The sequence below is a fragment of the Stegodyphus dumicola genome, chromosome 10, assembly GCF_044657685.1.
Source record: "Stegodyphus dumicola isolate Sdum_Otavi_A_Nest chromosome 10, ASM4465768v1".
NCBI lineage: Eukaryota > Metazoa > Arthropoda > Arachnida > Araneae > Eresidae > Stegodyphus > Stegodyphus dumicola.
The window spans coordinates 25285587-25357675 of record NC_140777.1 but is presented as its reverse complement, the minus strand read 5'-3'; the positions used below and the strand labels follow the sequence as shown (position 1 = coordinate 25357675).

General features: G+C 31.7%; 1 protein-coding gene across 14 annotated transcripts; it reads right to left on the bottom strand.

The window, feature by feature from the left end:
* Positions 1–26254: 26254 nt before the first annotated feature.
* LOC118201580 (uncharacterized) lies at positions 26255–53991 on the bottom strand. 14 transcript variants are annotated; one of them, XM_085824806.1, is made up of 14 exons: positions 53851–53991; positions 40172–40409; positions 39297–39428; positions 38971–39189; positions 38611–38789; positions 32777–32927; positions 32106–32171; positions 31781–31841; positions 31566–31615; positions 31349–31408; positions 31133–31181; positions 30919–30978; positions 30727–30818; positions 26255–29300 (listed from the first exon to the last, which is right to left on the bottom strand). In XM_085824806.1, exons 9-14 carry the CDS (start codon positions 31582–31584, stop codon positions 29032–29034), a joined length of 549 nt encoding a protein of 182 aa, XP_085680932.1. In that variant the 5' UTR covers positions 31585–31615; positions 31781–31841; positions 32106–32171; positions 32777–32927; positions 38611–38789; positions 38971–39189; positions 39297–39428; positions 40172–40409; positions 53851–53991; the 3' UTR covers positions 26255–29031. The 14 variants fall into 14 exon arrangements, with proteins under 14 accessions (XP_085680932.1, XP_085680933.1, XP_085680936.1 ...); XM_085824807.1 differs by lacking the exon at positions 39297–39428; XM_085824810.1 differs by lacking the exon at positions 40172–40409.
* Between the last annotated feature and the right edge of the window lie 18098 nt (positions 53992–72089).

The following is a 72089-nucleotide window of genomic DNA, read 5'->3' as shown; positions in this document are numbered from 1 at the left end:
TTAATTGATATAACTTACACATGCTTGAACCTGAAGGAAAACAAATCTGTGTATAATGCTAGAATACAAATAGCAAAAGAGTAAGTAAGATATTCTGTTCAGTGTTATTTAACTGCTTCATATGTTTTAATTTTGATTCCATATAACTTGTTTTTAATTATAAGAGAAAGAAAAATAATTCAATATTGAACACATATTTCGAGTACAACAAAAGTATTTTAAGAAACAACCTGATAAAAATACATTAGTAATTAAAAATATTTAATTTGTGTACAGGCTGAATTGAAATTAAGATGTGGTGGTGTATTTAATTATGGCAAAGCACACTAGGGCTATCTGCGTAATAGGTGTGATGCCTTCGTGGAGGACTTTCTCAGGGAAACTGGCTCGTATACACATTACACATGAGGAAAACCACGAAAACGCCCATCGCTCGGTTCATCGACGATGAGCCGAGCCGCAAACGTGATATTTTGTCAAGGTCCTGACCTTGATATTTTGTAAACGTGATTTTTACAAGGAGGTTAGAATAGAAGGAGGGGGGGTTCGCAGTTTCCTCCACTATCGGGGAATGAAACTCCACCGAACAAGCGGTGTCCATGTTTGTGACTTCAAAACATTGCATTACGGCAGTGACATGTACGTGTTTCTAAGCTGTTCCTTGCATTTATTTTCCAGTAAAAATATGTTAAATTTATAATGAAATGCCTCGCTATTGTTGAATTTTTGTTTTAAAGTAATAAAGATGATATCCATAATTTACTATGTACAGCAAATTATTAAGAAATAGTTCGAAATCTAAATGCATGCGCATAACATTAAAGCCTTTAAAAAATGATGTTTCTGCACATTTCACGGATTTGCTTAGGTTAGAAAATAAATCTTAATAAAATAAAACAGATTTATGTGAATTCAATGATTTCAGTTTATGCGCATTTCATATTAATCTCAAAGAAATTGCCTTTAATTAAGTTGAATTACAGAAATACACCTATATAAGTTTTTGGATACATCTTTCCACATGTTCAATTGTGTAAATATTTTACTTACTTTTATCACTATACTGCCCAGAAATTTGTAAGTTTATGCAAAAAAAAATTTAACAACAGAACAGTATATCTTAAATGAATAATAATTAATATATAAAGAAAAGCATTGCTTTATTTAACACCTTTACAATTAATAAAAATAGTAACTAGCGGGCAGGGCTGAAGCACGCTGTTATTGGCCTTTATTCGAAAGTTGGACAGCCCGTTCGTCGGGATCGAAAGTTGGAGCGAACTATCAGTGTTCAGCGGTTTTGCGATTGCCGCGCCCGCTTTATTCACATATGCATTCTGAAAACACTGCATACACGATACACATGCGGAAAATCACGAAAACACACATGCAATCATCCCGCTCACCGGGATTCGAAAGTTGGACCGAACTACCAGTGTCCAGCGGATTTGGGCGGGCTGCATCCGCTATATTCACGTATGCATCGAGAAGACACTCCATACACGTTACACATGCGTAAAATCACTAAAACACGCATACACCCAGCCCGTTGGCCGGAATGCGAAAGTTGGAACGAACTACCAGTGTCCAGCGGTTTTGCGCGGGCTGCGCCAGCTTTATTACAGTATGCATCCAGAATGTAATGCATACACGACACACATGCGGAAAATCACGAAAACACCCATAGAGCCATAGAGCCCATAGAGCCCCGTTGGCCATAGAGCACCCATAGAGCCCCGTTGGCCTTTATTCGAATGTTGATCCGAACTACCAGCGTTCAACGATTTTACACGGGCTTCGCCCGCTTTATTCGCGTATGCATCCAAAAGATACTGCATACACGTTACACATGCGGAAATTCATGAAAACATACATGGAGGCAGCCTGTTCGTCGGGATTCGAAATTTGGATTGAACTACCAGTGTTCAGCGGATTTGCGCGGGCTTCGCCCGCTCTCTTCTCGTATGCATCGAGAAGATACTCCATACACGATACACATGCGTAAAATCAGGAAAATACCCATGCAGACAGCCCTTTCAAGGGTATTCGAAAGTTGGACTGAACTATCAGTGTTCAGCGGTTTTGCGCGGGTTACGCCCGCTTTATTCATATATGCATCCAGAAGATACTGCGTACACGATACACATGCGTAAAATAACGAAAGTACCCATGCAGCGAGCTCGTTCGCCGTTATTCAAAAATTGCACCGAACTACCAGTGTTCAGCGGTTTTGTGGGGGCTGAGCCCGCTTTGTTCACGTATGCATTTGGAAGATACTGCATACGCGATACACATGTGGAAAATCACGAAAAAATCCATGCAGCCAGCCCATTCGCCGGGATTCGAAAGTTGGATCGAACTACCAGTGTTCAGCGACTTTACCGAGCCGTTGTACTAAATTTAATTTTGAACATTTTCGTGTTTATTATTCAAATTGTAGAGTTGTTATTAAAATTCCTTTTCATTAACTTCGACATAATTAACACAAAAGTGCATCAATATACATATTAATGTAATTAATCATTCATAATAATTTATAATAAGAAAACTTTCCATATACCATGTTCAAGCAACAGAAATTCAATTTAAAACCCTGAACGAAAAATAAAAATTAGTCAGAATTTAAATAAATAGTTTATTCATATTTTATTTATTTTTTTGCAATTAAAATTTCTTAATTAAAATTAAATTTAATATTAGCTTTAAGCGAACAGAAACCTTTGTTACCAAAAATACAACAATATATATATTAATGAACTTATATATAATAACAAAAGCAGTGAATGATTACGTAGCTCTGTAACACAAATGAGCAGGCTGATTTAAGCTATTAGAAATATTAATTTGTATTATTCAAAGTTGCTTTTCTTATTACGATCCAAAAATCACGAATTGTTCGAAAAATGCACAAAAAATACATATCTCGGCAACTAACAGGCCGATCGGCTCGAAATTTACAATCTTATAATTGCCAGATTTTGAAAAGAGGTTTGGTCTTTGTTCCAGAGTGACTGGCAAATAAGAAGACTAATTAGCATAATGAATAAAAATCCTCCACTGCGTTAATTTCATCCATGGCGAATGGCCTTGACGATTCCAAAAGTCGTGCGGAAACCATCTCCCCCTCCCCGACACCCGTCGCTTTCGAGTCGAAGGCCGTCAACCAAGAGTTAGGAAGGGGAGATAAAGGTAGTAGCGCTTTTTTAATGAACCTGCTAATTAGGCTCCTAATTAGCAAAACAGTTTACAATGAACGCTAACCTTTATTTGATCGTCCGGGAAGTGCAAAATTTAAAATTTAACGAAATCGGTTAATTCTTTGAAAAGTTACGTATTTTTGTGCATTTTTCCGGCTCAAATCTCTAATTAACCCTTAGCCTGTCGAGTTATTTTCTACAAATACCTTTAAAACTGTCACTAATTTTGGACCGAGCTTCCCTTAAAATGTCGGGAAAATAACCCTAAACCTCTGAAAAATGCCAGCTATTGCTATTGTTATTTCTTTTCCCTCCCGGAATACTAGATCAAGGGTTCCGACTGTAAGTAAGATGGATTACTACCATAAATATTAGTACCTGTAGATGCGAGTTGTCAAGAAAGTTGCAAATGACTATAATAGCTTCTCCGTGATGACCGTCCGAATGCCGCAGGCTACAGGTGCGGACCTAAAATCTTAAAGGATTTTCTTTCCTAAAAGACTCTTATTTTGAAATAACTTGATTTTAAAATTTACCCGCTTTTCTTTTATTATTATTTTTCATGTTTAATCTAAGTTACCTAAATCGCTGGGTCATTGATTATCATCAGAATTTCAACGCAGATTGGTTAAACTGCTATTAATAAAATCCATATTAAAAATATCTGGTACAATATTCATTCCTTCTGTGAGATTGCTGAAATATTTGAAAAGCAATGTTTATAGTTCGATTGCATTTGATATTATTTCTGATTTTCCATGTTTTTGTCATAAATTAGAAATGCATTTACATGCAGATAATAATTATTTTAAATTTCTTTTTACTTAAATATTACCTATAATTTAAGATATTTAGCATAATATTTGAATAATTACTATGAAAAATATCTGTTTTATTATTTCTGGCAAATTTAATCAACTTAACTTGATGTGACTTTTAAACTTGCTTTTAGAGAAACTATAGTTAAATATTAAGGAGATTTCAAAATTTAAACTTTAAAAGCATATTTAATGCTGAAATTTACTTAGTTTTTAACGGATGATATTTTCTGAAAAGATTTCGTTTTTTGAATGAACAATATATACTTAATGTATACCAAATATGTTCTTTTAAGTAAAGTTAATTATTCAGCGAGCTAAGATTTGGTAACTGAATATCTTAATTTCAAGAGCGGAACAAGATTTTCATGATTATACCTGGATAGCTAGCTGATTTGAAAAAGGGATGGGTTTCAAATGTGACTTTTTCATCTGATTTATGACAACAAAAAATTAGGTGATTTCAGGATATAACATAAACATTTGCTTTAAAATATCTTCTCGATCTCAAAGAAATTAAATTTTCCTAGGTATAAATAAATAATAATGCCTTTGTTTCTGCTTTTTCTTTAGCAATAATTTCGAGATCTTTTTTAATACAAAAAATTATGGTATTAACTTTTAAACACCTGATCTGTTTTTAAGAGCAATAAACAAAACATTTAGGAATTATTTAAGGGCTGAAACAGTGATAATATCAGTGTCAAATTTGCATTTCACTTTTTTATATACGTTCAAGGTATTCTGAAATTGAATTTTAACCTGAAATACTTTTTCTTTATGAATTTTCAGGTGATCATAAATTTATTGACTAAATTTAAAAATTCTTGCCTTCCCGTCCTTGAAACACCAGTACACTTTGTCTGAAATTGGATTAAAAACATTATCCTATAACAGAAAGCTGAAAAGGAAAGATGACACATAGTTAATAAGGAACAATACAATGTTGTTATTTTATTAGCTTATAATATAATTGTTCAGTATGGCATTTTTGTAAATAAAGGGTATTATTGTACATTTTGTAAAAAATAAGTAAGCTTTATATTTAATAATTATAACAATTATTAATTATTTAATAAGTCATTATAAGATTATAATTCAATATTTTTTGTGGAATATACTTTTTGAGGATATTTTCTTCCCTAGGAATCCCAGCATTCAATTGTTTGAAGCATTAAGTTCTAAGAAATTGTCTTCTTCAACGTAGAATTAATTATTCACATGAAGTCCCTTAACCAAAGAAAATGCCTTACAAGGGTGTATTTTTGAACAACAGCTTTTATTAGAATAAATATTTTTATTTTAATACTATTACTAATATACAAACAAATATTTACGTTCACTAGAGTGAATAAGAGTACTGGATGTTGATGTTTGTTCTGGATTTGTCGCTAGCAACCAAACAAGTTAGCGGCTTGGTGTCTTTATAATTTTTCCCATGCGTTATGCGAGTTCAAGCCAATTTCAATTTGAAAATTTTCCAAAAAAGTATTCTCTTAAAAGAGATAGTCCAGGACTATTTTAACAACTGTAAAAAATAATCTATGGATATTTTTTGTTATACGACAGCACAAGCAAAATGATTTTCTCTGCAAAAACATATGCACCAGCACTGATTATCGGCCGCTGTTAAGTTAACTATATCTCTTATTCTTTGCAATACTTTTATTTTTTTTTTCAAAGAAAGTTTTGTCAGTAAAATTCACTATTTATAATCTGTATTTTGTTCTTCTGTTATGTTCCAACTTAAAATACATATTTCGTAAGCTGAGAAAGGCCCAATAGCGCGCGAGCGGTTTCTTTCTATTCAAAACTGTTTAGAGCATGTTAACCTATTATAAAAATCTGATGTATCGACCACATGACTTCCTTGTACGGAATATTAAATTATACGCATTTTTTCTTGCATTTCTTTTAAACTTATTGGATTGAATTAAATCTACTTCGCCGACAGCGCATAAACCACAATAGAATAAATGCATTCTTTAAAATTCACTCTATTTGTTTACCATAGCGACACTCTGGCGCTAGATTCACTTAAGTATTATATTTCGTTCATTAGTATTATATTTCGTTCATATTATAACACAGAATGCACAAAATTTATATCATTTAAAGAATTATCTAATCGTTGCCTCATGTTCTATTCAAATCCTATAATAAAGCTAGAACGATGTATAAAAGCAATTAAGCAAACAAAACAAAAAAGAAATAGTTTTTCACAGACGATTGAGTATTTCTCATTCGATTAATTCAGTTCTCACTTCGCGACAATGCAAAAACACATAAAAAAGTCAAAATATCTGTATTTTCTTCATAATTACTTATTTCTTCGAAAAATTCCAGAAAGGATTAAGCATGATTTAATTCGCAATAATAAATGAAGGCGTTATCTTTGTTGTTGCGAAGCTACGTTTCTATAGATTGGCAACAAATCTACTACTCTGCTGTTTCAAACGTAAACAAGCAATGGCCGCCATCAAAAAAATTATTAGGCTTAGCGGCACTTAAAAGAACTTTAAATTTGTTGATAATTCTAAAAACATTGCATAGAGATTTACTAAAGGCATAAAAACCTTAACCGGAAGATAAGAACAACATAAGTCAATCATTTTTAAAGCAAAAAATGTACAATTTACAAACATATAAGTGTAAAGAAACTGAGATCACTGAGCCGGGTAACAGAGTGGATATATATATAAATATATAAAATATGTTACGGTGAAACACCGAAATCTGGAGAATGTCGACTTTCACCGGTGAATATCAACATTCACATAGTCTATTGGTGTATGTCCGAAATATTTTCCAAATACTCTTATTTCTGACTTAACCGGTCAATGTTGACATTCACCATGTACTAATGGTGAATGTTGAACACATAACAATATGATATTTTCTTCTCCGCAATTCAGTCGCAAATAAACGCACTTGAAACTTGAAATAAGAACTTAAGAACATGAGAACCTAAAACACACAATACATTCAAAATGAGAAAGGAAAATAATAGACGTTAGAAACTTACTTAATTATACAGTACGTTCTAAATGAGAAAATAAAATAACAGTAATAAAAAACTTACTAAATTATGTGATTCAAATCTTATTTATTGCAACAACTTAAACTCTTATGGCACTTTATGATCTCTCTTTTCGACTTTCACCAGAGCATATCTGTGATTTTCGACATACACCGGTGATTAGAATTGTTCACAGCACTGGAAGATTATATTCCTAAAAGGAGTTGCGTCTCGTAAAGGACGTTTAAAGGGAAAGAATTCGTATTCGTTCACATGAGGAAAAAAACGAAGAAACCTCCCCTGCAATAAACCCATTTGCCGAGATTTGAATTCCTTCAAATTACCAGTCTTTAACGAGCTTACCGATCTTAGCTCTCCGGGGTCACGCATATTTAAAAAATTGCTTATGTATTATAAGAAAAGGGAAATAGAAAAATTTAGAAAAACGTAATAAGAGCACAATAAGAATTTAATTCACTTAAAAGAGCATCCTTTTTGTTGGGGGGGGGATTTACAGAAAATAGTAACGTGTTTTCAGCTGAATTCATTCATCAGATGAAAACTTTGCATGTAAAGCTGTTTTTTGAAATGTTTCACTATACAAGTAATACAAAATGAAGCATAGAATTTTTTTTTTCTCACATGCACCCAAATGCACGCATTACCCTTTCCTGGATTTGAAGAACTCACAGAGAGAGAGAGTAAAAATACGGACAACAGATTTTTATTGGTGTCTGACTAATAGCTTTGGGAATAAGTAGTCTTTCAGTCACTCAAGCTCCGACGCATTCAAATGCGAACGGTTCTCAGAAGCTATTCGAACAAACAGGGCCAACGGGTTTAGTTATATTATATTACAAAGAAGATAAAAGTGGCGTCCACTATGTTAGAGAAAGGGCCTTTTGGTGGTGAAATCTGTCAATGCGTACATCAAGAGTTGGCTTCTTATCTGTTGATCTACGTCTGTAAAGAAATACCGCAGAAACATGTGTTCAAAAAGACCACTTTTATACTTCTAAATACTTTCATTCTGACAGCAAGATTTTTTAAAAATATCAAGTTGTTTTCAATACAGAAAAAAAAAAATGTAATAAGCTAATTTAAATTGTTTTTCACAGAATCAAGTAGGAAGATATAGTATTATTATATTTTCGTAGAGATTATTTTGCGAGTAATGTTTTTCAAGTTACGAAAATCTCACCTAAGTGCATGTATTTTCAAATCAGATTTATTTAATGCCTAATTTACTAAGTTGTCTTAATTTACTAAACAATCGCACTTTCGAACATATAAAATATACATTAATACATACATAAAAATGAAATAAAATTTGAAAATAATGCAATTTAGGAATTAGTGTATTAAAAATAATAAAAAAATTGTTGTGATATCACTTTTTACGTTATATGCATTTATTTTATTTTTGTAATATGCGTTTAAATTTATTTTATTTCGGTATATGCATTTATTAGCCTTTGTTGTCACATTTTGTCAGATTATTTGAATATGGCAAAGCGAACGGGATCTGTCTGTCTAAGAATAGACAAGTCGCCGTGGTAGGCTTTCTAAGTAAAACTCACTCATATCCATGTGACTCATATTCATGGGAAAAACTATGAAATCCAACTATGCAGCCAATTTGTTCGTTTTGGTTTCAGTGCGAGTGGAATTAGTAGTAATCAGCGGTCTTAGCTAGGTGGGCCATTATCGGGCTCTGATAGAATTTGAAAACCTGATAAATCGTATTTAATAAACATAATATCAGTAAACGAACCAGATTTATAAAACAAAAATAAAATGCTGGTATCAGACATAACTAAATCTCGATATAACACATAATTACACTGATAAAGTGAGCTGTTATATCACTGGATTCTAAAACTAAGCGGAATATACATTAATTCTACATATAGAAAATTTTAGCAAATTTCCCTGGGAAAGTCTGTCGGCAAAATCCTTATTATATACATCGTTATTTTAAATTCATTGCATATCTCTTATTTTTACTCTTGCCTCAAAACACATTTAATTTACAAATAACTTTATTTTTTATTTAAAATTAATAACTTTATTTCCCTATAGAAATTTCTCTTGATCTTTTCAGTTATATGATAACACGCGCGAAACAATTTTCTCTTTACAAATATATGCGCTAGTACGAAAATGCACTTCGACAGCAACTCATTTCGATAATGGTAAAATTTTTCTAACCATAAGAAATTTGTTACTTAAATTCATTTTTTCATTAAACAAAAACAAAACAGAATGAGACATTATTAAAAATGTTTCATTGACATTTCATATTCTGAAAACAAGAACATTGCTATAAAAGCAAAGAAAAAAAAAACAGCATATTTCATTTAACGGGGACCAACTTTGACGCATAAAATTTTCAATACAAAATATTTTAAGCATGTTTATTTAATTATGGCAAAGCACTCGAGAGTTATTTACATAAGGGGAAGGATGCCTTCGTGGAGGACTTTCTAAGGGAAGCCGGCTTGTGTACACGTTACACATGAGAAAGACACGAAAGCATCCATGTAGCCGAGATTCGAACCCCGGATAGAACTACCAATATTCCATTATGGGCTAGCTTGGATAATGGAAAAGATCAAAATCTCATAACAAAGGCAAAATGATAACCTGTATAATACAAAGTTATTGCCATTTCAATAGCATAAAGTGACTTTCGCGATATTGTATTTTATTTTATTTAGCTCGTGACAAAATATACGAGGACTATTTGGTAGTTTGACCTGGATTGAAACCTCTGTGACCTGGCTCACCACATCTGCGTTTTCGTGAATTTTACCTATATGTAACACCGGTACGAGATAGTTTCCCTTGGAAGGTCTTTCACGAAAGCATACCCTCTTTAAACAGATCGCCCTTTGCGAGCTTTGTCATTAATCTAACAGCCCAAACGTAATCCCAAGCGAGGACTCGTAGTCAGAGCACGTCTTCGTGAAGGACTTTTTAAATGAGATTGGCTTATATTCGCGTTAAAAATAGGCAGCACAAATCCACGAAAACTGCCATGTAGCCTAGCATCGCGAACACATAGTTATTGGTTTTTAATTTGGTTTGGTTTTATGTGATTACGGCAAAGCCTCGAGGGCTATCTGCCTAAGAGGAGGGATGCCTTCGTGGAGGACTTTCTAAGGCATACTGGCTTGTATACACGTTACACGTGGGAAAAATCACGAAAACGCCCTTGCAGCGAACCCGTTCGCGGATTGAACCTCAGACCGAATTATCAGTGTTCAGCGACGTTTACTGATCGGCCGCTGGTAGGTGACAATTATTGAGTACCAACGGATTAATTAAGTTAGGAATTTAATAAATTTCATTCGTAGTGCTGCTATCAGCACTGACATTTGGAGAGGTTATTTTCTAACGAAATTCTTTTAATGTAATTAATTTAATTCGTTAGCTAATTGTTCCTCTGACTAATTTTTGTGCGCAGTATATGTAACTCTTCCATACATTAACTGTTTTACTTAACTTTTAACTCCATTGATTTTAAGCTTTTTAACTCCATTGATTTTAAGCGATTTTATACCGGTAGATTTCTTTCCAAAAAAGTTCCAAGAAATGCATACTTTTCCCCTAGATTTTAAAACTAATTTGTATTTCAAATCTTAATAATAAAATTTTTAAAAACAAATATTTCTAGAAATTCCTGCGGCATATGAATTTATTCGATTTAATTGAAGTTTTCGAGTAGAATATCTTCCTTTCGACACCCAAGAAATTTTTATATGTCAGTTCGCGTTTACAAGGAACATACAGCCACATATTCGAATACAAAAATCAGGCATACTGAAAGCACATTTTTAACATTTCAAAATGTAAAAAGGAAAAATATACTATTAGAAATACCCGCACTTGAAATACGAGGACAAACAAGATAGTTTGCAGCATTTTATATTTTATCCTGTTCTTGATGTTGTAGTCAACTTTTAATGCATTGTATAATATATGGTTTATTAAAAAGTACGTCTTACTTTACAATTGTTACTTTTTCCTGTTTCTTCTAAATTTCGGTAATGTATTATAACAACGAGCGATTCTGTTCAACTTTCATTTGTATAAATAACCACAAGGCAAACTGGCTAGAGTAAAACGATTTATCTTCATTCACAAGCTTGCAGTCGTTGGAAAGATAATGCACACCTGCTCTCTGACAATGATTCTTCATTCTCAGGACCCATCCGTAAAGTGTTCTTTTCAAACAGACTTCACACCCTATTAAGACCTTTGTGTCAACTGACAGCCGCCTGCAGAAAGGTAGGGGAAGGAAGACCAGATCGCTTCGTCTAAACACGTCTTAAGCAATCTTCGCGAAATTCGGGCTTCGTGTATACACGTCTTAAGCATTTTCGTGCGATTTGAAATTCGTGTAAAGACGTCTTAAGCATTTTTAAAGAAACTCCAAAAACGTTTAAACACGTCTTAAGCAGTTAAAGGGTTAAGAAAAATGCACTAAAATTTCGTATCTCGGGAACCAATCATGCGATCAGCTCCAAATTTAGAAATTTACAACCGATCGATGATCAGATGAAGGATGCTCTTTGTTCTAGATGGATTGGAAAATTAGATGATTAATTAGCATAATGAATAAAAAAGCGCCACTACGCTAATTTCATTCCCGGCGAATGGCCTTGACGATTCCAACAGTCGAGCGGATACCATCTCCCCCCCCGACACCCGTCGCTTTCCGAGTCGAAGGCCCTCAACCACGAGTTAGGAAGGGGAGATAAAGGTAGTAGCGCTTTTTTAATGAACCTGCTAATTAGGCTCCTAATTAGCAAAACAGTTTACAATCAACGCTAACGTTCATTTGAGAATCCGGGAAGTGCAAAATTCAAAATTTGAACGAAATTGGTCTGTTAGATCGGGAGATACGTATTTTTAGTGGATTTTTCCGACTCATTTAGTTTAATTAAGGAAAATTCGTAATTTGGGAACCAATCATCCAATTTTCTTGAAATTTCGAAATTTGTAATTCGCGTATCTTCAAACGACGGATGCCGTTTATCCCAAGTCGATCGGCCAATTAGACGCTTAATTAGCGACATGACTAAAAATGCTCCCGTACCTTAATTTCGCCCCTTGCCGCGGAGAAATATCCCTTTAATAGGGAAAAACCCAACAACTTTTCATGAAAGTTATAAAACGAATTAACTAAAACGTTCAAATTATACAATTGAAATCCTACCATATAGCATTGTATCTTAAGGAACGAAGATACCAGCTATAAACCGAAACATTAAAATGTATTTAACATATTTTGATTATAGTTATATTACATAACCTATTTTGATTATTTAAGTTCTTTTTTTTTTACATCTGGAAAGAAAACAACATGACATTGTGATATTTTTTGACATAGTTGTCATATTACATAAAAAAAGAAAATCAATACTTACGTGTGAAAAATAATGCCCGGAATTTTTTTCGAGAATCTATTTGTGCATCCATATGCAACACAAGCTGACATGCTTCAAAAAGAAAAGAAAAAAAAATGTTCCAATGACAGACTTCCTTGCACAAGTCACAGTGATAACAGGAAGATGGCCGCGAAGCTTCACCGTTTGAGTTGAACCTTCCCTCCTTCTATTCTAACCTTCTTGGATTTTTAGTTCATGTAAATTCAAGTTAGTAGACAAAACAATATATTAAGCATATGGTAGTAAAAATTCACAGAGAATAAGCATGTAGATGTAAAACTAACTGGTTAAACGTGATATACGAAAATAAATTTGTATTAAATTCAAGTTAGCACAGAAAAGAATATATTAAGTATAAGACAATATATAAGCATTTATAACGGAAATAAAAATTCATTTAAAAAATATAAATTAGTATTAATGTACTGAAATTAACCGGTTAAACATGACAAACGAAAAAAATTTGTCTTAAATTTCAGTTAACACAGAAAACAATATATTCCTTACACCAGCAGTGGTTTGCTAATTTTGATGACCATGGTGATGCATCAAACTATTCTGTCATCTTAGATAATCAATAATATTTTTTATTTCAATTTAATCATCTATTTATGTCACACCTGCCATCCTCTGAAAGGTTATTGTTAGAAAAGCATTAACAATAATTTTACGACAGAAAAATTGATTTATTCTCATAATTTTAGATGACAATAACCAATAATAAAAATAAAAGCATTACTTAATTATTTAAATTGCTGGTTCTTAGAGCTGTTAATAATTAAGAACACAAAGTGAACAGCCGTGTTACAAATCAGGATTCACCCCCTCCCCCCCCGTATTTTCTTCCTTTCATCCCGAACCGAGAACCGGCATCTATCAACGAAAATATTTCTAGCTATATTGAGAACGCTGCGATCACGAAAGCTGGAGGCAGTGTCTAAACATAGCTCCGAAATTTTTTAAATAACTGTTTCAGTAAATATTTTCAACTCTCTAAAAAAGTTTAATTCACCTTTCCTATGCAATGTCTCATTCATCAAATTGAAAAAAGGAAACTTCGCTTCTTCGAAACTTCAGATGTTTTGTTAGCTGCTTACTATCAACACGAGAAATCCAAAAGAGGCCCTGACACGGAATATTCAGATAAGTAACATTCTGTTCTTTATACAATATATGTTTCTCTATCACTAGAGTGCAATTAAATTTCTTTATTTATTATTTTTCATAAGATTCTAGCATTATACAATAGTTAGTAATAGTAGCAAGTCATGTGGTTCTTTTCTTCGTAACTATTCCGTAGAGACGCCACATTCCTTATCAGTACTCCGTTCTTATCAGCAATTCACACCCTTCGGAGGCCCCCCTCTTCGTGCTTAGGAATTTCTTGAGAGGGAAAAAATGGGGATCTCTTGACCATCGATGAGTATAGATTGTGATTTTTGTAACTAACATCCCCGACCTTTTTTTTTTCAGGTATCAAACTTGGAATTATGATCAAATATAAATACAGGGTGACGGAATTTATTAAACTTGTACTATAATAAATTACAACTGTTAAATTAATAAATTAATTTTATATTTAACTAATATTTAAGAAAAAATATTTAAGAAAAAAATAAACTGTATAATTTATTTTTGTTGATATGCTCTCACACTGTGTATGGATTTATGATTTTGTCAATTACTGTTTTTCTGAAATATACATGAATTTTTTGGGAACGGCAATAGTTAATGTTACTTTAGTTAAAATATTATGTACATCTCTGTGATGATATATGTCTTTTCTAGTTAGGTCTCAAGATTAGGTCATACACATTACCATGTAGGAATTCATTCATTTATTATTTTTTTTTTATTAAACTTAGCTAAAGTTTGCTTCTTAAAGACACTAATTTTTGCAGATGAACTCCTTAACTACACTCATGGACACAATCGTATTTTAGGATATTTTCTACTTCTTTTCCTTTTCTTTCTTTAGGCCCTTTCTTTTTTTTTTTTTTCCCTCTATTATTTCTGGGCCATTTATTTTAAATTTTATTTTGTCCCATCTTTTCTTTCTTGCCTTTTGAACTCGTAAAAAATGTACGAAGTTTCTTTTTACTCTCCTCAAATACGAAATTGCCCCCCTTTCTATATACCTTTCCTTCGCACCTATGCTTGATTTTTCGCCCATCGGTGCAGAAAGACTTAGCGGGTGCAAAACAAGACATCTGTCTACTTTGTCTGTCTAGCTATTCGTTGTTAAAAAACTCACTAAAAATAATAATAAATAAGAGAAGAATAATATAAATCTGCAAATGCGAACAACGACAGTGATAATTCAACAAAATGAGCGCAAGAGGAATGGTTGCAAACTTAGAACAAAAGAATCTCTATGCTTTGAACAAGCGACTAGGATAAATCCGCTGGGTTACTAGGTTTGAACTATTATCGCCAAAGTTGGCAATGTTTACATTTACCGGGTTCTCTGCGGAAGTGTTTGGAATATTTTATATAAAATTATTCCTTTTTTAATAGTTTGTTTAATTCAAAAAGGATTTGGTCAATTTAAGTAAGCAGATTTTGATTTTTCGCAGTTGGTTATTTTAATGAGAAATGACAATCCTAATATAAATTACATAAATATTCAAAATAAAGCAATTGAGCTGTTAATGTGTTTTCATTTTTCAAAAGTGTACGTAAATTTTTCGATATATTTATGACTGCAGAAGGTGTTTTAAACTTTTTTTTTCTTTTTTAATAATAATACTTTTATATTTACCATTGATTGAGAAGATGCTACATCATTCTTCCAAGAAAGGAGCATTCTACTTCATTTAAAATGAATTTGGGAAAAATCTTGCTGATGGGAAATGCAGAGTTGATAGCTATGGATAGTGAATGAATGCATTTTTAATTCTCTTGACATTTTTCTCAGATGTGTGGTAATGATGTTAGCATTTTGTATGAGAAGCATTCTATTTATGTAAAAATGCGTTTATCATTTTCTAATGCTGTGCAGAAAGAACTCTAAAACTGAATCTTTTTTACAAAAATTGTGCTGTCTCAATTGCATCAGATCTGCACATATGGAATTTGAGAACATAGAAAGCATTTTGAGCTTAGCTTGCCATCTTGAACAACAGTGACATGAAGTGGTGACGTTTTTTAATTGTTAGGAGATATCTCAATAACATACATCAATAATGCACACTAGTGGTAACTCCCACTAGCTGGCTAATACTCCTTCTTCTCTTGAACTGTAGGTCTTTCATTCAAATACAGTGAGATTTTTTTAGCTGTAATATTTTGAAATTAGATAAAGACTTGGTATATATTGTATCCATTAATGGGCTTCATTGTTTATTTTGTCATGCTTATAATTTCATATTCAGTGTTCTTGTTCTCTAGTAAATGTTATGAAGTATATGTTTTACAAACTATACATGTGTATTAAATAAGAATAACTTGTGTTATTATTTATAAAGTGGTAAATAATTTATTTATTAAAATGAGTTTTTTCACATACTTATTTAATGGACTTGTTTAACTAATTAAAATAAAATATAAAATAATTAATTTAAAAGCAGAAGGCAAATTTACTTTGAGTTTGTCTATAAGAACTCAGAAATCTTTAAAAAGGCATTGTTTTTCATTAAAAAATATTTAATAATTTTCTTTTCTATTTGAAAAGATAACTTGACATTTGCCTTATTTATAGATTATGGCAAAGCCTCGAGGGCTATCTGCCTAAGGGGAAGAATGCCTTTGTGGAGGTCTTTCTAAGGGAAACTGGCTAGTATACACGTTACACATGTGGAAAACCACGAAAATGCCCATGCAGCCAGCCCGTTCGCAGGATTCGAACCTTGGACCGAACTACCAGTGTTCAGCGACTTTACCGCTCGGCCGCTGGTGGGCCCCTGCCTTATTTATAGGGTTCAGCTATTTTTTCTAAATCTTATATATTAGTCTATTTTAATAAGAGTAATCTTGTAAAATATGTCTCTATTATTTTCCCATTTTATAAATGGTGCCTAGATTATCTGTAATTTGCCAACACAAATCATTATCAAACATTCAGCAACCCTAACCATGGTTATTTATAGTTTGCTGATAGTGAGAAGAGCTCCAAACCACTTATTATCTTACTTTCTCTTTTTTTTTATTCATGTTACCATATCACAATCACTTATAGTAATCACAATCAATCATCTCATGAGTAGAGCTCCGAGTATTCCACCTGTTATTGTATTTTTTTAATGCAAGGAAGATGTTATATCTTTCGATACTCTTCTGTTATCAGACCTGATTTAGAAATGTGTGTGTGCACAGATACATGAATACATACATCCACATATGTATGCATACATACATACATTTCTGAATCAGGTCCCAATAACCGAAGAGTACCTATCTTTCTTCCAAGAATGACATATTTGAACCTCCAGAAATGAATGTTAAATAAAACTACAGCTCGATAAAAGCATTTGGAGATAAACTGGAAAAAGTTGCAAGTGAAGGAATAGCATACTGGTTCATTGTGCTTTTCCTTTTCATATTAACAACTGCTGCACTGGTTTTAGAATATTAATTTATAATGAAGTAATGATTTATTTACTGTTGGGCTTAGGAACCAATATCGATTAAGCCAGCTTTTACGAATATCCGACTAAAATTGATTAGAACAGTTTTATAAGACAGTTGTATTCAGTATATCTACTCCAAACAAATAAACAAACGGGTGGCCTGTCAAACTAAACAAAAGTCTGTTCATAAGAGGGGGGGGGGAAACTACTAGAGTTCTTCCACAATATTGGATATCCCAAGAAATTTGTGATTTCTTATTTAAGTTTCAAATAGAGAGGCAACAATATTCATGTAAAAAATTGTCAAGCCATGTACAAATGGTATTGATGATTTATTTAAGCTGTTGCAAAGCATATAAAACATAGGAACTGGCAAAAGCATGATAAAGACACCATAAATTTTGTTTTATTCATTCAACAACAGCTGCCCATATGCTATGTGTTGAAAAACTATGAAGCTCTAATAAGTGCTGGAGTAAAAATGAAATGCAGATCACCATCATTATGAGTCTTCCGGTTAGAGTAGATAGAAGGGTACCTCTTGTATTTTCACGAAGTTGTTTCATTTATGGTAGCATGAGTACTTGAATGTTATAGAAACCCTATTATGATGTAATCGGTTGCTTTGATTGCTGTAAATGGCTAATCTTTGGAATATGGTAACAGGTAGTTTGGTGACATTTTGGTAAGGCGATAAAGGTTACTAGCTAGGACTAGCAGCTTACATGGATAAAGTCAAGAGTGTGCGCAATGCCATTTTTGTGCAATTCTGGGATTTTTTTAAGTGAAAATAGGTCGATATGTACATGGATACCGTGTATGTGCAATTATTAAAAATGTGGCAAGCAGTGGGCGATTCTACACTTTCTCCCAATTTCGCACCTGATCTTCGTCATGATTAAGCACTTTTGTTCCATAAAAGTTCTAGCATAAGCGTAATTCGGCTAGCAGATTGTTGGAAAAAATGTTGAGTAAAAAAAAAAAATGAAACATGCCTTTACTTCGTGAAAATATAATGGCATTCCAAAAAAAAAAAAAAAAAAAAAAAAAAAGTAGCAGGTTGCTGTAGCAGGGTTAGTTGCCAAATTTTTGCCAAGTTACCATAATCCAAATATTAATCCTGTAAATTTGTAAGGCCTTGTGTTGTGTGTTGGTTAGGAAGTATATTACTTGTTTTGTGATTTAGATGGTAAAATGGCTGAATGTGGTAAGATTAATTTGAAGTCTCTGTACGATTTGGAAAAAAAAAGGGAAAAGAGCATAATTTGACCTGGTGTGTAAATGAAGGTTTACTTAGTACAGTCAAAAGTCGTTAATCCGGACTCGTCGGGACTTCGGCGATTCCGGATTATCGATTTTTCCGGATTATAGATCATCAGTTTAAATCTCGTAAGATGGCATGCACAAATTCTAAAATTAAAAATATGAAACCGTATTTTAGGAAATAAAGAACAATTATGATCTAAAGGGTATCAAAATTTACAAAAAAAGAAGCTTAATATTTATTTGCTTACTTTATTAAACATTTCTTTCAATGTAAGTTGTTTCGTTTTATGTGATAATACTTTCTCTTTAATTCTATAAACAGACATAATTTCTTGCTCAGTTAAAAAGCTCCGCTGTTCAAGTCCCGTAATTGCTGTGCCGAGAATACCGACTAACTTGTCAATCGAAATTTTTTCGTTTTCACTAACCTCTCTGTCACCTTCTTCATGTCTTTATCCATTTTTTGCAGCAATTCCACTTTTTGTTTGACGGACATCGAGACATACTTTCGTTTTGTAGATCCTTTGGGAGCTCCAGAATCGGAAATTGACATAATCGAAAGTTCAAGTTTACTTTTATAAAATTGCTCTTACAGTCTGCAAAAAATAATAAGCTGCAACCAATTCGAAGATTAAGGAATAACGCAAGCATCAACATTAACTGAAATAGATAATTGTATAGTTTTAGCTTATACCGTCCGTTATACGTTAAACGCGCACGCGAAAACGTATTCTACACTTGCGCCTACGCATATGCACGTGCGCGTAAAGGTGTTACACGCACGCGTAAACGCCTATGCGCATGTGTCAACACGGCGCATGCGCAGAAAGTTTTTAGCTTTGAGGTCCGGATTATAGATCATTCCGGATTATGGGTGTCCGAATTAACGACTTTTGACTGTAGTCATTATTAAGCATCCTGTTTGTAGGAGGAAATGCGTATGGTCGAACGTTGGACGACAATGGCACTATGGAGGATATTTTTTACTCTTATTTTGTGAATTTATGTGGCAGTCCCAATGTACAGATTCTAATTCAAATAATTTTAGGAAGTGTTTGGATGCTGCTAAGAAATTTTGTTTCACTGAAGACATGTTGATTTGTAAATAAGGTAAGTGGATATTTTCTTTGCGTAGTGCAAAGATGAATTTCCTTTTTAATGTTATTTCATTGTTTGATTTAAAATGTAGTTATATATATTTTTGTTAACTGCTCCTTTGATTTTTTAAGTGAATATACTTTGATGTGTACATGGACAAAGTCAAGGGAGTGCGCAATTCTCTTATTTTTTTTCAAGTGAAAATAGGTCAGTTAATCTTCGGATTATGGTAACTTGGCGATCTTTTGGCAAAAATTGCCTACCAACCCTGCTACAGCAACCTGCTAGTTTTGTTTTGGATGCCATTTTGTTTTCACAAAGTAAAGGCATCTTTTTTTTTATTTTTTTAATCAACATTTTTTCCAACAATCTTTTTTTTATTTTTTTAATCAACATTTTTTCCAACAATCTGCTAGCCAAATTATGCTTATACTAGAACTTTTATGGAACAAAAATGCTTAATCATGACGAAGATTAGGTGCGAAATTGGGAGAAAGTGCAGAATCGCAAACTGCTTGCCACGTTTTAAGAATTGCACATATACGGTATCCATGTACATGTCGACCTATTTTCACTTAAAAAAACATCCCAGAATTGCACAAAAATGGCATTGCGCACACTCTTGACTTTATCCATGTACACTGCTAAAGTCCTAGCTAGAAACCTTTATTGCCTTACCAAAATGTCACCAAACTACCTGTTACCATATTCCAAAGATTAGCCTATAGGTCGATGTGTACATAGATAGTCATGTGCAATGCCAAGGGGTAAAGTGCAGAATCGCCCACTTACTTGTTTCGTGTTTGTTTGGCATTTCTTACAAGAGTAAGAAGAATTGGATTTTTGTCAATTTTCTTTGACTTTTTAAGTGAAAATACGTCGATGTGTACATGGATAAAGAAGTGCACAATGCCATTTTTGTGCAATTCTGGGATATTTTTTTAAGTGAAAATAGGTCAATGTGTACATGGATACCGAGTATGTGCAATTCTTAAAAACACGCCAAACAGTGGGTGATTTTGCATCTTCCTCATGCCAAGTTTGTGCAATTCTGTGATGTTTTTAAGTGAAAATAGGTTGATGAGTACATGGATACCGAGTATGTCTTATTTTGGCTTTGTGTAGCGGTGATTTTTGGTGCACAATTCGCCGCTACTCAAGTCAAAGAATTGCACAAGCTCGGTATCCATGCACTGCCAAAAATCACCAATTTTTACCAAGGGGTACCGGTAAATATACTTTTTACCAGTGTTCCTTGCCAAGTTCTTGAGGTAAAAGTGCTTGGAATGAGAAGATGCTTCTGATGCCACTTTAAAAGCAATTGTGTGAATATGGCTATCACAAAGTGTAAGTGAAAAGAAAAATGAGTGTTGATAATCCTTATACCAGCTTGGATTAGAAAACAAGGCCATATTAATAAGGAAATATCATAAATTTTGTTTGTAATTCCGAAATGTTTTTCTGATCATTTAAAAAAAAAAAAAAAAAAAGGAATACTGGTTAATAAATAATTTAGTTGTGGGAAAAAAAAATCCAGTTTTTGATAGATGTTTTTTAATTTAGAAAGAAAATTTATGTTTTAAAAAAAAATGATCTCTAGATAGTTATATTTATTAGCCATTAGTATTGCAAGAATCTTTTGGTTATGAGGTAGTATGTGATCTACCACTTTTAGTCAGTTATTTGTTTCTTAGATGGCATCACAGAAATGCTCTTCAATTGTGAAAATAAATATAAATAAGAATATATAAATGGATAATTTCTTTTTAGGTGTTGTTTCTGTGATATATTTAAAAGATTTTGCCTAGACCTTAGTAGCATAACAGAAATTTTACCATAATTTAGTTTCAGAGTAATCTTTCATAGTATATAAAGATTCAAGAAAAAAAAAAAAAAAAAAAAAAAAACTAAATAATATTTCAGAAGGAAAAAAAAACATTGCTATATATTAATTTCTTAACACACAAAATATCAGAAAAAGAACAGGCTTGTCATACCTGTATTGGCTAAAATAATTATTAATTGAGGATTAAAAGCAATCTTAAAAACGTTATAAAAAATCATAAACTCAATCAGGATGTTGGGGTTTTAATTTTTGAATTTAACAGTTAAAAATACATTGCTTCTTTGCGCACCACCGGTATAACCCTTGATGTAGACCATAGAGTAGTCTTTATGTTCACAATATTTATATTCAGAAGTTTTGGTAATTTTTTCCTTTAATTCTAGAATAGTATCAATAAAATTTAGATATATATTGGCTAGCATTCCTAATTTATGAGTTCAATATGCCTAGAGGACTGTTTTCATGTAGTAATATGTACAAGAATTAATTTTAATATATCAAGTTATACATATCTTACATGATATAATAATTACATAATTAAAACAGAAAGTACATATTTTGATATAAATTCCATTATCAATACCGTAACAAATCGCCAAACTGTTGTTCATGCCAATGAATGCAAAAAAAAAAAAAAGTTGTGGTAATCCTAATGCAAGGAAAGAAGTATAATAGTAGTTAACTCTCTAAGGATTTTTTTAATTTAGATGAAAGGTTAGTTTTAATTTTTTATTATAATCCATTAAGTCGAGTAGTTGTGATGTTTATTATTTACATTCTCTTTAATTCTATAAACAGACATAATTTCTTGTTCAGTTACAAAGTTCCGCTGTTCAAGTCCTATAATTGCTATGTCGAGAATACCGACTAATTTGTCAATCGAAATTTTTTTGTTTTCAATAACCTCTGTTACTTTCTTCGCTATCAGAAGCTAATTATAATGATGAGGAATTTGATTTAAATCATATCAAAGATGGAGTACATCGAGATGAAATACTACATTTAGTAAGGAATTATAAGCCAAATAAAATAAAAACATCTGCCCTGAAAATGAGGATAGTGCTGACAGATCAACTTCCAATTCGTTGCGCGCCACGGCGTTAAAGATAAACAAAGGATATGCCTTTATCCATTTTTTGCAGCAATTCCACTTTTTGTTTAATGGACTTCAAAACATACTTTCGCTTTGTAGATCCTTTACATATTAGTAAATATATATCAAAATTCTATTCGACATAATCGAAAGTTCAAGCTTACTTTTATAAAATTGCTCTAACAGTCTGCAAAATATAATAAGCCGAATCCAATTCGAAGATTAAGGAACAACGCAATCTGCAACATTAACTGAATTAGATAATTTTAGCTTAGCTTATACCGTCCGTTATACATTAAACGCGCATTCGTAAACGTATTTTGTGCACGCGCATATTCGCAGCCGTAAAGGTCTTACGCGCATGCACAGAAAGTTTGTAGCTTTGAGGTCCGGATTATAGATCATTCCAGATTATGGGTGTCCGAATTAACGACTTTTGACTGTACCGATAAAACACAATCTTATCTCATGGTCCATCAAGCATAATTTATATCATAAATAATGCTTTTTCTTTGAAACATTTTTACTGCAAACTTTTTTGAGCAATGTCCAAATTTGTAGATCCATAGCATTATCAAAATATTTAGAAATCTAACCAGTATTTCACTGGTGGCGTCTAAATTCACGCACATTTAGAGAAATCTAGATGTAGTGCTTATATTTTCTCTGTGGTTTCATATGATCCCGATAATGGAATAGTATCCATATGTTCTTTCGTTAGAAATAAAAACATTTATGTAATTATAGAATTTGGGATAAGTTGACTTAATCCTTTAAGCCTATGCTTTGGATACTCCCTAATTCTCTCTCAGGCTGAAGTTGTAATAAAGTTTATTTTCAAAGCTGTCTGATTACACAAAAATTTTTATGCCAGTTTATAGTACCATTTTTGAGTTGCAGGTGACCTTTTGTTCCATTTCAGTTATGGTATTATTGCAGAATTAAATAGGACCATGAGTGGCCAAGTGGCTAAAGATTTAGTATTAACATTTAGTGGAGCTTTAACAGTTCATGTACAGGAGCATAACTTGCGTTTATGGGAGTATTAACAATTCACTCTGAATTATACTTTAGTTAGATAAAGAAACTAACTTGTTTACAGTTTAATCATGTATAAAGTAAATTTAATGTATGACTTTTCTCACTTTTTTTTTTTTTTTTAAATAATAAATATACTCATTTCTGATGGCCAAGATGTAGTTTATGTAAACTCCAAGAAACTATGCTTAACATGCATAGAGAAATGTCAGGAAACATTTATAAAACTTTTATACTCTTCATTGCAATATGTAATAAATATGATAATTAGCATTTGCCTCCATAAGAATATCACTAGAGTATTTCATTTTTTTAAATATTATTTTTTATGAAATAAGATATATTTCCCAATTTATTATTTGATTATTAAAGATATTTTCAGCTCTTATTTTTTCCATAAGTACCTAAATCTGTATATGTAATTTCCATGCATTATATTGATGCTTAGACCTATTTAGATTTTCTCTGTGCTAACCATTTTTATTGGAACCATAACTCTTGCAAATGCAGCATCCCTAAATATTCAATAGTTTGGGGTATCTACAAATTTAAATTTTTTATAAATATTAAATTTCATGTCATATAATTTAATAAATATTTATTTGCATTAAAATTGTATGTATTTATTCTAATTTTTGCTACTGATTATTAATGGATATCAGCTTTTGCCACTAATCATAACATTCTAAGAAATGTTTATATCTTTACTGCAGTCATGTAAAGTTCTAGATGTCTTTTTTTTAAGTTCTGTTTATATAGATTTTCTGTACATCTTAGCTTCTTAACAATCTCCCCCCTCCCGCACACACATTTTTGTGTATTTCCAAAGTACAGTTATTTTAGATCTCTTCTTTACAGCATGTTAAATCTGTTGAATAGGCATGATAATTCACGAATGGAAAGTACAGTAAATGTGCAAGTAAATTTTTCTCTTCGCTATACAGTACCATTTTTGGTAAAGTATGATTTTATTTTTTATTATTGTAATGCAAAATGGAATCCATAAGATATTGCCATTTATAAAATAATAAAGATTTGTTTAGAATTTGAAATAAAATTTCTGGTGTTAAGAGTGAAATTATTATAACTTTTACAAAGGATAAACAGGATATAAACATAACCCATGCTGTTTTAGATGTATACTGAATCTGAAATAATATTTCCAATGGTAAGAGTAAAATTCTTGTAACTTTAATTAAGGATAAACAAGATATAAATATTTTCTATGTTGTTTTAGTTGTAATAAAATAATGTTCTATCCAATTCATCAAAGAAATGGGTTTCTTTCATGATAATGCAAGAAATTGTAAAAAAAAAAATGAGTGATCTGCCAGTTGTGCTGTTAAAATGTATAAATTTACAAGTAACAGTTTCACTTATTTGAAAGTAAATGTTTTATTATATTCTCATTAAAATCCAAATTAAACAAATTTTACAAAAACATCCACTGATAGAATAATTCACAATTTACATATCTGATATTTCATTGATTTTTATTTATTCAGTTTTAGTTTTATTTATTTTTGTTAAATCATAAACTGAAATTAGTTTTAAAATCCATCCAAACTCACAAATATGAAAGGAAATCTGCTAACAAATTAGTTATATACAAATAACACTTATGTATATATTATTGCATGTATACAGATGACACAAAACATACATGAAAATATTTAAAGTGATAAGCAATATATTTGTATTATGTATAAATAAAATGTAAAAATGCATTACTAATTTATGATCTAAAGGGTATCAAAATTTACGAAAAAAAGCTTTATATTTATTTGTTTACTTTATTAAACATTTCTTTCAGTCATTTCTTAAGCTGTTTAAGTTGCTTCATTTTTTATGATAATACTTTCTCTTTAATTATATAAACAAACATAATATCTTTTTCAGTTATAAAGTTCCACTGTACAAGTCCTGTGATTGCTGTGTCGAGAATTCCAACTAACTTGTGAACCATAATTTTTCGTTTTCCATAACCTCTCCATCACTTTCTTCACTATCGGTAGTGGTATTTTCCAGATGTAGAACCATACTGCAGATTTTGCCGTCCATTAACTGTTGATTATTGGGGTGTTGTCATCGCAATGAAAAACTTCTGTTATATCATCTTCATTTATTACCGCTTCTCTACATTTCTTTACTAAATCCATTAACTGGAAAATTTCACCTTTAGTTTGTGATATCCGAAAACCTTCAAAATTCGCGGCTGTCATTGTTCAAGAAATTTTACATGGATTTAAAAAATGCTACTTTATATTTGCATTTCAGTGCACGCACTATTCCGATATCAGTAGGCTGAATGGTGGATGTACAATTTGGAGGAAAGAATAATAGGAATACATTATCTTCCACTATGAGCCAAACAGTATTATTTATTATTTGATAGTAATAAGTGTATTTTGATTCGATTGTGTTTCATGAATGCTAAATTAATGAATCCTGAGTAAATGTCGTATTCTGAGTTGCATTCTTTATGAACTTAATTGATTTTAAAAATTTATTTTAGTTCTTTCTACATGAAATATAAAAAAGACAGTTACTTAAACATTTGAGAAGTATAATTTAATATAACAGATGAAATATCTAGTTATTTACCTTTACCCTATATGAATAAAAAGTGGAGTTGTTACAAAACGATAGAATCTGCGCATTTACGAGTAAGAATGATTCAAAAGTAGCCTGCAGTTATATTTGTATGTAGAATAGATATACGATATATTTGTTTATATGTTTGTTACCATGTTATTTTTATAATTAATATTTTTAGGAAGCAGGTCACAGATAATTGAAAAACATGGATAGCCGAGACTATCAGATTTCACGCATATTGTATGTGTTTATTAAAAAAAAAAAAAAAAAAAAAAAAAAAAAAAAACAGTAATTTTACTTTATTTTTTAGAACATAACTTTTTTTTTTCAAAGTGCTATTTTATTATTGTATTCAGGTCACCTTCGGTCGATGAAGTCCAGTCAACTAAAGTCACTGCTGTGTCAGGACTAATGTAATTATCAGTATCTTCTTCACTTGTATTTTCATTATCACTGTGTAAATCTTCTGCTTTTTGTGAAATTTAAAAAATATCCACATCACTCAAGCATTCAAAACCTGGCTCAGTCATATTCCCATCGAACCATTTCTCAATGTTTTCCCAATCGACATTTTCGAAGAATTTTTATATTTCAAATTTTACATATTTGGCATACAAGTTTTTATTTATTCAGTTTTAGTTTTATTTATTTTTATTAAATCATAAACTGAAATTAGTTTTAAAATCCATCCAAACTCACAAATATGAAAGGAAATCTGCTAACAAATTAGTTATATACAGATAACACTTATGTATATATTATTGCATGTATAGAGATGACACAAAACATACATGAAAATATTTAAAGTGATAAGCAATATATTTGTATTATGTATAAATAAAATGTAAAAATGCATTACTATTGATATGAAATAGGTAAAATATAATTTTCTTTAAGCCAGTTTTCTCCGCTAATATTCATCGATATGAACGCATATCCCACAGCAAATAAAAAAAACAGAGGAATATTTATTTACTAAAATAATTTAAAGCATATAAATGAGGTTATTTAAGTTAATAATAGAAATGAAAAAAAATTCATAATATAATACTGCTTCATATGAATAAAATAAAAAAAAAATAATAATAAATAAATTAGTTTTTCATTTTACTGGAAGAAACTGTCCAGTCCATAGTGATTGTGATATTCAAAACTAATACATATTACTTTACTATTGGTTTTGTATTTTTGCACAGGATTGTGTAAGATAAATTAATCACATCTATATGCAGGGCTTGATTTCTAAAATTAAAAGTGGCCAAGCTCTATAGAATGCCATCAAGAAAGATGAATAAAGTAATAAATCATTAAAATCAAATGTTATAAAATATAAACACATAAATGAAAGTTTAATGAATCAATAAATTTCTGGTAAATTCTTTAAATAATAAAATAAAATAGTGGATCTTGCCTTATTCGGTGCTTTGGCTGGAATTACAGTTCTGCTGAAAAATAAGAAGTACCCTGGTTGGTCTTTTTCTGAATTTAAATCCTGATTGTATGGTATAATATTCTATTTCAACAGATGATAGAAACAAAGATCATTCTTTTTCAAGCTGGCTCATAAAGAAAATAAAATGCTTATAGCTTCACTAATAAAAATAAACACAATACTAGAAACAATAGAGTACATAAGGAAATTTCTATGGAGATGTGTAGGCATGCAAACAAAGAAAGAAGGATCTAAAACTTTCTAACGAGGATCACATCAATGTAATTCTAGCTGTTGAGCGGAAATGATAGGGAAATTTTTTTTTTTTTCCTCCAAATCTGAAGGGATTTTATCTGTAAGCTGAGAATGAATTTAAAGCTCCTTGCTAAAGCATAAGCTAAAGACGATGTGATGCTAAATTTGATGATTTAAAGCTAAAGATAATATGGTGATTTTCTTGCCACATATTTTTTACATCATTTAAAAAATTTCTCCTTGAACTCTTTCCCATGGGAAATCACTAGCGTTGGACAGGAATGACCAGGTGGATCCTTTCTAGTGCGTTAGAGGAGGGGGAAATGTACAATCTCTTAAATTCATTGCACTTTATGAAAGCTTCCAGGAATTTTTTTAAAGTCAACTTTTAACATGAGGGCTGGGACCTTTTTATTCCTCAAAAGCCTCAACTTCTGTTAAAGGATTTGTTTCCCAAGAAAAGACAGGCATAAATCCAAAACTTTCAATTAAATTTTACTTATTATTCAAGTAACATTTTCAAAAGCAAAAGAATTTTGTACTGAAATTGTGGTTTAATGACGCTAAAGAAGTGCTGAAGGCCTCGTATTTAGGGCTCCCAGTGCATTCCTGCTAAAATTACAATTAATCTCAAAAGTTGAAAAACAGTGCAGCCAGGCTTTAGGAGAATTTAAACTCTGCACCTATGAAGAGCAAAATTTGTACCTGAAATTCACTGCTCCAGTTCATTGTTAACATGTTATACTGTAAACGTATTACATGCAGGCACCAAAATTAAGTGCTTAGGGCCTCTGTAAGTCTTAATCCAGCCCAGAATGAGAAACTAATTGTCTTACAGTCAATTAAGTAGATTGATCTGCATTTCTTTATTAAAATCTTCTGCAGTTGATACATGTATAGCTGCTCCTGTTGTGAATATTATAGGAATTTGTTAACCTGGAATCTAGAGAAGCCAAAATATGCTGTATCTACAACAAAGAGGAAAAAATCAATATGCAAGATTGTAACCAGTCAAGTTCAGGGTTGTTATCACGCACTTTAAGCATGAAACTTGACTTTTGTCTTATTCTCTATCAATATATATATTAAACAGAGCTTTGAATAACACAAATGTTTACGCTTTAAAACTGTATTAATTTCCTTTGAATTCCATGTTTTCGGTAAAAGATCTGTATTTTCATTTGTAATGTATAATGAAAATTTTGGTACTATTTCCACACCACCCAAATGGAGTAAGTACCATGGTGCACTTTTTTTAACATTGTTTGCCAAGAGCCCACATCCATGCCCTTACACAGGGATGTCTCCATATTATTAGATAACATGTTTACCTTTTTTAACGTAATCTTAGTTTATTGCATAATATGTCTGGTATACACTAGATCTTATATGCTTGTATTGATCTTGGCATTCAATTGCAATATCTGGTATTTTGCTGTGATCTGTATAAATATCCTCTACTTTAACGAGTTCAGAATGATGAATGACTCTTTTTATGCATTCTTGGCTAACAAACCAAGAAAGCATATTTTTTTTGTTTTTGCTTGAGAGCATAAATACTGAATTTTTGTCTTTTCTTTTTATCTTCCGAGATGTCATTATCGTTGCATCAAAACCTGCATTTAGAACAAAATTTTAATTAAAATTAAATTATTTTAAGAGATAATAATAGCTGAATAATTAATGACTAAATTTTGATTTATTAGAATGCTATATCAATAGAATTAAGCTAATATTTGATGGGCTAAATTTTTTTAAATTATAAACATACATTATTTATTGTTTTAATGCTATCATTGGTACTTTCTGATTATTCGCACTCTTCTGATAGATTGGACAAGGCTCTATATTTCTAACATTTTCTTTCTCATCAGTAAGTTAACTCCACAATGTGATTATGATTTATTTTGATGGGGAAAAAAACAATTATCAACAAAATGACATTCATATGTATAGTGTGTAAATCGTGTGTAATGAATCACTTCTATCATGCATGCATGCTTTGTGTTTGTCATGTGTGCACGATAACCCTATACTCTATAAATAATAAAATACATGATAACCCTAATGACTCTTGAAACGAAGGTTGCAGACATTCAGAAAATACCATATTTTTCTTTACAAATCAGTAAAAGATGTTTGTAATGAGCACCAATATTTACTTTTAGAACCAGTGTACACCATATTACTACTGTTTTGTTTTATAACTTTTATAAGCTATTTTATTTTTAAGAATTTCTATGATATTAAAAAAATTGCTTTAAATGTGATTATACCAAAGCATTTTATTTCAGAAACTTTATTAAAACTTAAGCCTGATATTTTCATATTTTATAGTAAACATAATTGTATGAGAACCGTCTTCCTCTACTTACTTTTTTAAATACAATATTATGCATTAAATTAGGGTATTTTAATTGCAAATTTCTGTTCAATATAATCATTGTTAATAATTTGTTGTGGATGCAATATGCAATTTATCACATTTGCGATTGTAGTCTACAGTAATTTATCTATGAACCACAAAAAAGATCATTTTCAACCCTTTTGATGTTATTAATACTCAAACAAGTAAATCATGCTGGGGATTCTAAAGTTGCATATTTTATACAACATGTGAAAATGTTTATCTTACAAAAGCATGGTAGAGATCCATTAATAAAATGCAATTATTTTTTTACCATGCTATAAGAAATTTTTCATGTATATCACTGAAAAACTCATAAAAATACATCTTTTGAGAGCCAGTTCTGCTTTTATTCTGTAAAACTAAAAAGTATTTAAATTAAATAGAATTTCAAATTTCATAGTTTCATAAAATGATTATTGGAATCATTTTCATTTATGAATTCTTGAATTTATTTTCATACTTAAAAATAGCATTTGATTTGCTCCACCTATGGAATAAATAACTAGCTAAAAATGATAGATTGCATACTGCATAATTACCAATCAATATGTGTAATTACTTATGGCAGCCATCTGTGTTCACCATCATGAAATATGACTGTATTAGTATTAATATTTTTACTGTTAAATTACCTTTTGTCCGGCCTCTTCCTTTCAAAGGTTTTGGCATTTGTACAGAACTACAGCTAGATAATTCTTGTATCAAATTTTCACTGGTATCACTACTGGAAAAGAATATGCGAAATAAAAACAAAGCCAAATCAGATTTTAGTAAATTGTAAGCCAAAATACTTAATGTAAGGAAATTGAAAGCTGAACACTTACTACTCAATATTTTCATGCCTTTCATTACTGGAGATGAAGTCCGCATTTTCAACAACCGAACTAGACAGAAGAAGTATCAATGTATAAATGCAAAAATGAGAGAGTCATACTTATTACATGAATATTAGCAAGGGATTGTAATCCTAAAAGTACAGCTCAATTTATTTCATTAATTTTATAACATTTTTGTTACAAAATAAGCACAATTACTCACCTGGCAGAGAATCCATCATACCTCATGGAAGCCGTATCCCCATCAAAAACTGTGTGGGAAAAAGTAAGTTATTTTAATTAGTTGCATTGGAACTGATATGTGTTTTAAATTCTGCAAAATATGCAAGTTTTGTGAATGACTAATTCTTCATAGAAAATGTCCCAAATAGTTACAGGATTATAAAAATGTAAGCAAATTGTAAGCTCAAATACTTACTGCTGAAAATTTTCATTTCTTTCTTCACTTTGTATGTGGCCTGCATTTTCAGCATCCAAACTAGACAGAAGGAGTATCAATGTATAAATGCAAAAATGAGAGAATCATACTTATTACATGAATAATTAGCAACAGATTTTAATCCCAAAAGTACAGCTCAAGTATTTAATTAATTTTATAACAATTTTTTTTACAAAATTTAAGCACAATTACTCACCTGGCAGAGAATCCATCATACCTCATGGAAACTATATCGCATCAAAAACTCTGTGGGAAAAAGTAAGTTATCTTAATTAGTTGCATTGGAACTAATTTACATTTTAAATTCTGCAAAACATGTAGGTTTTGAGAATGACTAATTCTTCATAGAAAATGTCCCAAATAGTTACAGGATTATAAAAATGTAAGCAAATTATAAGCTTAAATACTTACTGCTGAAAATTTTCATTTCTTTCTACACTTTGTGGTGTGGCCTGCATTTTCAGCATTTAAACTAGACAGAAGAAATTAAGATATGTAAGCTAAAGAGAGAAAAAGCATGCAAAATAAAATTTTTAATCAATATTTGATGTTCATTAATTGAAGTGTATAATTTTTATGCAGATAACTTTCTTTAAAATTTTATACATATAGAAATCTTTTAAATCTGTTCCTTAGATTGAGCCTCATATGAACAATTTATTAGAACAGAAGAAATATTAATAAAATTTTTATGAAATTTTTTTGGGAGACTTTTATAAAATAAAAAAAATTGTACCTTTCAAGGATATTATTTTCATCATTGAGAACAAGGATTCCAATTTCCTTTCTGTCTTTTAGAAGTCTAAATAAAATTTTTTAATTATAAACATAGTATTAAAACATATATCACATAAATATTTACAAAAAGTTTCAAGACTTACTGAAGACTGAAGAATATTTTCAAAGAACTCTACATGTCTCTGAAATTGAAAGGATGAACTTTCACTTTTGCCTCTGCTATTTTTTTTACAAATATTCATCATCTTACTTTTTTTTTTTTTGTGTGTGTGTGTGTGTGTGTGCACTTGAGGTGTTATTTTTGGAACATCTAGATGTTATGTTGACATCTGGAGTTCTAGTTTCTGATGTTAGAAAAATTCTTTGTGAAGAATAGTAGTATGTTTTTGCCCATCTGTAAAATGTAAATAATTTCATTGAACTAGAAGCATTATATTTATTGTTAGAGATGAATCTCGTAGAAGAAAATTAAGCATATTTCTTAAATTTTTTTAAATAATATTTGTGCATGTATAAGTTATAAATTCTTTGTGTATTGTGTAAGAATAAGTGGAAAATATCACCTTTTATCACAGAGGTCTTCGTGGAAGAGATCTAAATTTTCTAAAGTCCTTAATGCAAAAATATGTTTACAAGATAACTTCATTGAATTATAAAATGTACAATTACAATTCATTGAAGTGGTAATATATGTATTGGTTCCTCCTTGAATATTCTCTGCCAGTTTCATTTGCTTTTGTACAAACCCAAAGGAGTACACTTGTAATAGATCTCGATACCTGGCTTCTGCTGGATTATCAGTGAAGGATTTAACACATACCTGTGAAAGATGAAAAATGTATTAGTCTTGTCTGTAGATGAAAAAACAAATTATCCAAAAAGTAGGAAAGTGCTAAAGACCATAATACTGTGGTGACTGCGATAAGGAGCGCGCCTTGCGCCCTCCGATAAGTGTGGCAACCCTAGAGGAGAAGTTTCTTACGAGTAGCGAGCAGAGCGAAACAGGCAGGCTGTCGGGCAGTGTGCGCGAAGTTCCTAAATAAAGCTTAATTTTTATTGTGCACTATGTCTTGTTAATATTTATATTAATGCAGTAAGAACATAATCTGTGATATGGAATTCGAGGATTGGTGGTAAAAACATAACAGGAAATCACCATAATGGTAACCCGGACTGTGTTAAATCATATGAACAGTTCTCAAGCACTTTCGGTTTTGACTACATGCCATCACTCAAGATATCCAAACCAGAAGTAATGGATTACATCGGTTTTCATGCTCCGGATCACAGATGAGTAGTAATTATAGATCATTTTATAATTCTGTTTTCTACTTATCATTTAATTTCATTTTCTTTAGTTAAATTTTTGCTTTTATTTTGGCTTAAAAACCTTGCACAATGTCTGATGTTCATGTCGTCCAAATTCCGGTTTATAACCGATCAGACCCATCTTTATGGTTTATTATGTGTGAAAGTACCTTTGCTCTTGCCACCACCAAACCTATCACAGAATCCATTACTAAATATAATTATGTAGTTGCTCATCTTCCTCCAGATATTGCATCAATAGTACAGGATTTACTTATGAAACCAGATCCTATTGATCCATATACAAAGCTCAAAACTGAGTTAATAAATCGTTCAGGAGAATCTTCTCAGCAAGAAATTCGCCAATTATTATCTGGAGAAGAATTAGGTTCTCGAAAACCTTCCGATTTGCTTAGAAATATGAAACGTCGAGCAGAATCTTTAAATGTTCCTGATAACTTAATGTTAGAATTATTCCTTCAACGTTTGCCTTCGACTGTTCAGTCTATTTTGGCAGCAGTTTCCAATTTAACTGTAGATAAAGCTGCAGAAATTGCCGACAGAATTTTAGAAGTAAATCCAACCCCAGGGACTTGTGCCGTTTCTCGCACAGTTGATCAGTCTTTTGAGGATAAATTATTTAAACAAATAGAAAAATTAAACAAATGTATTGACCGCATTTCTCTTTCTCGTGGTCGTTCGCCAAATTGCGGAGATCGCAATAACGAAAGAAGCAATTCCAAAAGGAGAGATTATTCTGTTTGCTGGTATCATAGAAGTTTTGGGGAAAAGTGTAGAGATGACAAATGTACAAAACCTTGTTCATGGCAGGGAAACGAAACCAGCAAAGAATAGAGGCGACTTATTCTTTGCCTCAAGTTTCACGTCGCCTGTTTGTTCGTGACCGTAGAACAAACCTTTCATTCTTGGTCGATACCGGCTCTGACGTGTCCTTACTTCCAGCAAATAATTCTCAAAAACGGAATTCGTCCCAACAAACACTTTTCTCTGCTAATTCTTCTACTATTCATGTTTATGGTCAAAAAACACTTTCTTTGGATTTCAAATTAAGACGACAGTTTACATGGACTTTTCTTATAGCAAATGTTAGTACACCCATTCTTGGAGCAGATTTTCTCCATTTCTTTGAATTGGTGCCTGATCTCAGAAACAAATGTCTCAAAGATTTAAAAACGCATTTTAAAACCGTCGGTTGCGTGAAAAATGCAAGCATTTATTCAGTAAAAACTGTATTTAGTGATACACCATATCACAAAATTTTAAAAGAATTTCCTTCAGTTACTAGATTACCAGATCCTAACCAACCTGTTAAACATAACACCGTTCATTATATCATAACTAAAGGTCCACCTGTGGTTGCAAAACCTCGTCGGTTAGCTCCAGATCGCTTAAAAATAGCAAAACAAGAATTTCAAACTATGATGCAATTGGGGCATTTGAGACCTTCGAGCAGCAATTATGCATCCCCACTTCACATGGTTCCAAAAAAGGGAAGTCTGGAATGGAGACCTGTAGGTGATTATCGAGCATTGAACGCTCAAACAATAAAAGACAAATACCCTATTCCATGCTTAGCCGATTTTACTGCTGCATTGCACGGTACTAAAATTTTTAGTCATGTCGACCTGATTAAGGCATACCATCAAATACCAATTAACCCAGCCGACATCCACAAAACCGCCATATGCACACCATTCGGTTTATTCGAAAGTACCCGTATGCAATTCGGCTTATGCAATGCATCCGCGACTTTTCAACGTTTTATAGATGAAGTCACGCGGGATTTAGAAGGTGTTTACGCTTTTGTCGATGACTTGGTCATAGCCTCTAAAGATTCTGAGGAACATTGCAGGCATTTGAAAGCTTTATTTTCCAAACTTCAGGAATATGGACTTTGCATAAATGTTTCAAAATGCACCTTTGGTCAAACGTCTATTGATTTCTTAGGTTTTCACCTTAGTGAAAACGGAATTGAACCTCTTCCTGACAAAGTCAAATGTATTTTAGATTTTCCTCAACCTACCACTCTCACTCAGCTTCACCGATTTTTAGGCATGTTTAACTTTTACAGATGTTTCATACCTAAAGCAGCACATATTCTTTCTCCTTTAATAAAATTGTTAGAAGGCTATATTAATAAAAAGAAATCTCGTTCTCGTGTTCAGGATCCATCCCCACAATTAAATTGGAACGAGAATGCTGAACAAGCCTTTATTGCTGCCAAAAATGCCATTGCTCAGGCTACCCTTTTGAGACACCCTATTCCCGGAGCCCAGCTAAGCATCTGGGTAGATGCCTCAGACGTCGCAATAGGTGGCACACTTATGCAGTTGTCTCAACAAACATGGGAACCTATAGCATTTTTCTCTATGAAACTCAATAAAAGTCAACAGAAATGGTCCACGTACGATAGGGAATTATTTTCAATTTATTCTGCAATTAAGAAATTCCGACACATGTTAGAGGGCAGAAATTTTATAATTTATACGGATCAAAAACCGTTAATATATGCTTTTAAACAGAACCCTCATAAATGTTCACCTCGACAATTGCACCATTTAGATTTTATTTCTCAGTACTCTACTGATATTAGCATGTGCAAGGTTCAAAAAACGTCGTTGCTGACGCTCTTTCAAGAATCGAAATTGATTCCATAACAAAATCTCCATTTTTGGATTTTAAAAAATTTTCGGAAGCTCAATGGCATGATCCGGAGGTACAAGACCTTCTCAAAAACAACACATCATCTTTGAAACTGGAATTTAAACCGTGCCAATATTCTGATGGTAATATTCTTTGTGACATATCAACAGACATTCCTCGTCCATTTGTTCCGAATTCCTTTCGCAGACTCATCTTTAATCATCCGCATAATCTGTCACATCCAGGAATTGCAGCTACTACGAAGCTTATTTGTTCTCGTTATGTATGGCCCGATATGAAACGTCATATCAAAAATTGGGTGAAATTCTGTGAATCTTGCCAAAAATCAAAAATTACTAGGCATACTAAAGCACCACTGGGCACATTCTCTCTTCCTGATGCACGTTTTTTTTCTGAAATCCATATGGATATCGTCGGACCGTTACCTCCATCAGAAGGCAACGTGTACCTTTTGACTCTAATAGATAGATTCTCCAGATGGCCTGAAGCCATTCCCATCCCGGATATGAAAACGGAAACCATTTGCAGAGCCATCTTCAACTGTTGGATATCTCGTTTTGGCTGCCCATCGATCATAACAACAGACCAAGGTTCTCAAATGAGATCCGCACTTTTTGCAGAATTTACGCGCATTTTGGGTATGAACAGAATCACAACAACAGCCTATCATCCAATGTCCAACGGCATTGTTGAACGATTTCATCGACATTTAAAATCTTCTCTCAAGACTCACAAGACCAATAACTGGACTGAAACACTACCAGTTGTTATGCTTGGTATTCGTACAGCCGTAAAAGAAGATCTACAGTCATCTTGTGCTGAACTGGTGTACGGCACAACTCTCAAGCTGCCTAGTGATATGATAACGTCATCTAAGATATCTCCGTATGACACTCAATTTATCACGAATCTTCGGCATAGAATGCAACAATCCAATCCAATAGCAACATCTGCACATTGCAAAGAAAAGTGTTACGTAAGTGCTACCTTAAAGTCGTGTACGCATGTATACTTACGTGTCGATCGAGTAAAGCCACCTCTGTGCCAACCATATACAGGTCCGCATAAAGTCCTTTCTAGAACGGACAAAACTTTCACAATTGATATTAACGGTCTGAAATCTACTGTCTATAGACCGTGTGAAACCAGCCTATTTGCTTTCGGACTCTAATTTGCCTGAACTGAAAACAAATAAAGACTTAAAGACAGTTCAGCAGAATAAATCTGCAAACGAACTCTCTAAGACACAAACTGTCACCAGATCAGGAAGACATGTTCACTTCCCTAAGAAACTTGCTTCTTACATAACAATTTAAAACACTTTTTTAAAATTCACATCTTAACATATTTCTTGTTATTTCATGTTTATTATATGTGTCAATACCTTGTTATATATTGAATTGCATTTTGATCTTTTCTAATTTTATATTCTAATTTTGTAATCATGTAGAAAATACCCGACAGTACGGATCCTCTGAGATAATTTCATAACCTATGTCGTTCCTTTGAATAGCCATTAAAGGAACTGGGGGGAAACTCTGTGGTGATGGCGATAAGGAGCACGCCTTGCGCCCTCCAATAAGTGTGGCAACCCTAGAGGAGAAGTTTCTTACGAGTAGCGAGCAGAGCGAAACAAGCAGGCTGTCGGGCAGCGTGCGCGAAGTTCCTAAATAAAGCTTAATTTTTATTGTGCACTATGTCTTGTTAATATTTATATTAATGCAGTAAGAACATAATCTGTGATATGGAATTCGAGGATTGGTGGTAAAAACATAACAGGAAATCACCATAATACCTTCTGGAATGAAACTGCAGCTGTGTGATCCCTTTCCAGTCTTAGTGTCGAGACTATTTTAAAAAAGTCATCAATGAAAGCTGAAAGTGTAGAAAATTTGGAAATCGCAGATTTTAATTTGGAATTAAGTGACTCTAATCTATTGTTTGTTGCATTAAAAAAATTTCCTCATATCCAATTTATGCGTGTCCATTCCTGCAAAAATATATTCAAAATAAGCATATATGTATTTTTCTTATGGATCAAAAAATCAAAAACTTAAATTTTGAGTAAGTTATTCCATTACATTAAAATTATTTGCTAAATTTTAATTCATGAAAGCCATAATAGTTTAGTTAAATAAAATATGTTAATATTGTATTTATTGGTATGTACTGTCAAATGTGAATACGAATACATCTTCATATAAAGATTAAGATTTGCATTTTTCATTCATTTTTGACAGTATAAATTTTGGAAGTTAGGAGAAATGCAAATTTAATGAATAGATTAAAATGAAAAATTTGACCGCTACCTACTTTAATATGTATGATTTCGGAGGAATTTTTCTATGGAAAACTTGCCAGTATTTAGATTACACATGGGAAAAAGATAAACAGAAAATGCTTTTATGATGATCAAAGAAGGAATGTGTAATTAGGCACAAAATATTATGCACAATATTTTACAACAAAATAAAAATATTTAAAATAATTGTAATAATTTTGTATTGTACCTTACGAATTGGGTGCCAGTTTCTATTGTAGTGATCAACTACTTTTGCTGATGATGAGGATCAAAATCCATATAGCTTGTATGATATTGCTTTTCTGTGTAAGCGTAACATAATTTTACGAAATGATGTATAGCGACGTTTTTTTCCTCTGATGATAATTGCATCTGATCATGAGCCATCTGTGCATAAAAGTAAGAAATTTCAAATTCTGTCATTCTAGCAATTCAATATTGAATAATAAATATTTCTGTTTTGGATGAGACCTAACTCAACATTATATGCTTTTTAAATCTGACTAAAATGTGGACACATAATACTTAGTGCATTTATATTATTTTAGATGGCAAGCCAAAAAATTACCTCTCTCTTGAAAGCATGGATGGAATGAAAGAGACAAATAAATATTTTTGCCTCTGGGAATTCTTGTCTAAGAACTTTTCATTCTACTGCATCTTTATCCATCATTATTGCCTTTACCGACATCCATGTTTCATTCCGGCATTTAAAAGTCCATTATCCATTTCACCGAACTTTCATCTTCTTGATTTAAAATACATGCTCCAGCAATTTCATTTTGCCCTATTAAAATAAATGTACACTTTAATAATAAAAACATAAACAAAATTGGATATTTGTTGTAGTCAAATGTAGAATTTAATGAAATGTAAATTGTTTAAAAAAATTACCATTGCCATCTTCAACGAGGAAGATAAAGCAACTGAATCTTATATTGTTCAGCTTATAGATGGCATCCAGAAATATAATTTCTGGATAAGCATGAAACACTTTGGCCTTTCATTATCTTGAAAATACAAGCCCTTGAAATAAAATGTGAAATTAACTAAAACAAAGTCTAAAGCAAAATTAAAAATTGAAAAACAGGAAAGGAAGTATACCTGTAGTTCATCATTCTCCACTAATACTTTTATTTGGCATCTGTATTCGCTTAATTTTTTAATTAGTTTCTGTACATTTGATTTACTATTTTTGCTGAAGTTTTGTGATATATTTGATAGATCTTTTAAGAGAATTATCTGTTAAAAAAATTATCTCTCTCACCAAATATATACATATTGTAATTATGATGCATTAAGGTATTGTATAAATGCTTTGTAGCAAGGACCAAAGTTGTCTATAAATACACTAATTTTTTTAAAACTAAAACCAGTCATTTTTCCAAGTCAAAATAATTATTTTATTGTGAAAAGAATGTTACAAGGATTTTTGAGAGCTAAATATGAATGAAATTTTGAAACAGATTAACACACAAGCATGTAGAATGTAATATGCAAAATGGTACAATTATTAAACAAATATTTTATATAGGTATAAGGTAATAAGGAGAAAGTTTATTTTAAACTAAGCACAGTAATGCATTAATTTTAACATGTTTGATAAAGTTGATTTCCATAATGTAGTTAAATATTTAAAAAACACTAATGGATAATGTTTATTTTAAACCGTTATGCATCCAATTGTTAGATGAGAAGGATGCAACCACTAAACTTAATTCTTTTCTACTTTTATTCATATATTAAAAATCAGTTATTTTGACAAATACCTTTCCTGTTTCCTTCATAATTTCTTGCTGCAGTAACTTTTTATTCGGGCGTAGTTGCAGTATGTCTCCAATGCGTACTTTGATATAATCTGGGAGTCTCCGCTGTTGTGGTAATTGCCTGAATAAACCCTCAGTTATTGGATGATTATTTTCTAAAGAACATTCACTAATCTCCAGAAACTTAGCATCTTCTGTCAACTTGATTTTAACATACACTTTACATCCCTGATGAAATGTTCTAAACCAAGGCAAAATAAATAAAAATATATAATAAACAAATGCAAAACCAGCTTCGAACATGGGGTGGTACCAGTTTGTTGAAATAGAATTTCTTCCAAAGAAGCTTTCTTTTTGTCTTTAATTAATTTCTTTAATTTATAATAAAGGTATCAAAAATCAGACTTTGGCAAAAAATTGTAAATTATTTCATTTTACATGTGTACTGCGCTGCTGATAATAAAATATTAAAATCTTATTAGATAAGTGAATTTTTGTTATTTTGGTTGTATTCTTTTGTGTTCTTAAATCTGCCTAATATTTTGAGTGAAAGTTGTGTTATTGGAAAGGTAAGCGTACTATTAATATACAAATATCATTTGTGTTCATTATTTTAAAAATAAATGAAGCATAATTATTTAATTAAAAATACTGAAAGAAATTTGAGGAAAATTGGGAAAGCTGTAGCTTGAAAAAAATTTATTCCTTTTGTATTATGTTTATTAATTTCCATTGTATATACAGTACAATTAATAGAAGGAAGAGTAATTTGAAATGACTATCTTATACTATATTTGAACTTAAGATCCTGTTTTTCCTTAACATGAAGTTATAATATCGTATTTAATGATAAATTATTTATGTTTATTGTTCAAAATCACTATAAAGCAAAGCATAATTTCAAATAAATTTTAAGACAAAATTAATTAGCAAGCTTTTTAGCAAAGTTTCTACTGCCTACTTTATTTACAATGCTGTCATAAGTTTTGAAGATATTCTCCTTATTAAACAATGTTAGGCACAATTATTCAACATTTAATTAACTCCAGTTGTAAGGATCTTAAGTTTTACTAACGTTTATTTTATTTTAAATCTTTACTATCACTTCTTATTTTTTACTTCCGGCCAGAATTATAGCGTTAACGTATTTTATGCAAAGTTTGTCTGGCGAACGCCAAGTACTTAAGTTGTGGCTTTTTGCCAAGCAAGAGAGAGGAAGCAGTTAGTCGAAGCAGGCTGCTTACCTTAGAATTTTACTCAGTTGCTGGTTGCCTTCCAGGCCAGAGGTTTTAATCCTCTTGATAGTTTTTAAACATATTGTAGTGTTCACAGTTCTCTGTACTACATACGGCTTCCTGTTAATATAAGGCCAATCTTCCACGTTTATTTCTTCAAAGTTAGAGTTTAGTTTTATTTTTATACTTTTATGTTTTGACCCCAAGTAGCGGGTCTGTGTATTTCCGAAGTACGGAAGTTATTGTAAATAGAGAAAAATAAAGGGTTTTGTATACCCTTCTTGTGTATCCTGTCTACTTCCCACAGTTTTGAACATAGCTTTAGTAAGCTCTCTGTTCTGAGTCAGGTCCTTGCATGTTCCCGAAGAAGGTTAGACGGTACATTGAACCTGATAGTGACGCCCAACGAAGAAGAATAACCATGGCCGAGTTTCAAGAAGAACCTGTGCTGCCTGCAGAAGCGGCTCAGAATCCAGAAATGCCAGCTGCCGCCCTGGAAGGATTTGGTTACATCGTCCAGACCATGCGCGCTTCGATGAAACCAGAAGCAACATTTAATGGAAACTCACCGGTAACCAGTTTTTTGGAAAAATTGGATGACCACTTCATGCTCTACCCCGTGCACGAATTTTAAAAAGTTACCTTAGCTACCAGCGCTTTGAGGGGCCAAGCGCTTAACTGGTTCAAGTGTATAGGCAGAAGTCTCTTGGGTCAAGCAGGAAGTCCCACCTATACTTACGAAAATTTCAAGATTGCCCTACTAAAAGCCTTCCCTGTTGTAAGGGATCGTGCGAAATTAGAAACGGAACTTTTTAGTATATATCAGCAAAGAATCGAAAATCTCTCAAGCTTTATTTTAAGAAAAATTCACGTCTTCAAACTCTTGTATGGAAACCATCCAGATCCTGAGATAATTCAAGTGATTTTGCCGAGGTTACTGCCCCAAGTGCAAGACTTTATTGAATTAAGAAATCCGACTACTGGAAAAGTTATTTGAGCTAGCAATCCAGTTTGAAAGTAGAAGAACGGCGGACATTGAAAGAAGACGCCAATATCAACAGCAAAACCAATTTGGTGCACCAAGACTACAGCAAACTCAAGCACACGGCTAAGGAAGCAAAGCGAATGAGTGGGCAAGGAAACCCGAGCATTCAAAAACAGCTGGCGAATGTCGACAGTTCAATAGCAATCCAGAAAAAAAGTCTCAAGGCCAGGGGAAAAAGAAGGAAAGTGCGGAAATGAAAAATAAGTTAAACTAAAACGGATTTCTGCTGACGAGAGGGTGCGGAAATCCGAAGGCCACGAAAACCCCTCTTCCTTCAAGTTAAATACAGTAATGGTGAAAAATTTGACTCTTCCGAAGATTGAAGTGTTTGTGAATAATATCCCAGCCACCGCACTCCTGGATACAGGCGCGCAGTGTTCCTGTGTGGCAAAAGATTTTTTTAGGAAGTATTTTCGGAAATACCGCATATATAATTCGGATAATACGACAGTGTTAGCGGCGCAAGGAGAAAAATGTAAGTGTATAGGTAAAGTACCGCTGTATGTCCGTATCAAGGACGAACAAGTAAAGGTGATGTTTTTTATAGTAAAGAATCTGCAAGCACATATAACCTTAGGAATAGATTTTCTTTCAGACGCACTAGCAACACTGGATTTTAATGAAGCGTCCCTTAAGCTGACGATGAAACCAGTTCGTGCAGAAAAGGCTGAACCGCCGATGTTAAATTTTGACCACCTGCCTAATGACGATCAAGGAAGAATCCGACAAGTGGTAAGTGAATTTGCTTCGTTATTTAGTGATATTCCAGGATTTACTCAGGTTACTAACCATAGTATTGACACCGGAGATTCAATGCCAGTTCACCACAAAGCATACCGGTATGATAAGAATAAGGAAAAAATTATAGAATGGCATATCACCAATATGCTACGTAAAAAGATCATAACGCCCATCTCAAGTTGTTATGCTAGCCCGGTGGTTTTATGTAAGAAAAATAATGACTATCCTTTGACACATCCAAAAAGGTGGAGATTCGCAATTGATTACCGTAAATTAAACTCCATAACTAAATATCCGGTATATCCGTTACCTATAATTGAAGAAATTCTAAGGAACATAACATCCACCAAATATATGACGACTTTAGACTTAACGACTGGTTATTTTCAAATAGGGGTTAGGCCTGAGGACGTGCCTAAGACTGCTTTTATAACCAAGTCTGGCACTTATGCATTTTTGCGTATGCCGTTTGGCCTCTCAGGGGCGCCGGCAACATTTCAGCGATGTATGGACATTGTGTTAAGACCTGTTCTTGGAAAATCCACATTTATCTATTTAGACGATATCATTATTACTAGTGATAATCTCGACCAACATGTACAGGATTTAAGACAGGTGTTTTCTTTGTTAAATGAGGCCGGTCTAAAAGTTAATATCGAAAAGTGCAAATTTGCAGCCCCTGAATTAAAATATTTAGGTTACAAGATATCTCAGAAAGGAATAGAGACAGACGAATCAAAAATAATCGCTGTACAAAAGTATCCGACTCCAAACACGGCAAAGAAGCTCTCTTCTTTTCTAGGACTTTGTTCATATTATAGGTCCTTTATAAAAGATTTTGCAGCTATCGCTGAGCCATTGTTAAAATTAAAAAGGAAAAAGGCAAGATTCTCGTGGACGGCCGAAGCCAATATTGCTTTCGAAAAATTAAAACAAGCATTAACGCAAGCCCCTGTGTTGAAATTTCCTGAAAAGGATGAGAATTTAGAAATTTCAGCGGATGCTTCGGATTATGCGGTAGGAGCGGTACTTTCGCAAAATCAACAGCCCGTGGCATTTTTTAGCCGAACTTTAAATCAAACACAAAGAAACTATTCCGCGACCGAGAGAGAGGCACTTGAAGTTCTGTTAGCAGTGCAAAAGTTCCGAGTCTATTTTGGAGAGGCGCCAATAACAGCGTACTCTGATCATGCGGCGGAAACTAGATTGTACTCAGGGAAAAACTTATCCCCAAGGTTAATAAGATGGGCACTCAAGCTACAAGAATATAATCTGGTAATCAAGCATACCCCCGGAAAGGAAAATATCGTAGCAGATGCCCTATCAAGAATTAAAATAGATGAACAAGGTAATACTGTAAAGGTGGCAATGCTCACAGCATGTACAATAAATTCCCGAGAAACTGTAATAACCGAACTGGGTAAAGATCCTGAGTTTGGAAGCATTTATGAGTATTTAAAGGATCCTGAAAATTTTAGCCACCAAGATATTGTGGCGATAAGAAATAGGGCGGCCCATTACGAACTAATAGATGGTCTATTATTTTATACAAAAACTACGAATTCCAACAACGAATTTCGACCTGTTATCCCAGCTAGTCTTAGATTAAATATCCTGCAGGAGCTCCATGACACCCCTTTAGCTTCTCATGCTAGTATTCGAAAAACTATCCAACGCGTACGCGAGGCAGTCTACTTTCCTGAACTGCAAAAGTTAACAAGGGCGTATGTCCAGTCCTGCCCAACATGTCAAGCAGTTAATTATATTAATTTCCGCCCGGCCGGGTTTCTAAATAGTATTAAATCCGAATTTCCAAATGAAATAATTGGCATCGATTTATTGGGCCCTTTCCCAAAAAGTCAGTTAAATAAAAGTCGCTATCTCCTTGTTATGGTTGATCATTTTAGTAAATGGACCGAAATTGTTCCCTTAAAACGAGCCTCCGCGAAATTAGTTACTGATTCTATTTTAAATAAATATATTTTAAAATACGGGGCGCTCCTAAAAGTTATATCGGATAATGGTCCTCAATTTGTAAGTAATATATTTGAAGACATGTGCCAAAAACTGGGCATACGTCATTTAAAAATGGTCCTGTATCGGCCGCAATCAAATATAGCGGAACGGGTCAATAGAAATATAGTGAAAATTATCTGTAGTTATGTTAAAAATTTTCATAAAAGCTGGGATAACTATGTCAATGAATTTGCTTTCGCCCTTAGGACCGCAAAACATGATACAACGGGCAAAACTCCTGCTGAGTTATTTTTAGGCAGAAAGATTATAACGCCGTTAGATAAATTATTTTATGTGCAACAAAGAGCCCCAGAATTTAAAATGGGTGATATAGAAAAACTAATTAAGGAAGCAAAGAAGAATACTGAAGTAGCACAGAGAAAACAAAAATTATATTATGACTTGAAACGACGGGGAGTAATTTATAAAGTAAGGGATGAAGTTTTAAAAATTAAGCATTCACTTTCTTCAGCACCAGAAGATAAAACTGCCAAATTTTTTCCACGATTTGAAGGACCATATGTTATAGAAAAAATAAGTCACGCTGTAGTAGTGTTAAAAGCCAGAAATGGTGAAACCTGCTCCGCAAACATTGATCAAATCAAACCCTACTATGATCGTAATAAAATGCAAATATTTTCAGATCTTTTGCAGGATCCGGCCCGGCAGACACCGCAGGCACAAGCTCCAGAGGTGGAAAAACGACAAGTACAAGGGCAAGCCATTAAGAGGCAGGAGCAAGTGAAAAGAAAGTTTCCCCGCGGAAAAATTGAAGGTGGCAAGAAAAAGAAGCCGTTCCACCGTCCAGAAAAGAGAGCTAACGAACACCCCCAGAATGAAGAAGGGGGACGTATGCAAAGAGAGCCAGGAGAAATGACGGCAACTATAACCCGGCTCTAAAACGGAAGATCTACTCATCCCACAGGACTCTCCGCAGCAAATGTCGCTGAACTGCGGAAGGGCCATCAGCGGCGGAGGAAAAGTTACAAGGAAAATTTGAACGGCCAGCAACGAAGTCCAAGCAGGAACACGAAAGAAGTTTCCCGGTTCCGCCAAGACCAGCTGCCATCAAACGACCAAGACCACAGGCAGAAGCGAAAAAGAAGGTATTCAAGGGTGACCGAACTGGAGAAAAAAGAAAGCTTCTAGAGGAAAGCACTGAAGGGCGAGCCTGTACAAGAAGGAGGATAAATTAAACAGCAATCTGCACTACCTTTCAAGACTGGGCCCAGAAAAGAATGTCCGAATATCACAAAGATAAGTAAAATTTTATGTTACTTTGCAAACTTAAGTTAATCTTTCATTCTTACTGCAAGTGGCAGATTTCAAGAAGTTTTACCTCATGCGAGGTCTAACTTTATCGCCAAAAGGGCGAGAAATGAGTTGTTACCGATTTTGGTATTATGTTTTTCAATTACTCGCGCGTAAAACTAAAGTTGATGTATAATAGCGTTGTGTAAAGACTTAAATATTGTAAAAAGTTATTGTATAAATATTATTTAAAACATTCTGGCAAGAAAGAAGTTTTAGTCTGAAAGACTTTTTGAAATGTATTATTTCAATGTAGAAAGAATTGGCACTTGCTTTGAAAAAAATAGAAGTTAACAATGTACTACTAATGTATGTTTTCAAATGTGTAAAATTAATGGCATGTTAATATGTTCTTATATACAATGTGAACTGTTATTTTAAATGTTAAGAAATACCGTGATATGGTAAAAGTGAAAGTAATGTTAAAAATTTGTTATTCGTGTGACTGTAAAAAGACTAAATCATGGTGAATATGTGTTAAAGGTTGAATGATGTAGTTAGGCTCTCTGACGCTACACTTCAGAGTTAGCCACTTTCAGAATAGTACCTCAGGGTTTAGAGTTGAAATTAGGGTGTGTTACGAGGTCTTGGTATGTTGAATTTTAACACGTTAGTGTTTTGATTGTAGGAGGAAGTGTGGAACACGTAGACAGAAACACATTCGTGTTTGGTGTTCTTTTACAACACATGTCAGAGAGCACGGGGAGAGATAATTAAAATAGTCATGAATGAAATAAGAATGTTAAGTGAAATATAATTATACATGTTACTTGCCATTTCATTGTGTAACATTTCATTAAACTAGTTTTCCTTCCAGATCTCTGGAAGGAACCAGAATTGAATAAAAGCTCCTGTTTAAATGCAGTACAGATGAAAAAAATTGTGTCCTGGGAGCTGCTATTGTAAAAACAAATTTCTTTCTTTTAAATTTCTAGTTTCTAGCGAAAAATGTTTGTAAAAGATTGGCCTCGCGTTAGATTCTAGAGCTAAAAGTTTTCAACAAGGTCGTTTTAGACCTCAGTTTCAAACTAATTAACTCTGGCGGGAAGTATGTAAGGATCTTAAGTTTTACTAACGTTTATTTTATTTTAAATCTTTACTATCACTTCTTATTTTCTACTTCCGGCCAGAATTATAGCGTTAACGTATTTTATGCAAAGTTTGTCTGGCGAACGCCAAGTACTTAAGTTGTGGCTTTTTGCCAAGCAAGAGAGAGGAAGCAGTTAGTCGAAGCAGGCCGCTTACCTTAGAATTTTACTCAGTTGCTGGTTGCCTTCCAGGCCAGAGGTTTTAATCCTCTTGATAGTTTTTAAACGTATTGTAGTGTTCACAGTTCTCTGTACTACATACGGCTTCCTGTTAATATAAGGCCAATCTTCCACGTTTATTTCTTCAAAGTTAGAGTTTAGTTTTATTTTTATACTTTTACGTTTTGACCCCAAGTAGCGGGTCTGTGTATTTCCGAAGTACGGAAGTTATTGCAAATAGAGAAAAATAAAGGGTTTTGTATACCCTTCTTGTGTATCCTGTCTACTTCCCACAGTTCTGAACATAGCTTTAGTAAGCTCTCTGTTCCGAGTCAGGTCCTTGCATGTTCCCGAAGAAGGTTAGACGGAACATTGAACCTGATACAGTTTTATATCAAAATCATTAAAAGTATTTTTTAACCAAGTTATGAATCAAAATTTACATGTGCAGTAGAAGGTATCAGTATCATTCACTCATTGATCTAAATTAAATGCAAGAAATGTAGGATTTTTCTGTTTTTCTTACATGTTACTATTTTCTTACTCTTTTGGGGTTTTCATTAGCAGAGAACCCGTTGGCGCAGTTGCATTTTTACTCGCCAAGCTCGCGGTTCATCGACGATGAGCCGAGCCGTAGGCATGATATTTTGTAAACTTGATTTTTAGTGCAAGTAAATTCAAGTTAGCAGATAAAACAATATATTAAGCATATGGTAGTAAAAATTCACAGATAATAAGCATGTAGATGTAAAACTAACCGGTTAAACGTGATATACGAAAATTAATTTGTATTAAATTCAAGTTAGCACAGAAAAGAATATATTATTAAGCATAAGACAATATATAAGCATTTATAACAGAAATAAAAATTCATTTAAAAAATATAAATTAGTATTAATATACTGAAATTAACCGGTTAAACGTGATATATGAAAAAAAAATTGTCTTAAATTCCAGTTAACACAGAAAACAATATATTTCTTACACCAGCAGTGGTTTGCTAATTTTGATGACCATGGTGATGCATCAAACTATTCTGTCAACTTAGATAATCAATAATATATTTTTGGCTGATCTTTGGAATATGGTAACAGGTAGTTTGGCGACATTTTGGAGGCGATAAAGGTTACTACTTAGGACTTTGGGAATAATGTGAGAAGTACTCAGTTACGATTACGCATTATTTTGTGTGAGGGAAATGAGAGATCATGAGATATGTCATGTGACATTAATGGACGAATCACAGTTCTTTATTGGGAAAGGGGTTAAATTTGTAAAAATATCTGCTGTACAGCATTAGTTTCATTCTATGTTCTGTGAAACAGTGTTGTTTAATATTTGGATCCCATGGCCGTATATAAAGTAAATCCGAAATTTTTATTTCATTTATGTGTAACTGAAAAGAATTGCTTAATTGCAGATAAGTATGAATGTCGAACATGTACGTATGAAATGAGATTGTGTGAAAGGAAGGATATTACAGATAAGTTTGAATGGCGGTGCAAGAAATCTGGTGAAAATGGACATTTTGTGATCCCCCATGCACTCAAGATTCTGTAGAAGATTAGGTAAGTTAGTATTTTTAATTATTTGAGGATATTATTTTTATGCATTGTTCTAAATGTAAGGAGTAAATAAATTAATATGGTATTATTGGAAAATTGTTATTAGCATTGATTTAGTTTAAAGTAATTAGGATTGTAAGCTAATTTTTATTAATTTAATGTATGTGCTTATTTATATTTTAAGTAGTGTTTTTTAATTTAATTATATTTTAATTTAATGATCGTGATTTTGAGAGTTATATGTTTGTAGTATTTTGGAATATGTTTGAGTAGAAGTAAATGTGCATGGAAAGAATTTAAGTATTTGACACTAAGTATTTGGAACCATTTTTAATGTTTGTGTTAGAAATTGGCAGGTGAGGTTTATAATAGATAATTTAGAGGGAAAAGTTTTTGGATATTTTATTTATTTTATACGTGCAAATGTTCATCCTTGGAAAGGGTATATACTTTTTCACGATCAAGTAATTTCATATATGTCCTTTTTACCGAATTTAAAGATTGAAAATATTTTCATGCATTTTTGTGAAATTTTTCTAATTTATGAGAAAAAAGCAGTGTACAGGGATATAGTGAAGAGTGTGCGCAATGTCATTTTTGTGCAATTCTGGGATTTTTTTTAAGTAAAATAAATATAATAAATAATAAATTAAATAAATATAATAAATCATAAATTTTAAGTAAAAATGTACATGGTTTAATTATATTTTAATTAAATGATAGTTATTTTGTGAATTATATGTTTGTAGCAATTTGGTATACGTTTGAGTGGATGTAAACGTGCATGGAAATAATTTAAATATTTGACAGTAAGTATTTGTAACCATTTTTAATGTTTTGTTATGAATTTGTTGGTGACGTTTATAATAGATAATTTAGAGGTAAAAGTTTTTGGATATTTTATTTATATTATACATGGAAATATTCATCCTTGGATAGGGTATATACTTTTTCGCGATCAGGTAATTTCATATATGTGCTTTTTACCGAGTTTAAAGATTCACAAAATTTTCCTGCATTTTCGTGCAAATTTTTGTAATTTATGAGAAAATAGCAGTTTAGATGGATAAAGTCAAGAGTGTGTGCAATGCCATTTTTGTGCAATTGTGGGATTTTTTTAAAGTAAAAATAAGTCGACGTGTACATGGTTACCGTGTATGTGCGATTTTGAAAAACGCGGCAAGAAGTTTGCGATTCTGCACTTTTTCCCAATTTTGCAGTTAATATTTTTCATGATTAAGCAGTTTTGTTCCATAAAATTTCTAGCATAATTCGCCTAGCAGATTGTTGGAAAAAGCATTGAGTAAATAAAAAGAAAAGAAATATGTCTTTAGTTCATGAAGACAAAATGGAGGCGAAAAAAAAATAGAGGGTTGCTGTAGCAGAGTTGGTCGCCAAATTTTTGCCAAAAAAGCGCCAAGTTACCATAATCCAAAGATCAACCATAAAATATCCAAAAACTTTTACCTCTCAATTATCTATTATATTATAAGCGTCACCAACGAATTCATTCCGCAAACATTACAAATACTTAGTGTCAAATATTTAAATTATTTCCATGCACGTTTACTTCAACTAAAACGTATACTAAATTCCTACAAACATAAAATTCACAAAATAACTATCATTTAATTAAAATATCACTAAACCATGTACACGTCGACTTATTTTTACTTAAAAAAACATCCCAGAATTGCACAAAAATGGCATTGCGCACACTCTTCACCATATCCATGTACACTGCTTTTTTCTTATAAATTAAAAATTTCACGAAAATGCATAACAATTTTCTGTATCTTTAAACCCGGTAAAAAGAACATATATGAATTTACCTGATCGCGAAAAAGTATATACCCTTTCCAAATATGAACATTTCCCCGTATAAAATAAATAAAATATCCAAAAACTTTTACCTCTACATTATCTATTATATTACAAACGTCACTAACTAATTCATACCGCAAACATTACAAATGGTTACAAATACTTAGTGTCAAATATTTAAATTATTTCCATGCACGTTTACGCAGATTACTTTACTTCCACCTTACATTTACAACAATGCATAAAAATAATATCCTCAAATAATTAAAAATACTAACTTACCTAATCTTCTTCAGAATCTTGATTACGTGTCCGATAAACTTTTCTTATTTCTGTTTCAGGATGTTTAAAATCATACTTATAGTTCACAGCAAGGTACCAGGTAAAATAAATAACTTAATAAAACATCTTTACTTCTATCTCGCACAACCTTAAAGAAACACTTATTACTACCCCTTTCAATCCCACTAAATACCCATTTCGAATTCACTTTAGTTAGGGCCATGGGATCCAAATATTAACGAACACTGTTTCACACAACACAGAATAAAGCCAAATACAAAATTTCCAGATTTTTTCTCGATTTCTCCCCTTTTCCGATTAAAGAACAGTATATGGTATTGTGCACTTTTTCCCAATTTTGCAGTGAATATTTGTCATGATGAAGCAGTTTTGTTAGATAAAATTTCTAGCATAAGTGTAATTCGGCTAGTAGATTGTTGGAAGAACTGTTCAGTAGATAAAAAGAAAAGAAACATGTCTTTACTTCGTGAAGACAAAATGGCGTCGGGAAAAAAAAAAATAGAGGGTTGCTGTAGGAGAGTTGGTCGCCAAAAAATCACCAAGTTACCATAATGTAAAGATCAACCTATATTTTTAATACCGATTGTGCATATAAAACTGTTTTCATATTGTTAAAAAAAAGGTACTTACGTATTAACGCAACCAGGCCAAAATTCGCATAAATCGCAAAATTCAGCAACCCTACGTGTTATACGTAGTTTTTCGTAAAGAAATTATTTTTCTTACTGGTAAAGCCAAATACAAAATTTCCAGATTTTTTCTCGATTTCCCCCCTTTTCCAATTAAAGAACCGTATATGGTATTGTGCACTTTTTCCCAATTTTGCAGTGAATATTTGTCATGATGAAGCAGTTTTGTTAGATAAAATTTGCCCTGAAATACTTTAACTATGGGTATTTGGGATCTGCCTGCGAGTGAAAAAGATGCTGTTGAATTGTTGCAGGGATATGGAATTATACTGAACGAACGTACTTGTAAAAATTCTCATAAAATGAAACTGTATTTAGGAAAGCAAATCTTCTGGAAATGTAACGTCGAAGAGTGCAATCGACATTTGGGTAGGAGAACTGGAAATTGGTTTGAAGGTAGCCGAATTTCATTTGTGACAGCGGCGCGCTTCATTTATTGTTGGTGTAAAGAGTTAACCTCAATTAAATTTTGTGCAGAAGAGATGGGAATTTCTGACAAAACTGTTATAGATTGGAATAATTACATGCGGGAGATATGTGCCCTTGAAATGGATGAAAAAGAAAGAAAGCAAATAGGCGGCGAAAAACTTATTGTGAAAATAGACGAAAGTTTATTTGTAAAAAGAAAAAATAACACTGGGCGTGTACTACTACAGCAATGGGTTTTCGGCGGAATTTTGCCGAGAAAAGAAAGAGACTTTTTTGGTTACTGTACCTAACAGATGCGCCGTTACCCTGATGGAAAAAATTTGCGAAAATATCAAGGAAGGAAGCATCGTTTATTCGGATTGCTGGAAAGGATACAATACAAGTGAGTTCGAAAATGCTGGATTTCTGCATGGAACTGTTAATCACAAATATAACTTTGTGGATCCCAACACGGGCGTTCACACACAACATGTAGAGCGCATGTGGGGCTCGGCCAAATGGAACAGCCCGTCATCATCTTGACTCATACCTTACTGAATTTATATGGCGCCAAGCTCAAGCTGTTAATGGCGAAGACGGTTTTCAATCACTGCTAAAAGCAACAGCCAAAAGATTTCCGCCGAAAAAATAATTCTACAACTTATTCAAATTCGAAACCGGAAGGGTTTAATTGCTATTTTATATTTTAAAACAAAATAATATAAAAACTGTATTAAAAATTATCTGTAATTAATAAATGTACATTTTCTTTCTATTCATACTTTTTTACTCAAACTTACAAATCGCGCCAACCTGGTTGCGATAATACGTAAGTACCAAAAAAAGCAATACAATTTTTGATATATTGAAATTTAGTTTAATATGGAGAACCCAACTCGTTTTAAGCTCTCTCTGGCTGGCAAAACATCTCCAAAATTTGGAACTATCGGACATTAAACATTGGATATTACTTTGTTCAGTATTTAATAATTTCAAAATTAAAAACTTTTCGGTGATAACAACATGCTATGCAATTCAGTTAGTTTGAAAAAAAAATTAAACTATAAAAAGTACTTATGTAGTCGATCTTCGGCCTGAGAATGACTTCTGAAAAGTTTTTCCACCATGGATACAGCAGTATTTTATATAGTAATACATTAGAGCTTCATTTGCGTCGCAAGTTCTTTTTGCACGCCATTCAAAGATCGCAAGAGTTTTCGAATTTTCTTTTGTAAAACTGCAATAACGTTCCTTACAAAAATTTTCAAAAAAGTTTGAAAAAGTCGAAAATTTCTCACCTACTCTTAAGGAAGTGTCTGTACGACGTCGGACAAAATTTAGTTTAACATGATAAAAATCATATTGAAAACATGCTCAAACATGGCAAAAATGCTAAAAAGTACGACTAGTTGCGCAGATCAACATGCCTTCAATGTGCACAAGCGTCTGGGTACAGCAAGGTCACAATGCGGCGCGCATGCGCGATATAATCTGCGACCAATATGAGGGGTTGTAACAGTTTGGCCATGATTTTTCTTTATCACCACCGAAGTCACAAAGCGGTGTGTTGGCGTGACTTTCGCGTATATCGTAGCAAACGAGTAAACTTAACACATTTAAAGTTAAAAGTAAATTGGAGTCAAAGCAAGGCAGTTCCTCAACAATATTAATTATTGCATCCTTGTAAAGGGAATCTAAACAATTCAAAATAAAAATGATTATTGTTGTGAAATGAACTGAAGTAATAACCGGCACGAGGCGCTGCTGTTTCGGTCACATTAAATACAGACTTGATCCTTGCTTCCCCCTTGTACGAAATTTCGCCATAGATTGCGCCAAAAGAGTCTCATTTTCCCGTCAGTTTCGTATTACGGTGTGATGAAGCGTGATTGATATGAGAAATTACGTGCAAGTAAACTCTATTTTTGCGTTTGAAAAGCTAGAAATTATAAATCGGCTATGATTCATCTAAATGAAATGAATATGGAATTTGGAAGCAGACTGTCTGGGAAATCTTCCAGTAGTATTTCAAGATTATCTGAAAACGTTTCATTCAAAATGACAGTGCGTTCACGTGTGAACCATAAATAAACTTCCTCATTATTTATAAATAAAGTCTTCATAAATGAACTTCCTCATTGTATTTAAGATTTTAAAAGTGTTAACTGCTGCTTTTTGATAAATTTATGGATTTCCTTTCAATTTCTTTTTATTGATGTTGGTTCGCCCCGTGGTTGATAAAGAATAAGTCTACACCGTTTTTCTTCAGAACGCTTTGTATATATTATCATCTGTAAGACATTTTAATCATTTAAGAAATATTAATAAATTATTCCAAAAGTGAACCTTTGAACTGCTTAGTTTCATATATGCACTTCAATAAATATACTAATAAAATATAAATGTAAATTTTTTCTGAGTTCATAGTACTTTCAGAAAAAAAACTGAATGTATGAAATGTAAATGAGATACTTTTATTGATTTCTCTATTTACTGCAATAATGTATACATAACTGTTATCACAAAAGCTGAATGTGTAGTATTAATGAATATATATATATATATGTACTGTACTTTTATCACATAAACTATAGTTCTTAATCTTAATAAATCAACTGCCGCGACTAATAATGTATTTTGATGGCTTCTCGCAGCAACTTGAGTTGAAAAATTTTATTTTGTACACAAAATGTATAACTCTTATCATATAAATACATACATAACTAAATATATACATAAAATACTAACTCTTATTATAAATAAATACTTACATGTGCATAAGTACATATACTCTTATCATAATAAAAATATATATACAGTATCTTTATCACATAAGACTATACTTTTTAATCGTATTAAATCAACTGCCCAGACTAGTAATTTATTTTGATGGCTTCTCACAGCAGTTTGAGGTGAAAAAGTTTATTTTATTATTTATCATAACTGTGGCTGTTTCCTCAAATAAAAGATGATTGAAAATTCGGTACTTACGTATTAACGCAACCAGGCCAAAATTTGCATAAATCGCCAAATTTGGCGACCATACTTACGGCAACCTTATGTTAATTTATTAAAGCGAGCTGTGCGTGGTTCGTAGATTCGTTCATTGCCTATGTTGTGGAATTCGTAGATGTTTTTTTAAGTTAAAACATGTCGCTGTGTACATGGATTCTTGTCTATATTTCGAACTTTAAGCATAAAATGTCTCCCAAAAACGCGGTTTTCGCACATGCAAAAACTACGTTTTGAACACACGATTTAAGCTAAAAATCCGAAACAAAAACAAAAAATTTAGATAGCAAAAACGTAAAGTTTCTAACCAAAAATATTTGACAAGAATCCATGTACACAGCGACATGTTTTAACTTAAAAAAAAACATCTACGAATGGCACAATGTAGGCAACGAACGAATCTACTAACTACGCACTCCTCGCTTCAATAAATTAACATAAGGTTGCCGTAAGTAGAGTAAACAAAATAATATAAAAACTGTATTAAAAATTATCTGTAATTAAAAATTGTACATTTTCTTTCTATTCATGCTTTTTTACTTAAACTTACAAATCGCGCCAACCTGGTTGCGATAATACGTAAGTACCGAAAATTCATATTCCAATAAGAAAATGCAGTACCTTAACATAGGTTGAAGCAAGACTGGCACTTTGCATCCAAGTAAGCATATTAAGTATTGCTGGGTCTTGCTAATTGCTGAGCTTTTACTGTGAATGGAATTTCGAGGGTCTTTCGTTCACTAACTTCTTAAGGAGATTTATCCTTGCTGTGTGTGTTGAGTGTACCCTTACTACACAATCACTATATGCTTACAATAATCCATGCCTTCTTCAGAATTACTTACTGCAATATCTTATTGACACAAGTACAGGCTGAAACAAAGCTGGCACCTGTGCATACAGTTAGGCAGTTGCTAACTGCTAAGTTTCTGTCCCGGATAGAGTTTGGAGGGACAGTATCCTAGGTAGCGGTCCGAGGGTCTCCAACACCAATCTCTCAGTAAGACTTCAGCTTACCATGTACTTTGTGCCTTTGTCTGCAGGTGCATTCAAAATGATTATAAACATTCATGTCTTTCCTAGGATTTGAAACTGGAACCTTTGTTACAGCAGTTAGCATCATTAACCATTTTCCCATCGGGGTGGCATTTTATTGACATAGGGAGATAGTCTGTATGCCTTATTGTTACTTACAACTGCTGTAGTTACAGTTTCGGCTAGGAAATATAACAATACATCTGAGCTGAGTTGGAGTACTGCTTGGATATGTATCGTGCAATAAGAGGAATATATGTAGAACATTCAGAATATTATCACTGAAATTTGAAAGACGTGTATTTCACAGAAAACATTTTATGAAATATACCATTTAGAAACCAAATAAATAATTTAAAATAAGGCTGTTTTATGCAAAATAATTTCTATTTTATTTTTTACAGGTATAATTTATTAACAATCTCATAAAAATTGTTCTTGAATTCAGTGTCAGATACAAGTACAGAGGGTACTAACATAATCTTAGGATGATTTTGAGACTATTTCAATAATATTTTAAATCTAAATATATATTATCGAAATGTTCAACCTGAACGCCTTTCTTTGGACTATAAGTATGCATTGTGCTCTCCATAACAGAAAGAATTTATACAAAATCATCAATATTATTGGTTTCTATTTCTCTTTAATTGATTTTCAATCAATTTTAACTCATTAATATGAATATTTGACTTTGCCTTTAAAATTAGATTTGCATGTGTTATGGAATAATTTTTTTAATGATTTAATATCCCCAGATGTTTTAATTAATTTTCCTAATTTATATATAGCTCTGTACTCAGGTATGCAAACATTTTCTCGAGTAATTGGAATCACCAAGGAAGCTTTGCTTTACAGTATAAAAAAATTCAATATATTTTTTACATTTTATTTGGCTAAAATCGTCTAGAAATTAAATAATATTTTAAAGAAGAACATGAAGCATGACTTCAGTTGTTGTGAAACATATGCTATCCAGACTAGAGGGTATTTCCTCATTTTTATTTGTGTATGTGTACAGTAAGTATGTATCTTCTGCACATTTTATTTTCATTCTTCCTGAAACACCAAAATTATGAAACTCGTTGATATAGGAATCTCATTAGTAAATGCAATGATGTCTTAGTGAATAATTATTAGAATGGCATACACTAATGAAATGAGATGCATTTCATGTGACTTAATTTAAAAAATCTGATTTGGACAGCACATCACTCCCTTGTACACACTATTTAATTTGTCCTATTTAATTATATATACTTTTTGTTGCAACAATAAATTGCTATTAAATATTGTTAGATATTTAGAAAAATAAACTGTTGCTAATTATTGTTAAACTAACAACATGCATAAACTGTTATGAATTTAGTTAGATTTTGTTATTTGTTGAAAATTAATTTTTTAGTTTAACATTGCTAAAACATCAATATATTTGACCAACGACTGTGAAAATATAGACTGGGGAGGTACTTTTAAGCCAGGTAAGAGGTAGATATATATACTTTCAGTATAGTATATGCTTTCAGAATATATATTATTATTATTATAAGGGCACAGCCCGGATCCTCCTAGCCAGCACAAACCAGCCGTATGATAAAAAAATGGGACTGGCCAGAAAAAAAAAATTAAGTCCAAAATATGAGTCTCAGTGCCGAATTACAATTCTATCTTTGTTCGTATTTATAATTTTCATTATTGCTCTGCAAAATCTTTCAATATATATACATATATATATATACACACCCACCGGTTATGGTGTATTCAGTATATATACCCAAGCTGAGGTGCAATTTCAGTTTCACCGACTGCAGTAAAAAAGATGTGCACAAGTAGATGTTATAGCAGTCCTGTATACAGAATTTTAATGTCCTACGGCCAATAATTTTTTAGTTATACCCAGGGGCATAGCTAGAGGGGGGCACCTGTCCCCGGGTGCAGAATCCAAGGGGCGCCAAACTGATGTTACGACATTTTAGAATTAAATGTTTTCCATCCCTGGCAAGCAGTAGGGTGCGCGAAATCTTCGGTTGTCCCTAGGCGCTGAAAACCCTAGCTATGACTCTGGTTATGCCAGACATGTATGTGCATACAGATGTCATGAAACATTCCCTTCTGTTTTGGGGGAGAAAAATCCTTTATTCTGTCCATATGTAAAAAAAATTATCTAAAGTGATATTTCTATTGAAATATAATACCTGACATTTTTTGTGATTACAGTACTTTCTTTACTTCATACAAAGAAGTAAAAATATATGAAATAAAGTAATATCTGACATCATTTGTTAATTGAAGAAATCCTGTAACTGCAACAGTCTCTGCCCATACTAGAACTGAAGGTAAGATTGAAGATTCAAAGAAAATTCAATAACAGAAAAACTGCAGGCTTGTGAATTTAATGCCAGAGGTCATTCAGTAATTATAGGATTAAGAATCGGACATAATTTCAGGAATGAAAAATCAATCCAGAAGGCACAAATTCTAATTCTAGGGATTGCCCAAACTGAATTCAGTTCTTATCTAAGTGTGCCATGCAATATTGATATTGCCTCAGAACATTGACGGATATCCCGCAGAAAAAAAATGAATTCTTTGGATATAATTAAAAAATATATAAGTTTTAATTGTCATATAAACAGTATAGACTGGTTTCATTCTTTGAGGAATACAATATCCAAATTTGTAAATAATTTAATTCATTATACATTCTTCATATTTTATACTGAGATAAGTATAGTAGCTTGGGCAATTATTTAAAATTTTATCTTTAGCAATATTTGCTGATGTAAATTTAAATGGTGGAATGGTTAAAGTTTTGAAATATTGGTAGTTCAGCATTAATTATATTTCTGGCAAATAAATAGGCTGACTCAATTTTGTCCTTTTTACATTGTACTTAAAAAGTCTTCCACAAATACTTTTATTCTCAATAGGAATTTTAAGTGCTTTACCATAATCCAATCCAATATGATCTTACATAAAATAATTACTAAAAGGTTTTTATAAAAATGATTTATGAAGAGATATTATGCAAACCTTTAGCAATTTAAAATTAATTCTAATATTAAAAATGTTTTAAAATAATTTTTATTAGTTAGACTTTACACCAAGTCATTTGGCTTGATAAATTTTTAAAGGGTTTCTATGATAGTCAACAACTCGATACCCAAATACGCAATGACAATTGATCAGCACAATTAAGATTCCACTGACTGTCAAAAAAAGGATTCATAAAAAAAGATAAGTAATTGTACACTGATATAAAACCTTATTATACAAATAAATCAAGTTATATTCAAAACACAGGAGTGCATTAAGTTTGGTAAATCATCAGAGAGAAATATCCCAAAATTATAGACATTACCAAACCAATATTATAGAATATTTCTTCCTCTTACTTACTGGAAAGAAGCTTTAGTTAAGTCAACAACTTACTACGGAAAGCAAGAAACAAGCTTAATATTTCTAAACGAGCTGATTTAAGAATTAAGCAATTTTATGCCAAATATTAAAAAAATTATTTCAATACATCAAGTGCAGCCATTACATTCGTTAAAATCAAATTCTGGGGCAATTATAATCTATGATTTTGGATCTTTTGCAAGTTTATTTTGCATCTTGTTTATATCTCTAAAGTTCAAAATAATAATAAAGCATAGATCTAAAAAATCATTTTTTTTCCAAATCTGTTATGCATATTCTTAATCTACTTCAATAATACTTAAGCTATGTATGCACAATTATTTGTATTGATATGTTGTATGCTATATATTATAGAGAAAAATATAAAAGGCTTAATGGAGAAAAAGCCTGGGAATCCTTAATTTAAACTATAAATTTTTTAAAAAGTACTCTGCTTTACACAGCTTATTCTTGGTACTTTCAGATGTTATGCAATATATAAATATAAAGAATGAAATCTTATGGAAATATGTGTGGCTACTTATATTTATTTGTCTGTAGGGGGGGGGGGAATCAGAGTAAATGACAAAATTATCTACAATCAAAAGCTTAATTGTACAGAAAAATACAGTTTTTCATGAACTGAAACTAAACAGAGTGTTTAAAAAATTAGAGTAATGTAAAGCTCAACTGAGGAAAATTAATATTAAATTTGAGTTCTACATTTCCAGTGTTTATAGAAATCAGAGTTGTTCTGTTATCGGGACCACATTCAGAAATGTATATATACAAAATATAGATAATATATTTTGATTTATACATACAAATCATGCATATTGACTTCCTGAATGTAGTTTACGTTTTCTGTTTGGTTTACTGTTACATACATACTGACATAAAATTTTGATTGAAAATAAAGTTTCTCAAGTTTACTACTATAAATACATGAGTAATTTTTTTTCTTTAGGCAAACGATTCCTTTTCTAAAAAAAATTCACTTTATTGTCATATGAGTTTATTAATTAAAATTAGAAAATTAACAAACTTTTGAAGATGTTTATTATTAATTAATGGTTACTATAAATTAATAATAAGTATCTTCAAAAGTTTATTAATTTTCTAAACTATTTTTCTTTCCGAAACGAAATTTTATGTCCTATGACATAAACAGCCTGAAATTTTCAAACAATTTTTTGGATTAAAGGCTCTAAAAATGAGAATAAATAACGTAAATTAAAAAAAAGCTATATAAACTTAATACGGATCATTCATTCTCTCGGCAATGCTTTGCTCATTTTCTTAAATAACTGAAACGTATTTTCTTCGAGATAAAGCGCCAAATATGACACATTTAAAGTAACCCCATATTTCTGCGCATGCGCAACTGAACTGTTATCATGGGGAAAAGCACGGAATGAGTCTGTATTTAACGTCGCGTCTGCTGTTTGTGACGTCAGCAAGGAGGTTAGAATAGAAGGAGGGAAGATTCAACTCAAACGGTGAAGCTTGGCGGCCATGTTACTGTTATCACTGTGACTTGTGCAAGGAAGTCTGTAATTGTAACATTTTTTCCCCCTTTTCTTTTTGAAGCATGTCAGCTTATATTGCATATGGATGCACAAATAGATTTTCAAAGAATATTCCTGGGATTACTGTTTACTCGTAAGTATTGATTTTCTTTTTGTGTGTGTGTGTGTAATTTCATAAATATGTTAAAAAATATCACAATGTCATGTTGTTTTCTTTCCAGATGTGAAAAAAAAAAAGACTTAATAATAATCGAAACATGTTAAATACATTTTAATGTTTTCGTTTACAGCTGGTATCTTCGTTCCTTAACATACAATGATATGTGCTAGTAATTAAACTGTATGATTTGAACGCTTAGGTAAATCGTTTCATAATTTTCATGAAAAGTAAGAAATCAATTGTTACTATTTTTATGAGTTGTAAAAGTGTTAAATAAAGCAACGCTTTCTTTATGCATTAATTATTATTCATTTTTAAGTTTTGTGAACTGTTACGAATATAATTTGTGCATTTGATCGAGATAAACTGTTCAGTTGTTAAAATGTTTTTGCATAAGCTTACAAATTTCTGGGCAGTATTGCGATAAACGTAAGTAAAATATTTACACAGTTGAACATGTGGAAAGATATATCCAAAAATTTATATAGGTACATTTCTGTAATTCAGCTTAATTCAGGGTAATTTCTTTGAGATTTATAAATATGAAACGCGCATAAACTGAAATCATTGAATTCACATAAATCTGGTTTATTTTATTAATATTTATTTGCTTGTTGATATAAGGTTGTTGGTTGTGAAAAAAATCTATTTAAAACATTCATTTAAAAAAGCAACATGTTACCATTTTTTTAGATAATTATCTGCTATTAATGTCAGGTAAAAATTATTCTAAGTGATTCTTTAATAAATTGTAATAATATTGCGAATAAATCAGAAATATCACTTCTTAAAGAAACAATTGGAAAGTATACCCAACAAGTTGATAATAAAACCTATACAAATTCTTGAAGTTATGCAGAAACATCATTTAGATTTCGAACTATTTCTTAATGATTTTCTGTACTTAGTAAATTACGGATATCATCTTTATAACTTTAAAACAAAAATCTAACAATAGCGAAGCATTTCATTATAAATTTAAGATATTTTTACTGGAAAATCCCTGCATTTAACAGCTGAGAAACACGTACGTTTCACTACCGTATGGCAAATGTTTTGAAGTTACAAACATGGACGCCGCTTGTTCCGTGGAGCTTCATTCCCCGATAGTGGAGGAAACTGCGAACCCTCCCTCCTTCTATTCTAACCTCCTTGGACGTCAGCCTGCGTGCTGAGGAATGTTTACTTGTAGACGGAACGAAAGCTGATCTCGGAAGAGTGATACTGTTTTGATGGAAATAAAGAATGACTTATTAAGAACTTTTTTGTCTTTATTCATAATGCACCCAGCCTCGGGTAGAGGCAGGCCCGCAACTGAACGAACTGTTTTTGAATATATTTGATTTATATATTTTCTGTGTTCTTCGTAACAATCATAGTAGTACTCGAAAACTAAACATGCAAAAAGAAAAATATATACAAGATAATAAAAATTTAAAAATTAATCCCCCTTTATTAAAACTCCAATTCAGAACTCATCAGGGGGAAAATGAATTAAAGCTTCATAAAAGTTGATTAATGTGCTTTGAAAACGTGTTTCGTTTTCCCGATAAATTTGAGATCAAAAACTGAAAAAAGAAACAAATTTACTTTACATAAAAACTCATATAAAACCGAAAACATGAATCTAAAAGTGTACCAGGATTTTCCCTACACACCTTCGAAACTAAGGCTCCTCTAAACCAGGCTGAATCACCAACTTTTCTCTCTTGGCGAGGGAGTGAACGCGCTGCCAATGTTGGCGCGTTTATCGCACACGCTGGCTGAATGTCTGCTGTTTTTTTTTAAAGATTTATTTTATAGACGCGCGGCATTCAGCGCATATAAACTTTTCGGATAATTTATTAATTCTCGAATAGTATATAGACGTTTTCACTTGAATAAAAATTTCGCGTATATTTTGTAAACATATTCAAAATAACTTATTCTTTAGATGTTTCAGTTTCGTTAGCAGACTAAAATAAATAAAATATGAATAAAAACTTTCAATAGTGTCAAATGGGGAAATAGTTAAAGCGTAGAGCGTGCAAATAAATTTCTCTTAATGACATTTTAACAAAAATTTCAATAAAAACACTGTAAATTCATACTAAAAAAATAACTTAAGAATATGTTGTCATTTAAGTCTGAGGTATATGGAAATAATTGTGCAAGATTCTGAAGAAACACTTTTTTTTAAATGTGTGAAATATTTCATAACATATATGGAAGAAGAAAGTACAGCATTCTGTGTTTTGGATGCTTTTCATCAAATGTAATATAAATACGAACTAGAAACCGTAATAAAAAGTCCTTCCTCTTCAATCAGATCACCTTTGTGTTGCATTGTATTTGTAATACTTCTAAAACTCCAGTTTTTACATAAATTAAAAAAACAGTTATTCCATAAAAGATAATAACTTTGAACGTATATAGAATGAATTTTGTAATTTGGGTTATGTTACAAAATAATTCATAGTTTATATATTTTATACTAATAATTTAGATAAAACCTGTCCAATTTAAGAATGTGTGTTAACCACATTCTTAAATTGTAAAAGGACGACTTAACCACATGTAATTCATTTCAAAGCATAAAAGAAAGCTTATTTTTTATTTTACACAGCAACAGCATTTTCATGCAGTCAAGTTTTTTTAACTGCTAGTTATTATACATAATACTTAATTTTAAACCCATTTTTATTAGAAAGCATAACTAAGAAACTTCTTTTTAAAGCACCACAGTGATTGCAAAGAATGTCATTAAATTTACAAAAGTATTGAAGATATATTGAACAGCATTATATTAAGAAAGTACTGTACAAAATATGTAAATTTAGCATAACTTCTTTTTTAGTATTTGCATAGTTTCCTCCAAATGAACCTTAATGGGAAGTTATCTTGCGAAAATTTAAAAGTACTAAAATGGCCTCTATTTAAGATGTAACTGCATTTATAATTATTTTGTAATTGCGAATAGATTATATTACTGCAATTAGATTATGCACTTACAACATAATTGCATAAAGTAATGAAATTAAGAGTTCACAGATACAATGTAATATAATTACAATGCAATTACCTAAATTGTAATTATAATCACTTATTTAATACCACAATATTATTACAATCACAATGTAATTTAAATTGGGTACTATATTTGCATACCCTCCACTCAAAAGGAGGTACTGATAAGCCTGGAAGTTATTATCAACAAAAAGCCTGTTCAGGACAGTTTGATGACAATTTCCACCGGGCGAAAAGTACATTCTTAAGCCCAGGCAAATCATGACAATAAAAATCATTTAGTCTTATGATTCACTATATTTTAAACCCTAAATTTGAATTCTGCACCAAATTATTTACCTATATTTTAACATACTTTATGAATTATTAGAAGCGATATGGCAAATATCTTCTAAAAATAACTGTAAAATATTTGTATCCATTAATTGATTCAGATACACACTTTTATTATTTAAGTATATCAAAATAACAGTTTCATGTTCCTGAAATACAAAAATTATGGAAAAAGTTAAAGTAATATTCTTAGAAGCATATGATATTAGTCACCAGATGCAAAATTATAGTTAATTTTTTGCCCTAAATACAATTTTATTACACAGTAGTCAAATGTGTAACTTAATAACATGTTATATAAAAAATTAATGATAATAAGTTTATCAGAAATGAATTAATTCTGCATAACTTTCTGCACTTGAAAATTTTCTACACCTGAGGGGAGGGAGAGATCTAGTAAAATTAGATTTATTATAACTTCAGTTGGACCAAACATCTTCTCTCTATATATATATGCATCACTAAAGAAATAAATAAAATTATCATGCTTAAAAAACAGATATACCATACCAGTTTTTTTTTTCCCCTTTACATTGAGAAATAACAAACAGTACAACACTGAAAAATACTATCCTTGAAATGTTGTTTAAATGAAGAAACACACACCATCTTTTTATTTAAGCATTACACTTCAAAAACAGATACACATACTAATTTATTTTCACTAGCCTTTATACTGATAACATGCCATATAAAAATGAAAAGAATTATCCTTGAAATTTAGATAAAATGAAGTAACACAATGGGAAAATTTATGCACACGGACATCTTTTTTCTATTGCATGTTGCCTGACATAATCCACAAGTGCCTAAAAATGTACCCAAAGAAACGCATTTCAATATTAACAAAAAATTGTTTACAGATTAAAATTCATTCATTTCATACCAGTATTATAAAGATCATGCATGAAACAAATCTGCTTTCCCATACTTTTAAGTAAAACTTTTATACTGGAAAATAGACTATATTTCTATATATTAGAAACAAGAAAATAGTAATTTGAATGTTCTGCATTCATTTCTAAATCTTTACTCCATTGCCAAATTGTATAATACTGTGATTATAAATAAACTTGCACAATCCTTGCAATTATTGAAGTCAGATTATATATATTTTGTCTCACACTATTCAATTTATTCCATTGACTTCAGATGTCAATGTCAAAATTCTGTTATTTTAACCAAGAAACAGTAGTGGGCACCGTGCATAAACAACTCATCTAACTTTTTAACAATAGTGATTATAAAATAAAGAAAAAAATTATATATCATTCCAACGATATTGCAACTATAGTATAATGTTACATATATCTTTAGCAAACATTCAGATTTTATCTTGACTTTTTAGTATAAATTCCACAAAGGAAAACAAAATCCGCGCTTTATATTAGAAGAGAAATTTCTTTTCCACATTCAAAACATCTACATTGGCGATGGGTACATTAACCCTAGACTAATTTAATTATAGCTATTATTACAGAAATTAGCAGATACTCAGGTTATTGTACACAAGAATTTCACTTTACTTGCACATTATAAACATCAGAGAAGATATAAACTCTAAATGAAGGCGTAATTAACATTATACTTACTAAGCAAAGTTCAGCGCCTGGACCAGGTTTCCAATTGTCTCTTCGGCAATTATTTACCCATATTTTTCTTCATTCTTCATTTTTAAGGAAATTTTACCAGTGTATGACCTTTCCGTGAATGATTTGAACAATTAATAGCTGTACATCCGCCCATTTTACACAAAAAAAACACAAAAAATTGTTGCACCGTAACTACACAGCCGCCATTAAATCTCCCACTTGGGAGCGCGAATGCCTGATGATTCAGCCTGGTATATAGGAGCCTTATTCGAAACACTTGAAAAAAAATAATAAAACATACATTGTTTCAAATTGGCTACAAAAAAAAAAAACGAAAGATATGGTTCGGAGAACAGCCTTAACGCCAAAACTGGGAGAAACAGCTTATTATGGTAGACCATGTTATGTTTGTAATCCGATGACGTACTTCTTCTAGGAGGACAGCGTGATACTTTTTCCCTGCTAAGGGATTATCCGTAGAAGATCGGGATACGTATTCGGAAAATGTTATGTTTGCTGTTTGCTTAGCAAGCAAAGAGTATTAAATTAGAAATAGCACATAATTGAATAAAATATAAAATACTGATAATATATGTAAAAATAAGTGTCTTGCACCTGTAAATATTTATTTAATGCTTTATTTTCTGTTTTCATTTGCTTTGTTATGCTTCCCGGTAAAATCCTAGTATACGGTACAGACTTTGAAAATTATTGCCAACACCAAAAATGATCCAAAAAAAGGTCTATATATATATAGTATACACACATTGTATATGTATATACACACATAGTATATATAGATACTATGTTTAACTATAAACATAGAAACATAGTGTATAAACATAGTATATACTATGTTTAACTATATATTTTCTTTTAATGAGCTGTTAAGTACTCATCGTATATGTCCCGTTTTTACTGTTCATCATAAAGTCGTCAAAAGTAGCCAAATCCCGTGTGCACCGGATACTAGGATTAAACTTGCTTCCCTGTACTCATCGATGTTCAAACATGGTTTATTCTATAGCTTTTTAGTATTTATTTGATGTGCATTGATTGCAAGTAATCTATAAACATTTTCTTGTACTTTCTTCTTGCAATGTGTGCTTTCATATCATATTCATAGTTATGTATAGTAATCTAAATTCAGAGGAACTTTAAATTTGCCTATAGAGTGGCAGTTTTACTTCACAGTTGCTAGAAATATCTGGCTTAAACAGACCTAAGTTCACAGACTAAACATATTTGCAGTATATTTGTTCTGGGACTTTTGTAGCCTCAGTCTGATATTTAGTTTATAGCACATTTAATATTTTTAGTATTTATTGTACGAATTAGAAATAATAATAACTTTTTAGAAATATGTATGCGATAAATTTGTGTGCTGTTAGGCATGGTAATGCTCTCAAGTCTTAATTGTTTAAAATTCGACAAAATGCAATGGTATTTTATTTCGTTTTTTAACTGCAGTATAAATATAAAAATTTCATTTAACCTGCTAGAAGGATACATATTTTGAAGTATTTAAACACATATTTAGTTACATGCATAATATAATGGAAAGAGTAATTTGCATTAAACATTTCTTCATCTTTATAGTATTTTATATGTATATATAATGCATTATGAACTGAGAAGTCTCAATAAATTTTAATAAATTAATATTTCCTGATGTCATAAAATAATGCTGTATACAGTTAATAAAAGTGGATATAAATGCTATAAGAATAAACTAAAAATAGTGTGTTTCATTTTTTATTTTAATTGTCATAAATATAAATCATCTCCAACGTACAGAATGTGATAGTGAAAATTTTGCAGTATTTCTTTCATGATTTATTTAATTTAATTAAGTAAACTGAAGTCCTTGGTAATTGTTTATGATTACAACAAGATATTTGAGAATTATTATAAATGAATTGTACAAATAGATAATGCAAACTTCATGCATTACAATGACAGTGGTTCTTGTTTACGAAACAGAGATTGATTCTACTGCAAACCTTGTCAGCCAATTAGCATCACTGCAGCAGAGACTTGCTGAATAGCTTTCAAAGTATATGCCAATCACTTCTTTGTCATTGTGATGCATGTATTGCAGTTAGTAACAATTCAGATAAATATCAAGCATTATTTCTTCTTGTAAATATCTATGATTAAAATGGCATTTTATTCTCTATGTTCTTTGCACTTAATATGTTTCTGTATTCATGTTTCACATTCCACAATACATTGTATTGCAAAAATTATTACTTAAGCCATGCTATATTATACCTTAGAGGGTTGACTATAAAGGCAAATAAAAATTAAATTTTATGTATATTAGAAATAGTATTTATATGATAGTTGAATATAGAGTGCATATCATAAGTCATATACATAACTACCTATCAAAATGCTTTGCAATGAAATTTATTATCCCCCCTTTTTACCAAATAAAACAAAATGATGCATTTAACACCTGTAAGCTGTGTAAATAATGAGGCATAGAAAATCTGTAAGGCATGTAAATAATGAAACATGTAAAATCTGTTACTCATGTAAGAGCAATATAGTTATTCAACTAATATGTTTAACAATAATATTGATTCTAGATTTGTTAATTGCCACCCTTCTTGAAAAAAACATATAATGCATTGCCTTCTTGAAAAAACATATAATACATATAATGACATTTTACAGAATTACAGCTAAACTCAAATTACATACTTTTTAATTTACTTATTTAGTAATAGTTTGACTTATTTTATTGTGATTTTTATTTTTATTTTAATTTGATTTGGCTTGGTTTGCATGATTTGTTTATGGCAAAGTATGAGAGAGCTATTTGAAGCAGAAGCATGCTTTCATAGAGGACTTTCTAAAAGACACTCACTTGTATCCTCATTACACATGCAGCCAATCTGTTTACCTAGAATTGCACTCAGGTCAAACTACCAGCTTTGAGTAACTTTACTGCTCAAGCACTGGTGGGCACATTTTTGTTATGATAGAATAAATTTTTACATTGTACTTTTATATATTTTTTTAAACAGTTATGGACTGTTTCAAAAAATTTTCATTTCATTTTCTGTTTTTAAGCTGTAATATTGAGACTATTGTGGTGTCATTTTGCAAATGACTTGTATTCATACATGTGCTCCCAATAATACTTGTGTAATTAAAAACTTGTTCAATGCTTATTATGCAAAGTATTCAGTTTCCCTTCATAAAAATCATAATTGTACACATTCATAAGACATACCTTGTATATATCATACATTCAGGTTTCAGCCTTAGAAGGCCAGCGAGTGATGTTGTTCCATTTGGAAAGGTATGATTGGAATGAGCCTGTGCGTGAATACTTCATAACAAGATAGATACTTCATTTATTGAAGAATACTGAATTATATCTATCAAAGTGGTAGTAAAGAATTGGATCAGAGTATAGAATCATTAATCAATGGATACTATGTATGGCTCTATAGATTGATCTTTGCATAAATTCACCTTTGAAAACTGCCAAAAATATTTAACAAAAAAAGAAGAAGAAGGAGAATTCTTAATGTTATGCGATGAAAGAAATGGGTTTTTATTTCTATAGCAGGCTACACTTCCTGACAATAGATAAATTAAGTACACAAAGTAATGAAATCTTGCATCTTAAAAGGAAACCAGATACTTTTTCTGGTAGTAATGAAGAAAATCTGAAGGTATTCATTCCTAAAGGTTTTCTAAAATTGCCAGAAGAAAACTCCCAAAAAATGCTACTAAATATGTAACTAGTAAAAAAAAGGTTGTCATCTTGATTCATCTAAACCCCAAGATAGCAGTCAGCCTTCTACAAGTAACCCAGATAATCTTAATAGTCAAACAGAATTTGTCACCTCAACCCAGTTCAGTTTCATGTATCAAATCTCAGAGATGGCGTGAATGTCATATTCTTTCTGGCATGTAGGGCATTTGAATTCTACTGAAGCAAAATTTTCCTGGAGCAGCCGATGATAGAAAAAGATAAATACAAGACCATTGGCTAATGAGTTGCACTTAATTTTGCATACACAATCTTATGCTTTCAAATATATTTTCATTTCAGAGCACGTTTGCCAAAATGGGACCTTCATTTATTACTTGCTTAATTATTACTTAATTATCATTTATTATTTTAAAAAATTGTATTTATTACAGAATTTCAAAATTTTAGTGATGAGTTTATTAATTAAACTTACTTAATTTTTACAAAAGTAATTATTGAGATATCTCAGGCTATTATAAATCTCAGTATATCATAAATTTTGAGGTATGTATGTATCTGAAACTGTTAATAAGAAATTAGGTCCAGTCACATTACGTAACTAAATTCATTTCATAAACTTGGTATATTTTTAATATATTAGAGGTATTTTGAACTGAGTCATAATTGGTTTGGTTTAATTGATTATTGCAAAGCAAACTAGGGTTCTTGTTCTAAGGGGAGGATGCCTTCGTGGAGGACTTTCTCGGGAAAACTAACTCGTATACATGGTACAGGTAGGGAAAACCCAATTCTTCTGAAATCGAATAGGAACTGCCCGTATTCAGTGATTTTTTTTACCACTCAGCCACTGGTTACCTGTGAGTTATAAGACATGTGCTGTCATTTACACTGAGTAAAATAAATTCTGCTTTATCATAATTGATGACACTTTTGCATGTCTTGCATTAAACTCGCATTTAAAATTCTTTTACCGTAAATGCAAAATTCAAGGAGGGGAAAAAACTCTCTTTCAAAAACATTGAGATTAATAGTTTTCGAAATTTTTATAATACCAAGAGTAATTTCTTGTAAATAGTTATTCAGAATACCAAGAGTAGTAAATTACAATATTACATAGGGAAATAAAATGTGTTATAGATAGAACCATTGTATAGTATATATTATCTTGTATAAATAAAGCAACAAGAAGAAGAAAGTTCACAAGGCTTTCAACTTTACATGTCAGTATTGAAAAACATTTTACAGAAGGATGACAAGTTTTACACTGAATTTTGACCATGTGGTTTAATGTTTTATTAATCATAAGCATATGCATTTCAAGTGCTATCTGCCTAGAACAAGATGCTTCTTAGCACCAAAACCATGGCAGCAGTTCAAATGAAAGCATCCTTAAATCTTCCATAGATTTCAAGATGAAATTATATAACTTTTTCTAAAATTACTTACATGCACAGTATGTAAAATTTAAAACAATTTAATGCCTTACTTTCAGATTTATAGGCATCTTTATCAAGAACTGCAAAAGAGGTTAATTTGATTGTCCTATCAATGCAAAACTGAACTGTAGCAAATAAGAAAAATATTGTAAATAATCTTTATTACATAAAGAAGATAGAATTTAATATAGCTAAAGTATTTTTCATAAACAGCTGAAGGACACTGAAAAAATGATCTGTCTTAATATGGGAGAAATTGCACTTGTGCCCCTGGTATTTAATGAATAATAAGAGGAAAG

Coding starts and splice junctions, on each gene's coding strand:
- LOC118201580 (XM_085824806.1), bottom strand. Junction 30,979..31,132: donor TATGATGGATTCTCTGCCAG/GTGAGTAATTGT, acceptor TCTTCTGTCTAG/TTCGGTTGTTGAAAATGCGG. Junction 30,819..30,918: donor AGGCATGAAAATATTGAGTA/GTAAGTGTTCAG, acceptor ATTCTTTTCCAG/TAGTGATACCAGTGAAAATT.